Source organism: Scyliorhinus canicula, chromosome 14, assembly GCF_902713615.1.
Source record: "Scyliorhinus canicula chromosome 14, sScyCan1.1, whole genome shotgun sequence".
In the NCBI taxonomy this organism is placed as follows: Eukaryota; Metazoa; Chordata; class Chondrichthyes; order Carcharhiniformes; family Scyliorhinidae; genus Scyliorhinus; species Scyliorhinus canicula.
This window is the reverse complement of record NC_052159.1, coordinates 157,708,350-157,780,226: the sequence shown is the minus strand read 5'-3', so window position 1 is coordinate 157,780,226 and position 71,877 is coordinate 157,708,350. Positions and strand designations below refer to the sequence as shown.

General features: G+C 47.3%; 1 protein-coding gene across 2 annotated transcripts; it reads left to right on the top strand.

Moving 5' to 3' along the window:
• Window positions 1-19,886: 19,886 nt before the first annotated feature.
• Window positions 19,887-71,453, top strand: LOC119977074 (basic helix-loop-helix domain-containing protein USF3). 2 transcript variants are annotated; one of them, XM_038817646.1, is made up of 6 exons: window positions 19,887-20,454; window positions 42,308-42,383; window positions 49,423-49,451; window positions 56,569-56,651; window positions 59,875-59,971; window positions 62,566-71,453. In XM_038817646.1, the coding sequence occupies exons 2-6, from the start codon at window positions 42,337-42,339 to the stop codon at window positions 69,264-69,266; spliced, it is 6,957 nt and encodes a 2,318-aa protein (XP_038673574.1). In that variant the 5' UTR covers window positions 19,887-20,454; window positions 42,308-42,336; the 3' UTR covers window positions 69,267-71,453. The 2 variants fall into 2 exon arrangements, with proteins under 2 accessions (XP_038673574.1, XP_038673573.1); XM_038817645.1 differs by having other exon boundaries at window positions 42,305-42,383.
• The last annotated feature ends 424 nt before the right edge of the window (window positions 71,454-71,877 follow it).

Here is a 71,877-nt window from a genome sequence, read left to right as displayed (position 1 = left end):
TTGATTTTTGGCCCTTTCTGCTCGTTTAGCGGGTGATAAAGTGGAAGAGTAAGGATTCCTCCTCCGCTGTAGGATGTCCAAAGGTTACCATATAAGGAGTGTATCGAGTAAAGGGATCCCATCGGATTCAAGACACGCCTGGCACAGGAGGGGAAAATATTGCAGATAAGCCTGAGTCATCGTTGCCCACTCAGTGGTCGACTGAGAAGTTGGTCGAGTTTTAGGCTGGGACAGGTGGCCACGGACGATGTGGCGAAAGTTTCGGGCAACCCCCGGAAAGGGTGGTACAGTGGTTGGAGGCGCAGAATTCAAAAGGTGGGGGCGACGGTCTTGGATCATGATGGTCGGATCGCCTCCTTGGAGGCAAAAATGACTATTTTGGCAGAGGGGCAAGAAGTAATAACGGCCAAAATCGACGACCTGGAGAATCGCTCCAGAAGGCAAAATTTGAGGATCGGCAGACTGCCCGGAGGCATAGACGGTGCGAAGGCCACAGAGTATGTGCAAAGATGTTCGAGCTGATGGGGCGGGGGTCTTTGCATCCCCTCCCAAAGTGGACCGACCCCACCAGCCATTCTGGAAGAATCTCAAATCAAGGGGAGCCACCACGGGTGATCATAGTCTGACTCCATAGCTACTTAGACAAACAAAGATCCTGAGGTGGGCGAAGGAAACATCAGAGTGCAGATGGGAAGGCCACACCATAAGAATGTACCAAGATCTGGGAGAGGAGCAGGCAAAAAGTGGAGTGCCAAATCGGCTCTTTATAAGAACAAAGCGAAATTTGGAGTGGTGGACCCGACTCGTCTGTGGGTTATGTTTGGGGACAGAGACAATTATTTCCGACCTTTTACCCGGGGGTTGGACAGGTCAGAGCCTGCGGAGGGAAACTTGGATATGGTGCAGTTCTTGGACGGGTTGGACTTCCCGGTGGTGGAAAGGGAGATGCTGCAGAGGCTGGAGAAAATTATGAAGTGCGTTAGTCCCATGAAGTCTGGCACGGTACTGGGCCCAGGTGGATTCCAAGTGGAATTTTACAAAATGTTGCCACAACTGGGGTAGCATTTGCTGGGCATATTCAACGATTCACTATCCCAGTGGGTGCTGCCAGCCACACTGGCACAGGCCTCCACATCTCTAATCCTAAAGAAGGATAAAGATCCAGAGGAGTGTGTGTCATATTTATCCATATCTCTCTCTGTTGAATACTGGTGCAAAGTTGTTGGCAAAGGTGCTGGCAACTCACCTGGAAGGATGTCTAATCATCTGAGGATCAGACAAGGTTTACGAAGGGCTGACAATTGTCAGCAAACAAGGAGACTCCTGAATTTTGCCCTCGTCAGGTACCAAGTTGGAGGTAGTAATCTCCATGGATGTGGAGAAGGCATTTGAGTGGGTGGACTGGGAGTATCTTTTTGGGACACTGGAGAGATTTGGGTTTGGACCTAGGTTTATCTCCTGCATTAGGTGGTTTTATAGTGCCGACGGCGACCTTTTGGACCAACGCATTGAGCTCGGGGATACTTTTGGCTGTATCGGGGAACAAGGCAGGAGTGTCCACTTTCCCTGTTACTTTTTACATTGGCAATTGGGTGTGGACCTAAAGAAATTGCCGTTTTGGCTGGCCAGTTTGAGTTTTAGTTGTTTGGCAATATGCTGCATAAGCTAAATCGGGCCAGTCTGGTAGAAGGGGTGAAGGAGCATTTGAAAAGGTGGGATGTTCTCCTGTTATCATTGGCGGGAAGGGTCCAGAAGGTGAAAATGACGGTTCTTCCAAAATAATTCTTATTTGTATTTCAGAATCTTTCAATCTTTTTACAAAGTCATCTTTTGGGAAGATAAACAAACTGATTTTGAACTTTTTGTGGGTGGGCAAGACTCCTCTGGCCTGGAGAGGTTTCTGCAGAGAGATATGCAATCAGAGGGGTTGGTATTGCCTAATTTGCTGAATTACTAAAGGGCAGCGAATATTGAGAAGGTTCAGAGATGGGCCGTTGAGGAAAGGTTAGTTTGGGGGCAGATGGAGGCGGCCACTTGTACAGAGTCGTGTTTGAGAGCACTGGTGACTGCTCCTGTTCTTGCCATCCAGGTACGAGCCCTGTGGTAGGAGCTTCCTTAAGAATAAGGAACTAATTCAGGCAACGTTCTAAGCTGGGGTCAATGTCATTAAGGGCGATGATATGTGGGAACCACAGACTTATCCCAGCAGGATTGAACTTGTCGTACAGGGTCTGGGAATGGGAGGGGCTAATGATGTTTAGGGATCTATTCGTGGAGGGTAGGTTTGCGGGGCTAACCATTCACACGTTGGAGATTCTGGGAGTAATAGTAACTCGTGTCCATGTGTGGCCGTTTTAGGGGTATTGAATGAGCCACAGCTGCAGGAGGGGTCAAGGGCTGATGTGTTGGCCTTTGCCTCCCTGATTGCCCTGAGGAGGATTCTGCTGGGGAAGTGGGCACCGGAGCTGTCTAAAGCAGCTACTAGGGTGGGGGACCTATCAGAGTTTTTACACCTGGAGAAATTTAAGGGGGTTGGAGGAGGGATTCTATTCGAGATGGAGGCTGTTTAGCTCCCTTAAGAATTGGTGGTCATCAGCAAGAAGGGGAAGGATATTTGGGGGAATGGGGGGGTCTAGTTGTCAGCAAGTGGAGAAGGGGGATCTGTATAAGGGAGGGACATGGGGTGGTGGGGATTGTTTATTATATAAATTGTATAAAGTTGAACGTTTGTTGTAAAATGGAAAATAACTTAATAAAAATATTTTCAAAAAAATTTCACCCAGTGCTTCCTTTTTTTGAACTTTTCATTTGATTGTTAAAGTAGAGACCATGTTTCTGGCCCTTGTCACTCACATCCCAGATATCCTCCTTCACCCTGCGGTGCTATTAGCTCGTGGTTTCAGCAACTTGCATGCAAAGAATTAAAAAACCTAAATGAGCAAAGACGAGTCTAACTCACGGCAAATCGAGAAATGGTTGAAAGCAATGGTTGCTGCAAGGCTATTGGCCCTGACAATATTCTGGCAGTAATAAAGTCATGAGAGTCCTACAGCACAAACAACCATCTAGCTATTCTAATCCCATTTTCCAGCATTTGGCCCATAGTCTTGGTATGCCTTGAGATCGCAAACGCACATCTAAATACTTCAATGTTATGAGGGTCTCTGCCTCTAGATAGTGAATCTGAGATTTACCCTTTCAGACACTGAATCGAGAAAAACTCCCACCACCCTATGGGTATTTTTTTTTTCCAATCCCTTCTAAACCTCCTGCCCCTTGACTTAACTCTGTGCCGCCTGGTCATTGATCCCTCCACCAAGAGGAAAAGTTTCTCCCTGTCTAACCTATCTATGCCCCTCAATTTTATACATCTCCATCGTGTCCCCCCTCAGTCTCTGCTCCAAGGAAAACAATCTCAGTCTATCCAATCTCTCTTCATAACTAACACTCTCCAGCCCAGGCAACATCCTGGTAAATCTCCTCTGCACCCTCTCCAGTGCTATCACATCCCTCCTGTTATGTGGATTCCAGAATTACTCTCATTAGGGGCTGGTTTAGCACAGTGGGCTAAACAGCTGGCTTGTAATGCAGAACAATGCCAGCAGCGTGGGTTCGATTCCCGTACCGGCCTCCCCGAACAGGTGCCGGAATGTGGCAGCTAGGGGCTTTTCACAGTAACTTCATTGAAGCCTACTTGTGACAATAAGTGATTATTATTGTTACTCTAGCTGTGGCCTAACCAGCATTTCGTATAGTTCCAGCATAACCTCCCTGCTCTTAAACTCTGTGCCTCGGCTAATAAAGGCAATTATACCATCTGCCTTCTTAACCAAGGATTCCACTTGTTCTGCTACCTTAAGAGACCTGTGTACATGCACACCAAGGTCCCTCCGATCCTCGGTGCTTCCCAGGGTCCTGCTGTTTATCATGTATTCCCTTGCCTTGTTTGTCCTGTCCAACTGCATCACCTCGTACTTATCCAGATTGAATTCCATTTGCTGAAGACTTGTGATTCAGAAATTGCTGCACCCCTAGCTAAGCTGTTCCAGTACAGCTGCAACCTGATTAAATGGAAAATTTCCCAGGTATGTCCTGTACGCAAAATCAGAACCAAACCATCCAGGCCAAATACCGCCCTACCTGTTTGTTCTCAATCATCAGATGACAGGGATCATCAACAATGCTGCAAAGCGACATTTACTCAACAATAACTTGCTCACAGACGCTCAGTTTAGGTTCTGCCAGGTTCACTCGGCTCCTGACCTCATTATAGCTTTAGTCCAAACATGTACAACAGAGCTGAACTCCAGGGGGGAGAGGAGTGACTGCCCAGTCAGCATTTGACCGAGAATGGCATCAAGGAGCCCTAGCAAAACTACAGTCAATCAAGAGGCAAATCTCTCCTTTAGTTGGAGTAAAACCGAGCACAAAGAAAGATGGTTGTGGTTGTTGAAGGTCCATCATCTCAGTCCCGGGACATCACTGCAGGAGCTCTTCAGTGTAGTATCTCAGGACCAATAATCTTCACCTGCTTGACCAATGACCTTCCTTCCATCACAATTTCAGATGTTCACTGTTGGCTGCACAATGTTCAGCGCCATTTGTGACTCGTCAGACACTGAAGCAGTCAATGGCCTAATGCAACAAGACCTAGAACATAGCCAGGTTTGGGCTGACAAGTGGCAAGTAACATTCATGCCACACAAGTGCCAGGTAATTACCATTTCCAACAAGAGATGATATAATCATCTCCCTTGACATTCAATGGCATTACCATCGCTGAATCCACACTATCAACATCCTGGAGTTAACATTGAGTAGAAACTAAACTGGACTAGTTATGTAGGTACTGTGGCTACGAGGGCAGGTCAGAGGCTTGAAATCCTGCAACAAGTAACTATCATCCTGACTTCTCAAAACCTATCCACCATCTGCAAGGCACAAGTCAGGAGTGTGATGGAATACTCTCCACTGGCCTGGATGAGTGCAGCTCCAACAACATTCATGAAGGTCGACACCATCCAGGACAAAACAGCGCGCCTGAACCACCCTATTCGCAAACATTCGCTCCCTCCACCACTAACGAATAGTGGCAGCGGTGTGAATCAACTATAAAATGCACTACAGGAACTCCCAAGGCTCTTTCATCAACACTTTCCAAACCCATCACTGTTACCACCTAGATGGACAAAGATAACATATACATGGGAACACCATCACTTGGAAGATCCATCCCCCTCGTCCCAAGCTATTCTGACTTGAAAATATATCACTGTCACTGGACCCAAATCCAGGAACTCCCTGCCTAGCAGCACTGTGGATGTACCTACACGGACTGCAGCGGTTTAAGGAGACCGCTCGCTCGCATCTACCTAGCGACATTCACAACCCATGAATGAATTTTTAAAATGCCATTCGATGACCACAGCAAAATTATGGTCCAACATTTCAGTGAGTGAGTGATCAAAGTGGAAACAACTTAAAAGGGAGATGAAAGCATCAGCCAATATTGACTCAAATACAAGTTAAATTGATTTCTTTCAGAAAATAGCACAGATGGGGTTTTTCCATCCAGGTATTCCTACTATGATTATATTGTGCAAAATTACAATTGTGGAGTTCTGGAGTTTAAAAGAAATGTAAAAGTTAAATGTGAATTGCGTATTGGAATGAGCACCGGAAGCTAATCTAAGGATATGAGCAAAACATGTTTTTTTGTTAATCGGCAGTTCAATGAGTTGTATGACACACAACTGTAAACATCAAATTTTCTTAGTTTGGATATTGTGGCCTGTAAAAGATTGGGAGAAGTGGAAGAATGTACATTTTAAAAAGGCAAAACCAAATGCTCAGGTCAGGCAGTGCAGTAGAGGGAAATGGGGTCAGGTTAAAGTTCTCAGCACAGAACTTTAATCAGAACTGAACAGCATCTGTTGACGAGAACAGACATTATATTTTTTTCTCTAAATTATAAATATTGCTCGGGTGGCACGGTAGCACAGTGGTTAGCATTGTTGCTTCACAGCTCCAGTTTCCCAGGTTCGATTCCTGCTTGGGTCACTGTCTGGGCGGAGTCTGCGTGGGTTTGCTCCGGGTGCTCCGGTTTCTTCCCACAAGCCCCGAAAGACGTGCTGTTAGATAATTTGTACATTCTGAATTTTCCCTCTGTGTACCTGAACAGGTGCCGGAATGTGGCGTTAATGTAAGTCTACTTGTGACAATAAAGATTATTATTTTATTAAATCCCAGTTTGATCTTCGGACTCAACATTGACCCTGGAGATCATAACGGGCTCGTTTTTCGCCGGTTGCCTAATTGGTGGACTAATCCAAAAGTGGGTTACTAAGATCTCCTGTATCAACGAATGGATATTTGGAAATCAACAGGAACAATACGAAGAACGAAGAAAAGTACAGCACAGCAACAGGCCCTTCGGCCCTCCAAACCTTGTGCTGACCATGCTGCCCGCCTAAACTAAAATCTTCTACACTTCTGGGGTCCATATCCCTCTCTTCCCACCCTATTCATGTATTTGTCAAGACGCCTCTTAAATGTCACTATCGTCCCTGCTTCCACCACCTCCTCCGGCAGCGAGTTCCAGGCATCCACTACCCTCTGTGTAAAAAAAAAAAAAAAAAAAAAACTTGCCTTGTACATCTCTTCTAAACCTTGCCCCTCGCACCTTAAACTTTACCCCCACTGTAATTCACCCCTCTACCCTGGGAAAAAGCCTCTGACTACCCACTCTGACAATGCCCCTCATAATTTTGTAGACCTCGATCAGGTCGCCCCCAACCTCCGTCGTTCCAGTGAGAACAAACTAAGTTTATTCAACCTTTCCTCGTAGCTAATGCCCTCCATACCAGGTAACATCCTGGTAAATCTCTTCTGCACCCTCTCCAAAGTCTCCACATCCTTCTGGTAGTGTGGCGATCAGAGTTGAACAGGGATTAAACTTTATCCTTGGCAATTGAAGAAACCCCTGGCATAGAATATTTTGAAGATAAATGGATGCACATGTGCAAAGTGTTTCCATCCGGTTAGACATTCTATATTTGACTCTTTAAAAAGCAATAACTGAGCACCGTAAAATGTTCATCTTTGACAGCTTCCCATAAACCTGTGATTTACCTCCCAAGACGAGGGCAGCAGATACCTGGGAACACCAACATCTGCAAGTTCTCCTCCGAGCCACACAGCATCCTGACTTGGAAACATATGCTGTTCCTTCATTCCTTCGCCTGGTCAAAATCCTGGAACTCCCTGCAGCGGTTCAAGAAAGCAGCTCACCATCTTTTCAAGGGGCAATTAGGGATAGGCAATAAATGGTGACCTTGCCGCTGATCTCCACGCCCCATGTATGAATAAAGAGAAAAGGTTGTTAATTGAGTCAATGTGTTCTTGAGCTTGGATTATACTCGAGAAAAATGAGCAGGAATAGACCACTTGGTCCATCAAGCCTACTTCAAAATTCAATATGATCTTGGGCTTCAGCTCCACTATTCGGCCCACTCCCCATAGCCCTTGATTCTCTGAGAGACCATCCTTAAGTATATGCTCAATGATTGAGCATCCACATCCCTCTGCGTTAGGCAATTTCAACGATTCTTCATTGAAGTGAAGAAATCTCTCCTCATCTCAGTCCTAAATGATCCGTTAACCTGAGACTGAGCCCTAAATTCTATATTCCCCAGTCATGAGAAATAACCTCTCGTATCTACCCTGTCTAGCCCCTCAGAATCTTAATTCCTCTAAACTCCTTAGAATAGATTCAGTTTACTCAGCCTCTCATCCGGGGATCAATCCTGTGATCCTTTGTTTTACTGCCTCTGATGCAAATATAACCTTCAATATGGGAACCTAAATTGCACACCATATTCCAGGAATAGGCCCATCAAGGCCCAGTACAATTGTAGCAAAACCTCCTTATCCTTGTACTTCAATCTCTTTGCAATAACGGCCAACATGCAATTTGCCTTCCTAATTGCTTGCTATACCTGCATTCTTGGTAAGAGTAGACCCAATTCTCTTTGAACATCAACATTTACAAGTTTGACTCATTGAGAAAATAAACCTGCTCTTCTAGTCTCGAGAGCAAAATGAATAATCTCACACTTCCCGATATTATACCCACTCTGTCGTCTTATCTATATACCTACCGCCTCTTTATGCCCTCCTCGAAGCTTGCATTCCTCCGCATTTCGTATAATCAACAAACTTAGACACATTACTCCGTCTCTTCAAGGTCATTAATACAGATTGTAAATAGTTGAGGCCCCTGCACCAATCCTTGTGGCACTCCACTGGTTATTGAGAATCCCCCATGTACGCCTCCTCCTTGTTTCCTTTTTTGTTAGACAATCCTATGTCCATGCTAATATGTGAACCTCCCCTCCAGGAGCTCTTATTTTGTGTCTTAATCTTTTTGTGGCACCTTATCAAATGCATTTTAGAAATCCCAAGTATACTACATCTAAGGTTCCCCTTTACCCTACGAGTTAAATCCTCAAAAACAATTTGTCAGAAGTTTCCTTTTCATAAAACCATGTTGACTCATCTGGTCATACTACCATTTTCTAAATACATTGTTAAGACTTTCTTAATAAGAAATTCCAGCAATGGTGATGAACTTCAGTGTTTACCTAAGTTATCTTGAGTTAAACATCATTTGTCATAGAATACCTCCCCCCGTTTGCTAGTCTATCAAGGACTGTCCCTTTTGTTTTTTCCCATCCTCCCTTGCTTAAAACATTTTACATTTTTTACATGTCCCAGTTTTGATGAAAGGTCACTGGCCTGAAACTTTCACTGTTTCTCTCTCACAGTAGATGTTGCCGAACCACATATGATCAGTATTGTGTGCAGTTTTGGTCTCCATTGGAACCCCAATGAAGGGCCCAGGATCAGAACTATACAATTTTCTGTGACCTCCCCGGAATATGAACTTCCCCTTTAAGACAGACATGCCTGCCCCTTTAAGGGGGAAGGGTTTCCCCTTTACAAGGAGAGCCCCAGTTTCAAAGAATTTTCACAGCGTTTACAATGCAGAAGGAGGCCATTCGGCCCATCGAGTCTGCACTGGCTCTTGGAAAGAGCACCCGACCCAAGCCCACACTTCCACCCTATCCCCATAACCCAGTAACCCCACCCAACACTAAGGGCAATTTTGGACACTAAGGGAAATTTAGCATGGCCAATCCACCTAACCTGCACATCTTTGGACCGTGGGAGGAAACCCACGCACACACGGGGAGAACGTGCAGACTCCGCACAGACAGTGACCCAAGCCGGGAATCGAACCTGGGACCCTGAAGCTGTGAAGCAGCCCAGCCTAGCTGCATGTCGGGGAAGGAGACCCTGAGGAAAGTGGAGGAGTATTCTAACTGTATCGAAATAAACGTTCTGTAATTTCTACTTCCGTCGATACGTTCTGCCTACCAGTGAGTCAACAGTCCTTGCCTAAGAAAGGATATACTTGCCACAGAGGGAGTGCAGCGAAGGTTCACCAGACTGATTTCTGGGATGGCAGGGTTGTCTTGTGAGGAGAGATTGGGTCGACAGGGCTGTATTATTTTTATTTCTCAGATCCGAACAGGCGTTGTTCCTCTGACTGGGTGGGCACCCGAAGTTAGTATAGGTGTTAGTGTTAGAGATAGTTTAGTTTATGGTATTTTGTGCATGGGTAGATATTACTGTGTGTAAATAAATAGTATTGACTTTGAACTAACTAACTGGTGTATTGGTTCTTTGATCAGTATTCTGGTTTGAACCTTGTGGCGGTATCGAAAGATACCTGGCGACTCTATTAGGATTAAGGAAGGCGACCATATTGACCTCTATTTATAACCAGGTAAATATAGCAACATTTACTGGAGACATCTTGACGGGACTCGACCTAGAAGTGGCCTAGTCACTCCAAGAGAACCCAAAATTTGAATTTAAATCCAATTGGAAAAGAAAAACCACAAGCGTAAGACCAATACTGATCAAACCATCAAAATTGGTAAGTGTGTTATTTGCATGCGTACTAACAGGGATATAAGGTAAACCTGAGAGATTTTGTTGTGTAAAGCTGTCGGGAATTTTGTAGGCCGGAAATTAGCATGAGTCGTACTGGTGTTTACATCACCACTTTATCATCCCCTGTTCCCAATTCAGTAGACCCCAGAGATAGCGAGAGAAAAATGGCAATGAAGGCAATGGAATGCCTTATGAACCCCCAAGAATTCGAGGTCACAGTGTCCCGTATGGGAAGAGGAAATCAGAAAGTACCTCAAAGGGAAAGGATGGCCCCTTTGGAGCGAATTCTGCGCGCATGATGAAACGGGTCCTGTAAGTATAGGGCATACTTGGTGGGAGAACCTGACAAGAGATTCATAAGAAGAGCTTAGGGAAAGCGCACAAGCCAATGGCAATCGTGTCCTGCTTGGCACAATTGTGAGGCACAGAGGAGGTCGTTAGGACGCTGCGTAGCGAGATTAAGGAGAGAGACAGGAATAGTGAAGGAGATGTGAGCGAATATGAGAGAGAACACAGGGAACTGAGAGAGCAGTTAGTGGCGAGGGACAAAGAGATGGCTGATGACAAGCGGGCACACCAATTTTGCTCGCCCATTTGAGCAGCTTTCAGTCCCAATATGACAAAGCCTACCAAGACACACAACGCACAGTCTTGGTAAGACAGGAAACAGAAAAACAAGTTGAGCAGTTACAAAAACAGTGTAACGATTTAAAAGCAGCCCTACGAGCACTCCACACTTCCACGACGGAACAAAGGCAGAGCTTGGTAGATCACGCAAAGTGCCGGAAGCAAATTGCAATCTCTGCTTTCTGTCCAGAATGGGTTCCAGAGCACATTTGGATCCCAATTAGACCAAGAAAACGGCCCCGATTGGCAGGAGTTAAATGAAACTGCCCACAGATATGTACATGGCACATGTACACAGGACAAACCCCAGAAACTAAAAGCACCCAACCCCCGACTGCACAGGCAGAACACACCCCTATGAACCCTGTAACCACACAGCGCAGGGCCACAACTGACGGAGACCCAGATTTCCTGTACACGACCCCATTAACCGTCACTCAGTTAAGGGACGCGTGTGAGAAGATTACACCCTTCCTACCCACATCGGACCCCCACCAGTTCTTTGCAAGAGTAAAACAGCAGGCGACCATGTACGGCCTAGATGCAACAGAGCAACTGAAGCTCACAGTTTTAAGCCGTAAGTCATGGCAGCCCGTCCCGACCCACAGAATGTAGGAGGAGGCACCCTCCAAGAAATGCACACAGCGATCCTAGATGCGATCGACTATAACAAAGGAGACCCCATAGAAGGCCTAAACAAATGTAGGCAAAAGACAGAGCACGCCACAGCGTTTGCTGGACGCTTGTGGATACATTTTACTGCGGTGTTCAGAGAGTTAGCCCGCGCCCATTTGTCCCCAGATAATATGGCCAAATGGACCTGCATCCTAGTCTCTCATGCGACAGAAGCAGGACAGAGAGGTTGCGCAAATTACGACCCCTCAGACGAGACCCATAATGAGAAATGGGTACTAAAGAGACTGTCCTGCGCTTGGGAACAGTCCATGCAGGGAAAATCAGGTTACAGTAAAGCAGAGGAAGAGCAGGCAGATGCTAACATACATCCAGTTAGGACGCATCAGAACCCCACATGGGTAAACGAGGGAAGAAATAGCCCACAGCAGCCTAAATCCCAGAAATGCTACAATTGCGGACAGTTGGGACATTATGCACGAGAATGTCAAGCCCCCCGAAACAGCAACGGAATCAGCCCACCAATGCCCCCCAAACCAGCAACGACACCAACAGCCCCGACCCCCCACCCAGGCAACCTGCTCCATCTTATGTGCCCCATGGGTCATGTTACAACTGTGGGCAGCCATGACACTTCGCCTGAGATTGCAGGAGACCCCCACCACCAGCTAGACTAGCCCCCAGATATGAAAGAGAACACCACCCACAGCAGCTACAAGGTCCCAGCTGCCCCATGCAAACGATGAGCGCTTACCCGCCACTTCTCATGGCAGGGATACCTCAGCAATGCCACTTCATTTTTGTTTCCTCCTTCCTCTCTTCTTCGGTCACACTGCACTGGCTCCATATGCTAGTTACACCCCAAGCCAAATGTAATTTACCGTGTCTTTCTGATGGAACCTGCACCATGTTTGTTATGTATGTTTGTTTGTTATTGTGAATGTTAAATGTTGAAGTTTATCCATGGCCCCACGCTACCACTCTTTTAACGCCCACTGGCAGTTAAAGGAACTAGTTTGTCCGCAGATGAACCGATCGTAACTGCCCTTCTGCTTTGAAGGTCGCAGTTAGCAAATGCAACTCCCACGACGACCATAAATTCTTACCATTCTTGCCAGTCACTCGGGCAGTGGAGTAATGGCACTGGTCCCCGCCCTGCCTGAGGACCCCCTAGTCAGCTACACTCGGGTAGAGCACATATGGCTCTGGTCACCATCCTACCTGGGGATTCCACCCATTCTTACCCGCCGCGGCCCATACGCACCCCATTTTGGCACTTTTAGTTCAAAACTCTTCTGTTTGTTTATGGCGACCCTTAGGTTGCTTCCAAATGCTATTTACATCCTCGAACACTGGGATGGTAGATAGCACAGGCTGCGAGACGGCTCGCCTTATGTCAATTTTTTCTCGGATGTCTTGTCCCAAATATTTGGTTTAAAAAAAAATGAGGGAGTCACAGATGGTGACAAATTATAACGGGTAATTGGCAATCAAAGGACAGACAGACATACGGGATCTTAAACAAGATAATAACATAAATTATGCTTGTGTCCATAAAACTCTGGAACCACAGAAGCCTCAAGAAGAAGAAAGAAAGAAGAAAAGATGAAGACAACCATCATGCTCTAAAGTTGGATCTTAGCGGGATCCCTCCAGTTGCGCGCGGACGCTACCCCCCTGACCCCTACCACGGAGGCCGTGAATGTTTCCCACCCCTGCCATACACTGTACCCCGAGATAGTAACCGATACACCGACCAGGTGTGACAAGTTCATAACTTGGTATTCCCTGTCCTACGTTGTGGAATCACTACTATTAGTATTTGCGATACTCCGCAGTGTCGTTCAGACCCTAAGACTCAGGAAATGGCGGAGTAAAGCCTCCCGCACTCCGGTGTACACATTCAGATCCCCTATTTTCGGACTTCAACAAACCCCCCCAACCCCTTTAAGTGAATTAAAGTGCATCCATTTTTTGTGTGTGTTTGTTTGTTCTAATAAAAGAAATGTAAAACTCTGTGCTTGATTGCCAAGCCAGGGACACCTGTGTTGCTGCTATTGTACAGTTTAAAATGTTGTAAATTATTTTGTTTAATTGAGAATAGTTTAGTTAAGGATAGTTAGAGGTTCCAGTTTTTTTATTTTGTAATGCATGCCTGAATGTCGTAGCACCCTGTAGAATTTTTTAATTTTAGAATTTTATGTACATAAAGTAATTTAGGTAAAACTTCCAATTCATAGGACAGAGTAGCGTATGGCCTGTCCTTACCTATGGGTGCCCGACTTAGGAGGAGAATGAAGAAGATGCAGTAAATTGATCCTTCACGCTTCGCGGTGAGGATCACAAGGAGGGAGTGTAGCCATCTGGGATGGCCACTTCCAGAATACAAAATGGATGCTCGCAATGACTGTAGGGAAATATGGACAATGTTAGGGAAGCAAGCTGGCACAAAGCCTGTATGCATATTGGAGAAGGCAGCTCCCAGACGAGACAGAAACTGTAGGTCAATTAACATATTGATGGCCCATCCCCGAGAACAAAGGAATGACACTCGAGTAACCAATACTATTACAGACATCCCGGCGCCAGAAAGACAAACAAAGCAAGGCCAACGGCCACCAAAGACACGCCAAGCCATCAGGGGCACCCACCCCTTTATTGGTCAAGATCAATACGAGTGATCAAGATAGAACATAGAACAGTACAGCACAGAACAGGCCCTTCGGCCCTCAATGTTGTGCCGAGCCATGATCACCCTACTCAAACCCACGTATCCACCCTATACCCGTAACCCAACAACCCCCCCCTTAACCTTACTTTTATTAGGACACTACGGGCAATTTAGCATGGCCAATCCACCTAACCCGCACATCTTTGGACTGTGGGAGGAAACCGGAGCACCCGGAGGAAACCCACGCACACAGGGGGAGGACGTGCAGACTCCACACAGACAGTGACCCAGCCGGGAATCGAACCTGGGACCCTGGAGCTGTGAAGCATTTATGCTAACCACCATGCTACCCTGCTGCCCTTAGCAGCCCAATAGATACATCCCAATTAAGCGGGGCCAAGTTCAAGGCCCGCCCAAAACCGCTCAAAGCCTCTTCAGGTACAAGAAGAAGCCCCTGAGAGAGAATCGCTCTCTTGGACTCAGCTCTCGAAGCGGAGAGACCCGTCCACCAGCTGCACCAGAAGCAAGTGAGTCCAAGGTCAACGTTCGCTATCAGACGGACGACCTTAGCTGTTTCCTGTTACACCTTCGCACCCAACAGCCTCAGATCTGAACAATGGCCATTGTTCCTCTGAGTGGGCACCCGAAGTTAAGTATAGGCGTTCGCGTTAGAGATAGTTTAGTTTATGGTATTTTGTGCATGAGTAGATATTACTGTGTGTGTAAATAAATAGTATTGACTTTGAACTAACAAACTGGTGCATTGGTTCTTTGATCAGTATTGGGGTCTGAACCTTGTGGCGGTATCGAAAGATACCTGACGACTCTAGAGCAAACATAATTAGGATTAAGGAAGGCGACCATATTGACCGCTGTATTTATAACCAGATAAATATAGCAACAGGTGGGGTTCCCAGGTATCTGCTGCCCCTGTCCTTCTAGATGCTAATTGTCGTGGGTTTGGAAGGTGGTGTCTAAGGAACCTTGGTGAGTTACTGCAGTGTATCTTGCAGGTGGTACACACAGTTGCCACTGTTTGTTGGTGGTGGAGGGTTTGAATGTTTGTGGAAGGGGAATAAATCAAGCGGGCTGCTTTGTCCTGGATGGTATTGAGCTTATGGATGGTATTGAGTGTTGTTCGAGCTGCACTAGGGTGGCACGTTAGCCCAGTGGTTAGCACTGTTGCTCACAGCGCCAGGGACCCGAGTTCGATTCCCGGCTTGGGTTATTGTCTGCAGAGTCTGCATGTTCTTTGGTCTGCGTTGGTTTCCTCCAGGTGCTCTGGTTTCCTCCCACAAGTCGTGTAAGACGTGCTTGTTCGTTGAATTGGACATTCTGAATTCTCCCTCTGTGTACCCGAACAGATGCCGGAAAGTGGCGATGAGGGGATTTTCACAGTAACTTCATTGAAGTGTTAATGTAAGACTACTTGTGATACTAATAAAGATTAGTATTAAATGGAGAGTATTCCATTACACTCCTACTTGTTACTTGTATATGGTGGACAGGCCTTGGGGAAGTGTGACATGAGTAGATATTACTGTGTGTGTAGGATTCCTAGCCTTTGAACTGCCCTGGCAGCCACAATATATTTTTTTTGGTAGCCACAGAATTAATATGGCTATTCCAGTTCAGTTCCTTTTTTAAAAATAAAATAAAATATATTTAGAGTACCCAAATCTTTCTTTCCAATGAAAGGGCTATTAGCGTGGCCAATCCACCTACCCAGCACATCTTTTTGGGTTTGGGGGTTGTCATGATATACAGACAGGCAGCTAATGAACACACAGAACAGGACATGACCAATGAGCAGGCAGGACACTCAGGGGTGGTATCTCACTATAAAAGGCACGAAGCACTCACACTCCACCTCTTTCCACTGATGAACATCTGCAGAGTGAGTCAGGGTGTATTTACAGTATCACACCTCCAGCACGTGGCTAAGAGCTAGTCTGGTTCAGTCAGACAGAGTAACCACACTTGGGTTAGCAGAGAGTCGAACTCACAGAGAACTGTGCTAACTGTGCTACTGGTTCATTAAATCAGGTTGAACTAACTTCAAGGTCTGGAGTATCTTTTGGTTGAAGCTGCATCCAGTTGCAGCCTGTGTTATCCCAATGGTAAGAGAGGGAGGGGTGGCATTGTTAGTCAAGGACAGTATTACAGTGGTTGAGAGGACATTTGATGACGACTCGAATACTGAGGTAGTATGGGCTGAGTTAAGAAACAGGAAAGGAGAGGTCACCCTGTTAGGGGTTTTCTATAGGCCTCCGAAAAGTTCCAGAGATGTAGAGGAAAGGATTGCAAAGATGATTCTGGATAGGAGTGAAAGTAACAGGGTAGTTGTTATGGGGGACTTTAACTTTCCAAATATTGACTGGAAACACTATAGTTCGAGTACTTTAGATGGGTCCGTTTTTGTCCAATGTGTGCAGGAGGGTTTCCTGACGCAGTATGTAGATAGGCCAACGAGAGGCGAGGCCGTATTAGATTTGGCACTGGGTAATGAACCAGGACAGGTGTCAGATTTGGAGTTAGGTGAGCACTTTGGTGATAGTGACCACAATTCGATTACGTTTACTTTAGTGATGGAAATGGATAGGTATATACCGCCAGGCAAGAGTCATATCTGGGGGAAGGGCAATTATGATGCGATGAGGCAAGACTTAGGATGCATCGGCTGGAGAAGAAAACTGCAGGGGATGGGCACAATGGAAATGTGAAGCATGTTCAAGGAACAGCTACTGCGTTTCCTTGATAAGTATGTATCTGTTAGGCAGGGAGGAAGTGGTCGAGCGAGGGAACCATGGTTTACTAAAGCAGTTGAAACACTTGTCAAGAGGAAGAAGGAGGCTTATGTAAAGATGAGACGTGATGGTTCAGTTCGGGCGCTTGAGAGTTACAAGTTAGCTAGGAAGGCTCTAAAGAGAGAGCTAAGAAGAGCCAGGACAGGACATGAAAAGTCTTTGGCAGGTAGGATCAAGGATAACCCTAAAGCTTTCTATAGATATGTCAGGAATAAAAGAATGACTAGGGTAAGAGTAGGGCAAGTCAAGGACAGGAGTGGGAAGTTGTGCGTGGAGTCCGTGGAGATAGGAGAGGTGCTAAATGAGTATTTTTTGTCTGTATTCACACAAGAAAAAGACAATGTTGTCGAGGAGAATACTGAGATACAGGCTACTAGACTAGAAAGGCTTGAGGTTCATAAGGAGGAGGTGTTAGCGATTCTGGAAAGTGTGAAAATAGATGGGTCCCCTGGGCCGGATGAGATTTATCCTAGGATTCTCTGGGAAGCTAGGGAGGAGATTGCTGAGCCTTTGGCTTTGATCTTTAAGTCATCTTTGTCTACAGGAATAGTGCCAGAAGACTGGAGGTTAGCAAATATTGTCCCCTTGTTCAAGAAGGGGAGTAGAGATAACCCCGGTAACTATAGACCAGTGAGCCTTACTTCTGTTGTGGGAAAAGTCTTGGAAAGGTTTATAAGAGATAGGATGTATAATTATCTGGAAAGGAATAATTTGATTAGAGATAGTCAACATGGTTTTGTGAAGGGTAGGTTGTACCTCACAAACCTTATTGAGTTCTTCGAGAAGGTGACCAAACAGGTGGATGAGGGTAGGCAATTGCAGAAAATACAGAGGCATGGGATTCAGGGTGATTTAGCCGTTTGGATCAGAAATTGGCTAGCGGATAGAAGACAAAGAGTGGTGGTTGATGGGAAATGTTCAGACTGGTGTCCAGTTACTAGTGGTGTACCACAAGGATCTGTTTTGGGGCCGCTGCTGTTTGTCATTTTTATAAATGACCTGGAGGAGGGCGTAGAAGGATGGGTTCATAAATTTGCAGATGACACTAAAGTCGGAGTTGTGGACAGTGCAGAAAGATGTAACAAGTTACAGAGGGACATAGATAAGCTGTAGAACTGGGCTGACAGGTGGCAAATGGAGTTTAATGCAGAAAAGTGTGAGGTGATTCATTTTGGAAGGGATAACAGGAAGACAGAACTGGGCGAATGGTAAGATTCTTGGTAGTGTGGACGAGCAGAGAGATCTCGGTGTCCATGCCCATAGATCCCTGAAAGTTGCCACCCAGATTGAGAGGGTTGTTAAGAAGGCGTATGGTGTGTTAGCTTTTATTGGTGGAGGAATTGAGTTTCGGAGCCTTGAGGTCATGTTGCAGTTGTACAAAACTCTGGTGCGGCCGCATTTGGAATATTGTGTGCAGTTCTGGTCGCCGCATTATAGGAAGGATGTGGAAGCATTGGAAAGGGTACAGAGGAGATTTACAAGGATGTTGCCGTTATGGAGGGAAGATCTTACGAGGAAAGGCTGAAGGACTTGAGGCTGTTTTTGTTAGAGAGAAGGTTAAGAGGTGACTTAATTGAGGCATACAAGTTGATCAGAGGATTAGATAGGGCCTTTGAGAGCCTTTTTCCTCGGATGGTGATGTCCAGCACGAGGGGACATAGCTTTAAATTGAGGGGAGATAGTTATAGGACAGATGTCAGCGGTAGATTCTTTACTCAGAGAGTAGTAAGCCTGCCTGCAACAGTAGTGGACTCGCCAACACTAAATGCATTCAAATGGTCATTGGATAGGCATATGGACGATAAGGGAATAGTGTAGATGGGCTTTAGAGTGGTTTTACAGGTCGGCGCAACATCGAGGACCGAACGGCCTGTACTGCGCTGTAATGTTCTATGTTCTAGAGTACATAACACGACAGGGGTGAGACCCACGCAGATACGGGGAGAATGTGCAAACTCCACACGGACAGTGACCCAGAGCCGGAATTGAACCCGGGTCCTTGGCAGGTGACAGTTCAATTTCTGATCAATGATAACCCCTTGATTGTCAGGAGCTGAGTGACCCTGGTGGAACCCAAACTGAGCGTCCGTGAGCAGGTTATTGTTGAGTAAGTGCCGCTTGATAGCACTGTTGATGATTCCTTCCATCACTTTGCTGATGATGGAGAGTAGACTGATAAAGCAGTATTTGGCTGGACTGTATTTGTCCAGTTTCTTGTGCACAAGAGACACCTGAGCAATTTTCCGCATTGCCGGGTAGATGCCAGTGTTGCAGCTGTACTGGAACAGCTTGGCTAAGACTGGAGCACAAGTCTTCAGTACTGTTGCTGGAATATTGTCAGGGCCCAGAGCTTTTGCCTTCAGCTGTTTCTTGATATCAGGTGGAGTGAATCGTATTGGCTGAAGACTGACATCTGTGATTCTGAGCACCTCTGGAGGAGACGGAGATGGACCATCCACTCGGCCCTTCTGGCTGAAGTTGCTGTGAATGTCTCAGCCTTGACTTTTGCACAGATGTGCTGGGCTCCTCCATCATTGAGGATGGGGATATTTGTGGAGCCTCCTCCTCCTCCCGAGTTGTTTAATTGTTCACCACCATTCATGGCTGGATGTGGCAGGACTGCAGAGCTTAAATCTGACCCGTTCATTATGTCTTTTCGATCAAATCTCATCTCAGCCTCCTCTTCCATGAACAACTTACTATGTTTTAATTTCACGTTCAAGCATCCACAATGTTTCGCTTTAGTATTAAAGGAGTATCCCGAGCTGCGAGCGTGGGACTCGAACCCGCCATACTCTGCATATGGGGGCGGGTTGGGGGGTGGAGCCGAGCCGTCAATCACCCAGAGGGGCGGGCAATAGGGGAAAGCCCCGCCCATCACGCTGCCGTCAGGCGCCGCCGAAACCCCGCCCTTCACTCTGCCGTCAGACGCCGCCGAAACCCCGCCCCTCACGCTGCCGTCAGGTTGGCAAAAAGCCCCGCTCCTGACGTACGGCGGCACGTAAACACCGCCCCTCGCGCCGGCGTACGACGGCTCGTCAGCCCCACCTTCCCCGGTTGGTCGGGCGCCGCCGCTGGGACCGGCTGTCAATCGAGTGACGTCACAGACGGCAGGCCCCGCCCCCACCGGCACTTCCGGCTCCGAGTGGCGACACCCATTGGCCCGGCTGACGTCATGGCCGGCGCGCCGATAGGCTGATCGCCATGACAACGGTGGGCAGCAGCAGGTTAGGGTGCACTGGGAGCTGAGGTTCTGAGGGAGGGGGGGTTGGGTCAGGGGAGGGAAGGCCTGAACCCCCCCGAGGCTGAGAGACACACAGGGAGAAAGTTCCAGCAGTTTGGGAGCGAGTGCCTGAGGGGAGGGGAGCAGGGGGGTCTCATCCCCCCCAGTCTCCTCAGCCTAACCCCCAGGCCCTGAGGCCTGCAGCTGCCTTTGTGGAGGGAGGGAGTGGGCCTGCTGTTCACCCCCAGCAGATGGTTTGCTGGAGGCTGAGAGCCCAGTATCCTGGCCCAGCCACCCCCACACTCTTAAACCCCCACTTTACACCCAGCAACACCACCCCCCCCACCCACCACCCAACTTTCCCCCCAAAAGGATGTGAGTGTGGGATGGGGGGGTGTGGGCAATGTGGGCACCGACTGCCAGGACTGTGCGGGAGGCCGTAGCTGTGGATTCCTTCCTGACCGGACCCTGAGGTAAGGCTGCACCTTTGGGTGGGGGATCGGGTGGTGTTGGGTGTTTGTGCGGTTGTGGAATCTTGATGCCCTCCCTGGCACTGTCGCAGTCGCTCCTGCTTCTGGGTTACCCACCTTGGAATGCTAACCCCTGCCTGGTGTATTTCAATGGGTGACTCTGTCATCTGAGTCATAAAGGGTTTGTGGGTTCATATCCCACTCCAGAAATGAAATGAATTGAAAATCGCTTATTGTCACAAGTAGGCTTCAATAAAGTTACTGTGAAAAGCCCCTAGTCGCCAAATTCCAGCGCCTGTTTGGGCAGGCTGGTACGTGCTGCTGGCCTGCCTTAAAAGTCAGCTATTTAGCCTAGTGTGCTAAACCATCCCCTGTGAGCTCAAAATCCATAGTGACCCTGCCAGTCTTGAAGGAGTGCCGCATTGTCAGAGAAGCTGTCTTTCTGCCAACACGTCAAGTTGAGCTTTGGCTGTCCTGTTGGGTGACTAAAAGATCCTATGGCACAATTGGAAGAAAAGTAGAGGATTATAATAATTCATAATCTTAATAGTGTCACAAGTAGTCTTACATTAACACTGCAATGAAGTTACTGTGAAAAGCCCCTAGTCGCCACACTCTGGTACCTGTTCGCGTGCACAGAGGGAGAATTCAGAATGTCCAATTCACCTAACAAGCATGTCTTTCGGGACTTGTGGGAGGAAGCCGGAGCACCCGGAAGAAACCCATGCAGACACGGGGAGAGCGTGCAGACTCCACACAGGCATTGGTCCAAGCCGGCAATCAAACCCAGGTCTCTGGCGCTGTGAAGCAACAGTGCTAACCACTGTGCTACCGTGCCGAACATCATTTATTGTCATGACTATATGTTTCAACATCACTGAAACAAACATCTGGCCATTGTATTGTGGAATCTTACTTTGTGTGCAAATTGCTGCTTTTCCTAAATTGCAATAGTGAGTACACTGCAGAAGTGTACTCTACAATAAAGTGTACTTTATTGGTTGTAAAGTAATTGGGAAATCTTGAAATACTCTGTCAAGATGCAAGTTTTTCTTTTCTATCTGTTTTCTCTTTGCTGATTCTACCTGGGTTTCATCGATCCACCGTTGATTGTGTCTCCAGCTGACTGGTCCCTGCGCTCTGGAATTTCATTTCTAAACCTCAGTCTCTCTCACCCTGTAAGAAGACACTTCTTAAAACCCAACTATTTGATCAAACTTTTGGTCAACTGTCCCAATATCACCTTATGTGCTCAGTGTCAGATTTTATTATGTAATACTCCTGTGAAATGCCTTTGGACATTTTACTATGTTATAGCTGCCATTTAAATGCAAGTTCTGTTGTCTGACTGGCTATTGGACATTTCCAGAATTGTGTCGGCTTGTGGATTTCTAGTTTATTTATTACTGCTCTTGTATTATGGTTTTACGGTTTCAACACGGAGCAAAAGACACATGCTTTATCCCAGCACACACTAGCTGCATCCCTCATTGAGATGTTTGCTTTGTTACTTTCAATCTACTTGAGGTATTTAATGAGAAACTTGATAAATGTATGAGAGAACGGAAGTATGTTATGCTGATAGTGAGATGGAAAAGGGTGGGAGGGGGCTTGTGTGGAGCATAAACACGAGCCTGGACAATTTGGTGTAAATGGGCAATTCCTGTGCAGTAAAATCTACGTAAGACCAGGACAGATGTTTATTGGACCCATACCGTTAGACTGCACAGTAAGGTTTTTCTCGGGAGAGTCACAGTGCATGTCTCACTGATAGATAATGTTTTGTTACCATTCCTCATCCAGAATAATCTGTCAATACTTCACCTGTATTTTTCGTATTCTTATGTATTGATGACAGCCACAACAACTTGCTTTTATATAGAGCCTTTAATGTAGTAAAATGTCCCAAATCATTTTACAAGGGCGTTTTAAAATAAATTTTCACACAAACCACAGGAGATATTCGAATAAATGACTCAAAGCTTGGTTATAAAGGTAGGTTTTAAGAAGCATTTTGTTATGGCAAGAACCCAACTATTTTCAATTTGTAAAACTGAGGAAACGTGAGGGGCCTCACGGTAGCATGGTGGTTAGCATCAATGCTTCACAGCTCCAGGGTCCCAGGTTCGATTCCCGGCTGGGTCACTGTCTGTGTGGAGTCTGCACGTCCTCCCCGTGTGTGCGTGGGTTTCCTCCGGGTGCTCCGGTTTCCTCCCACAGTCCAAAGATGTGCAGGTTAGGTGGATTGGCCATGCTAAATTGCCCGTAGTGTAAGGTTAATGGGGGGATTGTTGGGATACGGGTTACGTGGGTTTAAGTAGGGTGATCATTGCTCGGCACAACATCGAGGGCTGAAGGGCCTGTTCTGTGCTGTACTGTTCTATGTTCTATGTTCTATGTAAATGTTCTTGCACCACAGGAGTGATAAATAACACTGACCAATAGGTATATTTTATGTTAATACAAACTTTAATTTAAACACAGAATTAACCACTTTAGCAACAAAGAAAAAGCTTTACAGATAACAGTTACAACAGTTCTTAAGTAAAACGTGAAACATAGAACATACAGTGCATAAGGAGGCCATTCGGCCCATCGAGTCTGCACCGACCCACTTAAGCCCTCACTTTCACCCTATCCCCCTAACCCAACAACCCCTCCTAACCTTTTTGGTCACTAAGGGCAATTTATCATGGCCAATCCACCTAACCTTCACGTCTTTGGACTGTGGGAGGAAACTGGAGTGCCAGGAGGAAACCCATGCACACACGGGGAGAACGTGCAGACTCTGCACAGACAGTGACCCAGCAGGGAATCAAACCTGGGACCCTGGAGCTGTGAAGCCACACTGCTAACCACTATGCTACCGTGCTGTCCTACCTTACTTCTGCCCTAACCTTAACTTACTTCCTAAACTTGACACTGTATTCCAATTAAGCAAACCGATATATATTAAATGCCACTCGTGAATAAAGTGAACACCCAGGGTTTTACTTGCTTTTCTCTGTGCAGAATCTTTGAAGAGAGAACCTTTCAGGACCAAACTGAACACCTGTTCAGATCAGAGTTCTAGGACCAGCTGACTCTTCAGCTCGACCTGGCTCCTCCCATTAACTACATTACCTGTACTAGACGCATAAGGCATTCTTTTGTCTCTTCTTGCAAGATGTCCGGTGACGTGTTTAACCGGGACCAAACACAATGTCCCTCGTAAATTATCTACACCCAAGGGTTCTTCAAACCAGGAAATATTCCCTTGACTAGCCATCTGCAAACAAGTAAATAGTTCTCAAGATCCATTAACAGAACACATCACTTGCAAATCAATAATTACCTCACTTTACTACACCTTAATCTCTGCTCTAGCACATACGGTCGGTATGTATTTTAACCCAGGTTTTAATAACATTACTGCAAGAAATATAAAATAAAATATGATAATTTCTTACATTTATCTCTAAGTAAAGGCAGAGAGGCGTAGAGTTTGAGGGTGGGAATTCCAGAGCGTGGGGGCCTGGGTAGATAAATACAGTTACATATTAAACAGACAACTGGAAAATTGACACTGTGTAACTGCCGAATTTTTCCTTCTGGATTTTCCACTATGGAATTGCCTCTAAGAACAAGAGGAGGCTATTCGGCACTCAAAGTTGTGCAGCCATTCAGTCATGACTGATCTCGATTTGAACTCCAACCACCTTAACTTCAGGACATTGAGAAAACATTCACTGAAAATCTATGTTCTCTGGAAGCTTACTTCAGGAAATAGAAATTTCAACCAAACACTGCCAAAACTGTAATCTCAGCCTTCACCTGAACTGCCTGAAAGCCAGGGAAGATCTTCATGTCTAACTCTTGTCACCAACTACTTAGCCAATGCTAAATACTCTAGAATCACTGTTGACTATACACCAAACTACTGATAGAACACCATCAGCTGACAGCTAACAAAGCTCTCCCACTGAAACAGGACCTGAAGGAAAAACCCACACACTCGTCTGAAATTCTTCACTCCCGACTGGAACACATCCCACTCCTGACAAACTGATGACAGCCTTACCTCTCGATGGCAAATCTCTGGGTTGACTGCAAAAATCACCAACCTCAGCCTGGTAACTGACCCAAGTGTTGAAGTCCCAGATTTCAATCTTCCACAGAAAATCTGGACAACTCTCAACAGCTTGAAGAATGGCCAGGGAAGGTGTGAACACTTGTTCCACATTTTAGACATTTAGACATAAAATTTACAGTGCAGAAGGAGGCCTTTTGGCCCATCGAGTCTATACCGACCCTTGGAAAGAAAACCCCACACCTCCACCCTATCCCCATACCCCAGTAACCCCACCTAACCTTTTTGGACACTAAGGGGCAATTTATCTTGGCCAGTCCACCTAACCTGCACATCTTTGGACTGTGGGAGGAAACCGGAGCACCCGGAGGAAACCCACGCAGACACGGGGAGAGAGTGCAGACTCCGCAGAGACAATGACCCAAGCCGGGAAATGAGCCTGGGACCCTGGAGCTGTGAAGTAACTGTGCTAACCACTGTGATACCGTGCTACCGTTTGAACATGAGGAACAGCTCATATTGTGACTGTGACCATTCACGTCAGGCTATCGCTCACACAATGAACCCCTGCCCTGGGAGATCCATTCCTGGTGGCATTACAACCATTCACACTGCCTTAGCTGAAGCTGTTGAATGGACTGTTAACCTCAACACCAGACATCACTCCTTCCCCAATCAGACAAGTGTAAAAGAAAATCACCCGATTTAAAATGGACCTATCCATCTTCGTTTTAAAATTTGCAATTGTGCCCCAGCCTCAGTAACTTCACCCTGCTGTAGGGATGTCAGGAGTCCTGTGGCACTGCCAGGAAATTCCTGCTGATGGAAACTATTTACCTAACTGAATCCCATAAGAATGAGGATGGAAAAATCAGAGCGCGATAGTGCTGGAAGCTCCAGAGCTACGAGTAAAAGTTAAATTAAAAACATACTTCTGTTAGGGTCGATTAACATAGGCCTTTGCTCCTCTTGCCAATCTTCTCTTGACCCTAATGTTGAAATATAGGTTACATTACAAAATAGCAGTCACTACTCTGTGTTAGGTCTCATCGCCATGTCAAGCACCCAGATCCCACCCACTGGCAAATAGGGAGCAATGTTGCGAACCCTCCACCCCACGAGTTTCCATTATGGCTCCCACAGGGACCTGCAAAAGCAACAAGGCAAGGGCTTGTTGGGTCAGTTACCAGTCTAGGTTGCTGTGACAGCCCTGAATTTCACTTCAGGGTCTTTTTCTCCCATGTTAACTTTGTACTGTATTACATTTAGTCTGTATTTTAAAAAGGGAGCTATGTGGATGGCATGGTAGCACGATGGTTAGCACTGTCACTTCACAGCTCCAGGGTCCTAGGTTCGATTCCTGCTTGGGTCACTGCACGGAGTCTGCATGTTCTCCCGTGTCTGCGTGGGTTTCCTCTGGGTGCTCCGGTTTCCTCCCACCAGTCCCAAAAGACGTGCTGTTGGATAATTTGGACATTCTGAATTCTCCCTCTGTGTACACAAACAGGCGCCGGAATATAGCGACTAGGGGCTTTTCACAGTAACTTCAGTTTTAATGTAGCCATGATGTGGAGATGCCGGCGTTGGACTGGGGTGAGCACAGTAAGAAGTCTTGCAACACCAGGTTAAAGTCCAACAGGTTTGTTTCAAACACTAGCTTTCGGAGCACTGCTCCTTCCTCGGGTGAATGAAGAGGTAGGTTCCAGAAACATATATATAGGCAAATTCAAAGATGCCAGACAATGCTTTGAATGTGAGCATTTGCAGGTAATTAAGTCTTTACAGATCCTGAGATAGAGGTGACCCCAGGTTAAAGAGGTGTGAATTGTCTCAAGCCAGGACAGTTGGTAGGATTTTGCAACTGTCCTGGCTTGAGATAATTCAATATATATATGTTTCTGGAACATACCCCTTCATTCACCTGAGGAAGGAGCAGTGCTCCGGAAACTAGTTTGAAACAAACCTGTTGGACTTTAACCTGGTGTTGTAAGACTTCTTACTGTGTTAATGTAAGCCTACTTGTGACAATAATAAAGATTATTATTATTTCCCATACTTTAGATACTGACTAACTTTTGGAATATGAGTTTTGATTGCAATAACCACATCAATTAAAAATTGTATGTTCAGGTGACCGAGTTAATAAAATTGGAGTAAACAACATTCTAAACTATGACAGTTGATTGAGCAGAAGGGAACTGTTTTCAGTGCGGGAGGCTTGGTAACCAGACCATAAAATCCACTGGGAGACGAGAATTTTTTAAACGAGCAAGATGTTATGATGTGACATGTGTTTCCCGGAAAGGTGATGGAATCAGATTCAAAAGGGGGGGATATTTGCAGGGCTTTGGGGAAAGAGCAGGACCCGGGAATAATTTGCTAGCTTTCAAAGTACACAAGCTGAATGGGCCGACAGAACTCATTCTGCACTGTAACATTAAAACAGCATTAATTCATTTGCTAACCCTGCAAATCATAGTTGGTATTACTGCTGTGTCTGTATCGGCCAGCAATGATAGAGATAGGAACCTGGGAAACTATTTACAGGATATTTTTGGGGCTCCGTAAAGCTTCAGTTAATCTGAGCTGCTCTCCCTTCACTTGCTTGCCTTTGATCACTGGCTGCCCATTGCTTTTTATAGCTCCCCGTGTCAACAATCTGACTCCAGATTCCTTGCTGACCTCTGAATGGCAATCAAAGTTTGGCATACGCCTTATATATCCAGATGCCTTTTGAAAGTTACCATTGAATCTGCTTCCACCGCGCTTTCAGACAGTGCCTTCCAGGTCGCAACAACTCACTGTATTAAACATGTCTCCTTCTCCCTCCTCTGGTTCTTTTGCTAGTTACCTTAAATTCTCTGTCACAGTGGAAATGGCTTCTTGTATTTAACCCCTAGGAATTTTGAATAGCTCCATTAAATCTTCGCTTCACTCTCTCTGCTCTCAGTTTAGGCAGGCGTAGGCCTTTTAGCCCTTTGTTCCTGATCAATCAATAGACAAGGTGATGGCCGATCTGACTGTGGCTTCAACTCCACTTTCCTGTCTCTCTCTCTCTCTCTCTCTCTCTCTTCCCCCCCCCCCCCCATCCTAAAAGAAAATCTGTAACTCCGCCTTGAATACATTCGATGATGCAGCCTCCACTGCTCTCTGGGGAAGAGAATGCCACAGACTAACCGCCCTCGAGGGAAAATCCTCATCGTCATCTTAAAAAGGAGACTTCTTATTCTTAAAATGTTCTAGTCCCTCCCACAGGGGAAATATCCTCGCAGCATCCACTGGTCCTCTCAGGATCTCATATGTTTCAACAATAATCTTCCCTGATTTCACACACAACTTAATTTTACTAATTTGTAGAATTTATAACTTTATTAAATCAACTCCTGAGGGACTTTCTGTGAGGTTATGGTCAGATAAGTGGAGGTTTTTAATACTTGTAAGCTCTTCAGGTCCTGTCTAATAGCAGGGACATTGCAGCCCGTAGAGTTTCCCAACCAGCAGGGAGTGTCACAAGCATTGTTTTTATTGTGAAGAGTATTGGCTGATACCAGTAAAGGCCTACTTGTGTTCCTTGACTTGTTGCGGGTTGGGACTGCAGACATGCACAAACTATGTTGTGCATTCCTTCACTCGGTGTATGCTGTGTGCATGCAGTTGAGAGCCATGGTTATGGTCTGGATGATACAAAGGCATGCAGAGGGACAGGTAGTATTGAGGAAGAAGGGGGGATGCAGAAGGACTTGGGCAGGCTAGGAGAGCGGGCAAAGAACTGGCAGATGGAATACAGTGTGGAAAAGTATGAGGTCATGCACTTTGGTAGGAAGAGTAGAGAAGAATTTTCTAAATGGGGAAATGCTTAGGAAATCAGAAGCACAAAGGGGATTAGGAGTTCTAGTTCAAGATTCTCTTAAGGTTATCGTGCAGGTTCAGTTGGCAGTCAGAAAGGCGAATGCAATGTTAGCATTCATGTCGGGAGGGCTAGAATACAAGAGCAGGTACGTTCTTCTGAGACTGTATACGGCTCTGGTCAGACCCCATTTGGAGTACTGTGAGCAATTTTAGGCCCCGTATATAAGGAAGGATGTGCTGGCCTTGGAAAGGGTCCAGAAGAGGTTCCCAAGAATAATCCCTGGAATGAAGAGCTTGTCATATGAGGAGCGGTTGAGGACTCATTAGAGTTTAGAAGGATATGGGGGGAATCTTATGGAAACTGAATACTGCGAGGCCTAGATAGAGTGGACTTGGAGAGGATGTCTCCATTAGCATGAAAAACTAGAACCTGAGGGCACAGCTCCAGACAGAAAGGACGATCCTTTCAAACTGAGATGAGGCGGAATTTCTTCAGCCAGACGGTGGTGAATCTGTGGAACTCTTTGCCACAGAAGGCTGTGGAGGCCAAATGACTGAGTGTCTTTAAGACAGAGATAGATAGGTTCTTGATTAATAAGGGGAACAGGGATTATGGGGAGAAGGCAGGAGAATGGGGATGAGAAACATATCAACCATGATTGAATGGTGGAGCAGACTCGATGGGCCGAATGGCCTAATTCTGCTCCTATGTCTTGTGGATCAATGACTCTGTATATAATATGTCGTCACAGCCACAAAAAGGAACGTTGTGATATCTTCTCTCTATAAACTTCATTCCCTAGCTACCGTCTCCATCCTGGCAACTGCCTGACTAATTTCAGAATCATATTTGACACCATAATGAGCTTCTAACCACATATTTGTGCCATCACTAAGACTGGTTATTTCCACTTCCATATCATTGCCCACCTCCATCTTTCCCTTAGCTCTTCTGCTGAAACCCTCTTCCATGACTATATTGCCTCTAGATTTGACTATTCCTCTGCATTCCTTTAAAAAAAATTTAGAGTACCCAATTATTTTTTTCCCCAATTAAGGGGCAATTTAGTGTGGCCAATCCACCTAACCTGAACATCTTTGGGCTATGGGGGTGAAACCCACGCTTCCTCTGCATTCCTGGCTGCCCTTTTTTGTGCTATACTCTGTAAACCTGACATCCGAAGCATCCTGACATCTACTGCCTACCTCCTTACTTGCACCCTGCTCTTGCTGACCCACCTATAACATAGAACCCCGACAGTGCAGAAGGAGGCCATTTGGCCCATCGAATCTACACCAACCCTCCGAACTAGCACCTGACCAAGGTCCACTCCCCACCCTATCCCCGTAATCCCACCTAACCTTTTGGACACTAGGGCAGACACGGGGAGAATGTGCAGACTCGGCACAGACAGTGACCCAAGCCGGGAATTGAACCCCGATCCCTGGCACTGTGAAGCAACAGTGCTAACCATTGTGCTACAGTGCCGCCCAGTCAAGCAATGCCTCACTTTTCTAATTCTGACCCTTGTTTGTAAATCCCTCCGTGTCTTTGCACCCTGTTTCTATAATCTGTTCCACAACCCTGCAAAACCCCTGCTTTCCTCTCATTCCAGCCTCTTGAGCATCCCTAAGGTTAATTGCTGTACCACTGATGACCTTGGTTCCAGTTACGTGGGTGCTACACTCTGAAATGCCCTTCTGTGAAATTCTCCAACTCTCTATCACCCTTTAAGATAATCCTTATGACTTGCCTCTCGGACAAGGCTTTTGGCCGTTTGCCCTCAGATCGCCTTGAGTGGCTCGCTGTTGTATTCTGATTCTTAAACCTCCTGTGAAGTGCCTTGGGACATGTCATTAAGTTAAAGGCACTGTATTAATACAAGTTATTATTATAATTCAATCTGGTTTATCACTTTTAATTATTCATCTTTGTTCATAACCCGAGCTCTTTCCCTGATGATGTGCACTGATACATTAGGCTGTGTGAGAAACATTATATACATGTAGGTTGTTTGAATTATCTATGCTGTAAATGGTCAAATCATTGTTACAGAAATTAGATACATTTTGGACAAGAGTAAGGATGTTAAATGATGTCTTCCTGACAGAATCAGCTAATATCTTGTCTTTTAACACATTCTTATTGCACATTTTAAACCTCAGAATATTTCATTCATCACCTTTCAAGCTTTTCTGTTAGAACTGAAGCATAATTCTGGAACAAATGGTAAGCTTTAAAAGAATCACAACTTCACTGAGCCAATTTAAAAAATAAAAGTTGTTCACTGGATTCAGTGGGATAAGCAGTGAGTGCAGCAGAGAATAGAAATTAGTTCAGAAAGATTGTTCAAAGTGTGACCCAGCCCTTAGAATGTGGACGGATGAAAGACTCAGGCTGTTCTATCTATGACAGTTGGTTCCAAATTCAAATATACAGACTTTAGAAACTTTCTAAGAATTGCTGTTGTAAATGCTGACGTTGAGGAGTTATTTCAGTTTTTTTTACCTTGGCTTCATACAGTGATGTTTTAATACTAATGCTTGGATGCTTTTGCAGTGAGGCACAGCAGATGCCGGACGAGAAAGTATATGCATTGGTCGGAAAGCACCGATCTTAGTAAGAGAATGGGAGCGTTGTTTCAGCAGCTCTACTGGTATTGTTTTTCCAAAATACCTTTGGGGAATGTGCAGCATTAGATAGACTTTTCTCTCTTCCTCATCATCTTCCAAACATTGTTTTGTGCCTTTCTCTTTTTCCAACTTATTGCAGTATCTTTTCAGAGAGTGAGTTAGTCTCCCCATCCTCAGTATACAGTCTTTAATGCAGCATTTGAAAATCACTGGGGTTGACTCTTTTGTGTGATTTCCTCTCTCCTTGCAGTGGAGCAACACTACTCTTTCAGACACATTCCCAACAGCTCAACTCAGCTTTCCTCTTGATTTGCATCTGGAAGCCAGCTCTCTTTCACACTGTAGTAGACTGTAGGTTAGTTGTGTGGCAGGGTTGTGCATGGCCAAGCAGTATATATATATTGACATGCCGTTGTTTGCAGTTTATAGAGTTGACACAGAGTTCCTGATACCTTTAATGGTGTGCATCTGCAGGAAGAGGTGTTCTTGTGAAACTGGGTTTGCTCGAGGCTGATTGTTACTTTGATTTTGACATTCCATTCGATTAACAAAGTGGCTGGAGTCATCTGGGAAGCCACGTTATTCGGCAAATAAATGCCAGATGATGACTCGGACAGCATTGCATTGGAGTATTTAAAGCAGTCCTTTAAATTGACTGGAGATTCGAGATCTGCTGCGTGCAGGGTTTGGATTGAACCTTTGGACTAGCTCCAGAAAGTGGCCCCTGTCAGTCATTCTGTGTGTCACTATATTTGTGATAGTTCTACGTTAAGAGATTTACTTGGGTAGCAGGTTGATATTTATTCAATGTAAGTAATAAAATTATTCAGTGCTGATTTTAGTGTTTTGCAGGAATTGACAATCTGCAAACATTCCTGGATAAGTTTCTCTTGCTGTCACTTTTTTTACCAGCACATATTGTTGTGCCTGATTAATACATTTTTGCACTATTGGTTTCATGTGGGTGACAAAGTACACATCTCCTCCTCTCTCACATCAATGTCTTCTCTCTCTCATCAGTGAATCACATGGTTTGAAATAGTTCTGCAAATTCAAATTTTGAAGACATGGAAGTTATTTAAAAATGCACTACTTAATGTCAGCAACTTGCACTGTTTCCACGTTCATTGTTCAATCTGGTCCACAATTATTCACAATGTCTGATTAAAATGAAAAAATTTGAGCTATCAGTTCTTTAACTGGATTATTGTGGGGGAACCTTGGATATGATTTAAACATTGGTGTTTTAATGATTGCAACATTTGTTTTCCAAAACCAGAGAGGTTAATTCTTAAGTTTTGCTTCGGTAATACTTGATAAATGCCCCTTATACTTGCTGTTTCCGTGTGTTCATGCTGTGTCTTAAAATGCAGCTGCTTGCTGTTACCCTCAGCACCTTCTGGTAACTTCTCTGAATAGCTGGAGAACTGCCCAACAAGGTGAAGTAGTCATAATCCAAATAACAACAACATCTTTTATTTCTGTAATGCCATTAATGTAACAAAATGTACCAGGGCACCTTACAGAGTGATTCACAGAAAGACTGGATCGACTGGGCTTCTCCTCACTGGAGTTTAGAAGAATGAGAGCGGATCTCATAGAAACATATAAAATCCTGATGAGGCTGGACAGGCTAGATGCGGGAAGAATGTTCCCGATGTTGGGGACGTCCAGAACTAGGGGTCACAGCCATTCAGGACTGAGATGAGGAAGAACTTCTTCTGGGGCGGCACGTTGGCACAGTGGTTAGCACTGCTGCCTCACGGCTCCAGGGACCCGGGTTTAATTCTGACCTCGGGGACTGTCTGTGTGGAGTTTGCACTTTCTCCCCGTGTCTGCGTGGGTTTCCCCTGGGTGCTCCAGTTTTCTCCCACAGTCCAAAGATGTGGGATTAAAAAGTTAGGGATTGGCCATGATAAAGTTAGAAAGTTAGGGATTGGCCATGATAAATTGCTCTTTAGTGTCCAAAAGGTTAGGTGGGGTTATGGAGATAGCGTGGAGGTGTGAGCTTAAGTAGGGCGCTCTTTCTAAGGGCCGGTGCAGACTCAATGGGCCAAATTCTATGATTCTATGATTCTCTCAGACAGTTGTGAACTTGTGGAATTCTCTACCACAGAAAGCTGTTGGGACCAGCTCATTGGATATATTCAAGAGAGAGCTGGACATGGCCCTTGCGGCTAAAACGATCAAGGGTATGGAGAGAAAGCGGGAATGGGATACTGAATTTGCATGATTAGCTATGATATTGAATGGTGGTACAGGCTCAAAGGGCCTACTCCTGCTCCTATTTTCTATGTTACAGCACAGAAGCAGGCCATTTAGCCCATCATGCCTGCCCCTGCTGTCCAAACGACTAGCATGATTTGGTGCCATTCCCCTGCCTTTTCCCATACCGCAGCACATTGTTTCTATTCAAATAATCCAACAAATTTTGGCACCTAGCCACCTAGTACCACGTGAGACAGGTGATCAAAAGCTTTGTCAAAGAGGTAGATTTTAAGGAGCATCTTAAAGGAGCAGAGAGAGGGGAAGAGGTTTAGGGAGAGAATTGCAGAGCGAAGTGTCTTAGCCAATGAAGACATGCCTTCCAGTGATGGACTAGATCATGTATGTTCGAGGGCGGAATTGGAGGAGTACAGAATTCCCGGGGGTTCGAGGACTGGATGAGGTGATAGAAATAGAAAAGGACATGGAGGATTTTGCAAACTCGGATGAGAATTCTAAAATCAAGATGTTAACTGCATAGGGAAGTAATCCAGATCAGTGAACACAGAGTGTTAGGGTGAGCGGCTATGTGCGAGTTAGAATGCGGGCTGCAGAGTTTTGGATGAGCTTGAGTTCATGGAAGGCGGGCAGTTGGAGGCTGGCGAGGGGAGAATTGAAATAGTCGCGTCTAATGGTACTAAATGCATGGGGGGTTTCAGCAGCAAATGAGCTGAGGCAGGGACTCCAATGTATTTCCACTGTGATTGGCACGGCACTAAAGCAAATCTGGGATGCAAGAATCCTTATACATGTCTGTAAAACATATACACCTGCCACATTTTCCCAGCTGGCCCCTGAGTATTCTGAAAGCACACTTTCATTGCCCCTTTGCACAACTCTCAAAATTCTTCCCAAACCCATGATTTCCTTGCCACCTATTTATGATATATCTTAATTTCTAAGTAGAGTACTTATGCTGCATCATGTACGTGTGGCGTTGTTCAGTGAATTCTGTTTTAAAACCAGACATGGAAATGGATGAAGAAAACCATCTTGTTTTGAAAGAGTTACTCCAAGCCCATTTTCTCAATAGTGGCCCAGAATTTATGAAAGTGGGTCATTTGACGCATGCGTCATTGGTTAGACTTTACCCCTCAACCTTCAGCTCAAAAACATGTTACCCTGTAGCATTCAGGGAGTGTGAGCTGCTAGTGGTGTGGCGAGGGCAGTGGACAGTCTGGGATGCCAGTGAACAACAGGACTAACAGTCTATCTCAATCAGATTTAAGGATGAAGGGGGAAAAAAACACAGGAATGAGGGGAAAAAGAAATCTCGTGAATTAGAATCAAATCAGGTGCTGAAAGAAATAAAGAAAGATTCAATTAGCTAAGACAGCAGAGGACCCAAAGGTAAAATGAGAGGAAAAACATTTTAACTGTAAAAACTCAAAGAGCAATTTACTTGCGGCATGAATGAGGCAACAACATTTTGGAACTGGAGAGTTTGATTGGCATTTGATGAACATCACTCACCATTCAAAGGGTACCAGCCCTAGCTTTCTGCAGTTTAAAGGGTATCAAGGATCGTGCCAGATAAGTTGACCTTTGGACCCTCGGAAAATCCTTCCAGAAATGAATATAAAATGTGAACCCCAAGCCAGGCAAAGATGTCAGAATTACAGCTGAGGGTGTAGCTGCTTTATGGAATTAAAATGCCCAGTGTTGTGGCAGAAGACCAAGATCGCTCAGACATTGGTGCCAAAAGACCTTGATGCCAAAACAGCCAGTTTCCAGTTCGCAAATGTTACAACTTTTAACTTGAAACTAGCTGCTCTCTTCATTCTTTTTGCCAGGGGACACATTTCCGCTTGATGTTTGCCATGCATGTTTGCTTTGTGTGGGCGTATCTTAAACTCACGCACATCTTCTTTGCAACATGGCCTGCATCACTTGTTTGATCCCATGTGTCGATTCACAAGGTGAGTAAAACGTGCATTTGTGAGGTGAAAAATTGAGGCCAGCTCCTAATTCAATTATAATCTGTCTGAACAGAAAACGGGATCAATTTATGCACTGAGTATGGGCCTAATCTGCCCCGGTCTGACTTAGATGCTCAAATCTACAGTAATTAATGTGCAAATGCAGCAATTCCTTGACGTTCATGAGGACAAGCTGCTGTTTTCACAAGGTCAATGGCAGAGGGGACGAAACTGGCGATTCACAGCTGGGGATTGTTCATAGCCGCGTTCTTAAAAAAAATATTTTTAATTCTCCTTTTTCACATTTTCTTCAAATTTTACACCCGCCAACAATCAACGGTAACAAATACAATGTCAATCCCCTTATCGGCAACAACAATCCCATCCTCCCACCAACCCCCAAACGACTGCCCACATATCAACACAAACATCAAATAAAAAAGGAATCGGGAATCACCCGTCGTCACCATCAGCATACACAGTCTCCTTCCAACCCCCCCCTTAATATTCAATGTCATCCAATTCTTGAAAGTACATAATGACTAACGCCCATGAATTGTAGAACACCTCCATCCTTCCCCTCAGTTCAAACTTCACCTTCTCAAGAGTTAAGAATTCCAGCAGGTCCCCCTGCCATGCAAGAGTGAGGAGGTTGACCTCTACCCCAACAGGATCCACCTTCAGGTGATCAACGAGGCGAAGGCTACAACATCTGCCTCCACACCCGCTTCCAACCCCGGCTGACCCGACACCCTGAATATGACCTCCAGAGGGCCCGGGTCAAGTCTCACATGCACCACCTTAGAGATTACCCTAAAAACCTCCTTCCAGTAAAGCCGCATTTAAAAAAAAAAGTATTTTTTTTAAAGATCTTCCATTTACAATTAAGTTCATAACAAAGCCAACATCACAAACAGCAGATATAACTCAGAACTGCGGAACAAAAGCACAACCAACCGTATGCACCTCACCCACAAAAGAAGGGAAAAACAAAACCCCAAACTCCCCCCCCCCCCCCCCCCCTCCTTTTAGCAACTGACGGTGACTAATTCCTTAAAGTGGGCAATGAATGGCTGTCATCTCCGGTAGAACCCCTCAACTAAGCCCCTGATGGTGTACTTGACTTTCTCCAGGTAAAACAATTCCATTAGGTCACCCAACCATACCGAGGCTCTGGACGGAGTAGGAGACCTCCATCCCAGCAGAAATGCCGACATGTCCATCACCTCTCTACTCGGGTTCTGACCTACAGAGACCCTTGCAGAAAGCCTCAAAAGCAGCATTGACTTCATCCAGAAACCAAGCTACCTCCCAAATCCTTAACCTGAATAATCTCCCGGGAAGCTGCCTCCGGGAAGTATTACTCCTTCCTCACCCAAGGGAGATGAGGCATACTCACCAGAAAAAAGTTGATCCAGGAATAAACCTTGTGGACTGGAGAGGAGAACGTGAATCCCTTATTTCCAAACCAGCGACTTAGGCCGAGAACAATCGAACCTCGGAGCAAGTACGAGGTTTAAATCGCCTCAAAAGTTAGTTGGTGTGTATCCAAATCTGGAATTGAAGCCAACAGCTTCCTAATGAATGCAGCATTGCCCCAATTTGGGGAATATACTGACTGATGCCACCTATGTGCCTGTCAAGGATCCAGTAACCATCACATAGCTGCCATGCGGGTCTGCCATGATCTTGAAGACCCCCTTTGTTAATCAAAATTGCTGTCTCCCGGGCCCTGCCACGGAAGCCCGCATGAAACACCAAGTTCACCCCACTCCTTCCGCAGTCTAGTCTGATCCCTCACCCACAGATGCGTCTCCTGCAAAAGCACCGCGTCAGCCCTCAGATTCTTTAGGTGAGCAAATACTCTCTACCTTTTTACTGGGCCACCCAACGTCCTTGCATTCCAGGTGACCAACCGATCTTGCCGCCCAATATTATCGCTAAATGTGGATGCTCCATTGTTGGTAAAGATCCTGGCCTCACAAATCGAGGACTGTGTGCCGGGGTGATAGGGGAAGATGAGACGGGGTTTGTAAAGGGAGGTAACTGTCAACGAATGTTAGGAGATTACTAAATGTGATAATGATGCTCCTGGAGGGACAGGACATGGAGGTGGCTGTGGCACTGGACGCAGCGAAGGCTTTTGATTGGTGGAGTGTAAATACTTGTGGAAAGTGTTCGAATGGTTTGAGTTTGGGCAGGGGTTTGTGGACTGGGTTCAATTGTTGTACAGGCTGCAGGTAGTGAGCGTGTGGACGAACCGGGTGAGCTCGGGTTACTTCGGTGCATACCATGGGACAAAGCAGGGGTGCCACTCTCCCCATTGCTTTCTGCCTTGGCAATAGAGCCAATGGCAATGGCGCTTAGAGCGTCGAGTAACTGGAGAGGGTTTGTTTGGGGGGGCGTTGAGCACAGGGGCTGGCTGTATGTGAACGGCCTGCAACTTTATATTTCGGACCCACTGGGAGGTATCGGGGAATTCTGAGTATTCTGGAAGAGTTTGGCCAGTTTTCCAGACATAAACTGAACATGGGAAAGAGTGAGGTGTCCCTGATCGAGGCCAGGGGGCAGGAGAGGTGGTTGGGAGAGCTGCCATTCAATGTGATCTTCAGATATTTGGGCATCCAGGTAGGGCGGGGATGGGAGCAGCTGCATAAGTTGAATTTGGCATGGTTGGTGGAAAAAATAGAGCATACATGGCAGTAGGAGGCCATTCGACCCATCGAGTCTGCACCAACTTAAGCCCTCACGTCCCCATTATCCCCATAACCCAATAACCCCTCCTAACCTTTTTTGGTCACTAAGGGCAATTTATCACGGCCAATCCACCTAACCTGCACGTCTTTGGACTGTGGGAGGAAACCGGAGCATCCGGAGGAAACCCACGCACACAAGGGGAGAACGTGCAGACTTCGCACGGACAGTGACCCAGCAGGGAATCGAACCTGGGACCCTGGCGCTGTGAAGCCACAGTGCTATCCATTTGTGCTACCGTGCTGAGGGGGGATTTTAAGAGGTGGGATGTGTTGCCGCTATCGCTAATGGGGCGGGTGCAGTTAGTGAAATTGACGGTGCTGTCGAGGCTCCTATCTGTCTTTTAGAACCTCCCGACCTTCGCCCCAAAATCATTCTTTAAGAAAGTCAATGTTTTGATCTCGGAGTTTGTGTGGGCTAGAAAAATGGGTGCTTTTGGAAACATAATGGTTTATTACTGGACAGCAAACATCGCTATGGTGAGGGGAGTGGTCGGCGTGGGGGCAGATGGAGGCGGTTTCTTGCAGGGTATGCATTTCGGGGCATTGTTGAAGGCGCCTCTGCTGTTTTTGCCGGCCAAGCATTCCACGAGTCCTGTGGTGGAGCGACCCTGTGGATGTGGGGACAGTGGAGGCAGCACCTGAGGGTGGAAGGTGTCTCGGCCTAGGCACTGATTTGCAACAATCACTGATTTGCTCCGGGGGGGGGTTGGACACAAGTTTTCAGGTGTGGCGACAGGCAGGGATCGAGCAGTTTGGGGGCCTGTTTGTGGGGTGCGGGGGGGCAGCTTTGCAAGTTTAAAGGACGTGGAGGAGGAATATGAGCTGCCCAGTGGGAATGGGTTTAGATACTTCCAGGTTTGAGACTTTGAGAGGAAGCAGGTGCCGTCCTTTCCCGGTTTGTCGCCCTTGGAATTACAGGAATAAAGTGCAATCGAGGGAGGGAGTGGGTGAGGGTAAGGTATCCGAGATCTATGAGGAGCTAATGGACTGGGAGGGAGCCCCAATAGGGGAGGTTAAAAGGAAATGGGAGGAGGAACTGGGGGGTGAGGGAGAATGGAAGCTGGGATGTGGGAGGATGTCCGGAGGAGGGTGAATGCTTCCTCATCATGTGCGAGGCTCAGTTTTATCATGTTTAAGGTAGTTCATAGGGCGCACATGACGGTGGCTAGGATGAGCAGGTTCTTTGAGGGGGTAGAGGACAGGTGGGGGCGGTGCACTGGGGGGACCTGCGAGCAATGTTTACATGTTGTGGGTATGTCCGAAACTGATGGCGTTCTTACAGGGGTTCGTGGACATAATGTGAAGGTGGCCCCAGAAGTGACGATATTCGGAGTGTTGGAAGACCCGGGAGCCCAGGGGGGCGAGAGAGGCCGACATTCTGGCCTTTGCCTCCCTGGTAGCCCGGAAAAGGATTTTGCTGGAATGGAGGGACCCGGAGCCACTGAAACCGGGGTTGTGGCTGAGCGGCCTGGTTGAGTTCCTGAGGTTGGAGAAAATCAAGTTCTTCTTAAGAGGGTCAGATGATTGGTTTGCCCGGAGGTGGAAGCCGTTTATCGACTTCTTCCAAGAGAATTGAGGCATCAGCAGAGGGAGGCGGGGGGAGATAAAGGGGCGTTGGTACCTTTTGCAAGATGGCCACCGATGAAAATTGTCATTCTCTGCTCCGGGAACCCGGCCTCGTGGTAAGTATTGGCGCCTCTCTTACCGTTTTCTGTTGCTTTGTTTGTGTTTTCCTCGCAGTATTGTTCGAATTTGTCCAGGACTGCCTGGAAGTCACTCCTGTTTTTCCCTTTGGAGAACTTGAATGTTTTAAAGATTTCTTCTGCTCTGGCACCAGCGATGGTGAGCAGAAGCTCTGTCTTTTCAGCATCAGCCATGTCTTATAGATCGGCTGCTACCAGGAAGATCTCAAACCTTTGCCTGAATGCACGGCAGTTTTCGTGGAGATTGCCGTGGCACCTGAGCCGCTGTGGAACCGGAATTTTGATCATCTTGCCTCGGTGTTGTTGCTGGTTGTCACTGTTTGCTGAGTTGTAACTATATGGATTGAAACAGTCACTCAACTGGTACCATGTCTTGTTATGCTCTTGGCGTAGCATAAGCTGCTTCCTTGATGTTCACTCTGACAAAGGAAGGTTCAGACGTGGAGATAATTTCAACACGTTTATTGAACTATTTACAATTCCCCTATTCTGATTCGCCTCTACTGTTAATCCTTCTATAGCTACTCAGACTGATGAACCAGTCTGCTACAATCCACGTGGTGGGTGTGATGTTGAATCAACCCTGTGTCTGTACTCACTGAGTGTCTCCACTGGAAAGAGGAAGATCATGTGTGCTGTAACCTTTATATATGGGTTGGTGTAATGCCCCCCTGTGGTAGTGTCACCGCTGTGTGTATCGTCAATGCCCATTGGCCGTGTCCTATCTTACTGACCTATTGGTTGAGTGTGTGTGTGTCATGTCTCTGGTGCTCCCTCTAGTGTCTAGCTAGTCTACGTGTACTTACATTAATCCCTTGTGTATCTACAGTGATGCATATCACCACAGGGAGGAGGGGAATGGCAGGGGCGTTGGTTAGCTAGTTATTTATTATTATGTTCCTGTTTGTTCTTGCTCTTGTGTTTGTTTGTATTTGCTGTTTATACAAATGCCTTAATAAAAATATTTATAACAAAACTTGATCCAAGTCCATGATCTTTAACAAAGGCATTAGCCTCTTCCGAAGTATTGGAATAATAGTTATAATATCTAAACTTAATAGCCAAGTTCCGCACACATGAGTACGGCCTCAACCGGGACCTGGGATTCATGTCCCATTACATTCATCCCCCACCATGGGCTTGCCAAATCCTACCAACTGTCCTGGCTTGAGATAATTCACACCTCTTTAACCTGGGGTTACCCCTATCTCTGGATCTGTAAAGATTCAATTACCTGTAAATGCTCGCATTCTAAGCATTGTCTGGCATCTTTGAGTTTGTCTATATGTTTCTGGAACATACTTCTTCATTCACCTGAGGAAGGAGCAGTGCTCCGAAAGCTGGTGTTTGAAACAAACCTGTTGGACTTTAACCTGGTGTTGTCAGACTTCTTACTGTGCTCATCCCAGTTCAACGCCGGCATCTCCACATCAGGAATAATAGTTGTTTGACTTATAGATAACCCACAGCCTCGCAGGATACACCACTCCAAACCACATTCCGTTCGTGCACAATGCAGCCTTAGACTTATTGAAGGCTGCCTGCCTCCTTGAAAGCTCCGTTCCGACATCTTGATAAACTCTAAAGAGGCTCCCTTCCCACCTGGAATTATCGTGCTCCTTGGATAACTTCAGGACTTGCTCCTTCTACTGGAAGCCAAGAAATCTTGCAATGACCGGCCGTGGTGCAGTCACCCGAGGCTCCTGCCTGAGTGTTTGATGGGTCCTGCCCATCTCTGGATGGGTCGCAGTTCCACCCGGCCCGTCATCTTCCTGAACATCTGCGAGAAATACGTAGTAGGATTTGGGCCCGCCACATCCTCCGGCAACGGGCGGTCATTGTAAGATTGTCTCCTCGACCAATTCTCAAGGTCTTCCACCTTCGCCCTCACACTCTTTATTTTTCCCTGCCACCAACAGGATCTCGGCCTCCAGCGAGGCAATTTGGTCGACTTTCAAAGCGTCTCAGACATCACTCTTCATTGCCTCTCGAAATACTTATCAAACTCAGTTGCCAGTATTCCAATTAACATGTCTGCCGTCATCGGAGCAGCTGAGGTCGCTGCCGCCATCTCTATTGAGGAGACACGCAAAGCCCCTCAGCCCGTCTGCAGGCTTCTTACCTCCAGCCTTTTTAGACAGTTTTCAGCAATAGGCTCCTTATTCCTTCAGATGGGAAGAGTTTATCCACCAAAAATCCCCAGGAACCGGGCAAAAAAAGGCCAACAAACGAGTGGCCTGGTGAGAACTACCTAGTACACGACCTCTCCCTACATACCACCACTGGAGGTTCCTCAGCCACAATTGCTGGAGGGTTTACACATGAATAAACTCACTGTAATTTTGCCGGCAATTTCTGGCCCACAGTGTTTGGCCTGCACGCTTTTGGGTCACACTTGGTTTGAGTTGGGGGGGACAATGTCTGCTTGTCTGGGGGCAATTTCACTTCAGCCTAACAGCATCCAGTGCCTCACTCAAATGAAGGGTTTCCATTTGAGGGTTTTAATGGTGAATGTTTGCAGGCTATTTCACCACAGGGAATATTGCTGACAGGTCTGAACATATCCTAACCCAGCCTTGCATTCTTTCCAATGGGCTGACCTTGATAGATTTGATATTGCTCTGCCATTCATTTATTTTGTTTGTCTATTTATTCCAGTAGAAGGCAGTGGAGGAAAGTCTACAGTCAGAATGCCAGAAATGACAGAAAATCAGACACCCTTGTGTCGAACTCACAGGCAAGTATGGAGCAATTTTCTGAAAAGAGATTTGTGATTGACTTTTTTCCGGGTACAAAGGTTGCATTTACATTCACCAAGAATTCAGAACTAACAGAACTGCTCTTTGTGTCCTGAACCCAGTATGCACTGGGCAGGCCCGCTAATGGGTCTCTCCAGGGCCACTGTTAATTATCCATCATCCTCTGCCAAAATGACCATGCCCCCCCCCCCCCCCCCCCCCAAAGGTCTCTCCTCTTTCATTATTTCAACTACTTAATAGTACACTCACTTCTAACCTACATCAATCTGTTCTTAAACTGTTCTAATTTGTTTTTCGAATATATGTTGCTATTGCATGCAACTGCATACTTGTCTGTCCAGAATCTGATTGTCTGAACCATGTAAACATGTTGCACTCTGAGTACGTGTTAATGGTATTGGTGTGTGGATATAAATGGAGGTGATGGGCAGCATGTTGGCACAGTGGTTAGCACTCCTGCCTCACGGCGCCAGTGTCCCAGGTTCAATCCCGGATCTGGGTCACTGTCTGTGTGGTGTTTGCGTGGGTTTCGCCCCCACAACCCAAAGATGTGCAGGGTAGGTGGATTGGCCACGCTAAACTGCCCCTTAATTGGAAAATTAAAAAAATAAATAAATGTAGGTGATATTCCTCGTGTATTAAGTTCTAGAAGTGATGTAGAGAGAGGTAAGAAGCTGTTTCGGTATTGTGATTCCCCAGTTATGGTTGTGCAGGGACCTGAATCGAACCTTCAGTCCCATCTTGTAATAATCTGATCATACTGATCATCGCAATCCTCTTGGAATAGCTGATTTTTCATGTGAAGCAGGAACAAACTGACGTCTTGAAAGCAGCCATGTGTGGTACCCCAGTGAACATGTATTTAAAATTCAGTCAAGCTCAGCACAAACCATTGTAAAACACTAGAAATATATTGAAAATGTATTGATTTAGTCCAGTGACTTGTTTGGAGTTAATAAAATTGCTTTCTTTTTAATAATGCATTTTGTGGATACGGCAAAGCTGGATTGTTACTTGGTGAAGGTGGCAACGGGCTGATTCCTTGAATCACTGTGAAACCAAGTGGTGATTGATTATCATACAGAGAATTCCAGAATATTGTGGCAGTAACAGTGAAGAAGCAGCCTGTCAGGATGGAGTGCGACTTGGAGGGGAATGTTAAGGAGTGGCCATTCCCTCTGGTGCTGCTCTTGCTCTTTTTGGTAGAAAGCCCAGGGAAGGGAAATGCCAACACAGTAAACCTGTATGGCAAAATATTGCAGCAAAAGTTACACACAAAGGTTATATGTATCAGGAATGATTGAACAGGCTGAATATCTTCTCTAAAAAGAGAAGGATAATGGGTGACCTGATGGAACAAAGAGCAACACAGGAACAGGGTATTTGGCCCTCCAAGCCTGCACCGATCATGATGCCTGTTTAAACTAAAACCTTCTGCAATTCCGTCCGAATCCCTCTTCCCATCCTATTCATTTATTTGTCAAGATGCCTCTTAAATGCCGCTATCATCTGGTTCCACCACCGCCCCGGCAGTGGATTCCATCCTCTGTGTAAAAACATGTGCACATCTCTTCTAAACTTTTCCTCGTAACTTGAACCTATGTTCCCTAGTGATTGACTTTTCCACTTTGGGGGAAAAGGTGTCTGACTATCCGCTTTGTCCCTGCCCCTCATAATTTTGTAAACCTCTATCAGGTCGCCCCCAACCTGCTTCGATCTAGTGAAATCAATCTGAGTTTGTCCAACCTCTCCTCATAGCTAATGCCCTCCATACCTGCCAACATCCTGGTAAACCTCTTCTGCACCCTCTCAAAGTCTCCACACCCTTCTGGTAGTGTGGCGACCAGAATTGTACACAATTTTCCAAATGTGGCCTAACTAAGGTACTGTACAGCTGCAGTTTGACTTGCCAGTTTTTATACTCAGTGCCTGGCCAATGAAGGCCAGCATGTCGTATGCCTTCTTGACCACCCTATCCACATGTGTTGCCACTTTCAGTGATCTCTGGACCTGTATGCCCAGATCTCTCTGCCTGTCAATACTCCTAAGGGTTCTGCCATTTACTGTATAATTCCCACCTGTATCAGACCTTCCAAAATGCATTACCTCACATTTGTACTGATTAAACCCCACCTGCCATTTCTCTGCCCAAGTCTCCAGCCAATCTATATCCTGCTGTATCCTCTGACAGTCCTCATCACTATCCGCAACTCCACCAATATTTGTATCGTCCGCAAACTTGCTAATCAGACCAGCTATGTTTTTCTCCAAATCATTTATATATACTACAAACAGCAAAGGTCCCAGCACTGATCCCTGCGTAACACCGCTCGTCACAGCTATTCATTCAGAGGTCTTTGAAATTATGGAAGTGTTTGATAGGGTGCTCTTGAGCAAATGTTTTCAATTGCTGAATGAAAAACTCTGGGCCATCAATATAAGATATTTAGAATTAAATCCAATAGGGTATTCAGAAGAAGCTTCCTTACCCAGAGAATGGTGGGAATGTGGAACTCGCTCCGTGTGGAGTGGTTGAGGTGAATAATATCGGTATGTTTAAGGAGAGGCTGGATAAACACATGAGAGAGAAAGGAATAGAAGGGTATGCTGATGGGCTAGATGAAGTAGGTTGGGAGGAGGCTTATGTGGAGCACAAACACCCATTTAAGACTATTGGGCTCCCAGCTGGTACTTGGCGGGGGGTTTTGGGTCGCGGGGCTGGTGGGGGGGGGGATGTTGAAGGGGAGGGGGGATGCTGCTTTGCTGGCAGAGGAGGTATCAATTTTGGGGTACCAATTGAGGGTCGGGGGCAGCAGCTCCCTGTGGGGGCGCTCGAGGAAGTGAAGGGCGCGGGCTCGAGGTTGGCCAAGAACGGGCGGTGGCTCGTTGGCAGAGTGTGGGGGGGGGGGGGGGGGGGGGGGGGGGGATTAGACCCCGTCCAGGCTGATCATGTGGAATGTGAGGGGTTTGATTGGGCCGGTCAAAAGAGCGCGCGTGTTCGCGCATCTAAAGGGGTAAAGGCAGACGTAGCAATGCTTCAGGAGACACATTTAAAGCTCGCAGATCACACAAGATTGAGAAAGGGATGGGTAGGCCAGGTGTTCCATTCAGGGCTGGATTTGAACACCAGGGAGGTAGCAATTCTGATCCGTAAGGGTGTGGCATTCGAGGCTGGGAGAATTGTGGCAGATAAGGGGGGCAGGTATATAATGGCGAGTGGAAAGTGGGAGGGGGTGGTGTTTGTGAACGTCTATGTTCCGAATTGGGATGATGTGGAATTTATGAGACGCATGCTAGGCAAAATCCTGGACTTAGTGTCACACAACCTGATCATGGGGGGAGACTTTAACATAGTCATCGACCCCGAGCTGGACCGGTTGAAGTCCAGGACAGGGAAGCGACCAGCAGTGGCGAAGGAACTGAAGGGTTTTATGGAGCAGATGGGGGGAGGGGGATGCCTGGAGGTTTGTGCGGCCAAGAGCGAAGGAGTTCTCTTTTTTCTCCCACGTTCATAAGGTTTATTCCCGCACAGACTTCTTTGTCTTGAGCAGGGCGTTAATCCCAAAGGTGGCGGGAACAGAATACTCAGCAATCACAGACTCGGAGCATGCCCCGCACTGGGTGGACCTGCGGCTTAGTGAGGAGAGAGGGCAGTGCCCACTCTGGAGACTGGATGTGGAGCTGCTGGCGGACGAAGAGGTTTGCGGGCGGATTAGCAGGAACATCCAGGATTACCTGGAAACAAACGATACGGGTGAGGTAGCAGTGGCAACGGTCTGGGAGGCTCTGAAGGCAGTTGTCAGAGGGGAACTCATCTCAATTCGATCCCATAGGGAAAAGGGAGAAAGAGCGGAGAGGGAGAGACTGGTGGAGGAGATACTCCGAGTGGACAGGAGATACGTGGAGGCCCCCGAGGTGGGGCTACTGAGGGAGCGGCGGAGTCTGCAGGCGGAGTTTGAACTGCTGACCATAGGGAAAGTGGTAGCACAGAGGAGGAAGGCAAGGGTGGCAGTCTGTGAGTATGGGGAGAAAGCCAGTAGAATGCTGGCACACCAACTGCGAAAGAGGGAGGCGGCCAGGGAAATCGGGGGAGTAAAGAATAAGGAGAGTAACACGGTCTTGGATCCAGGAGGGGTGAACGGAGTCTTTAAGGAATTCTATAGTAAACTATACGAGTCGGAGCCCCCGATGGGAGTGGAAGGAATGAGGCAATTTTTGGACCAGTTGAGGTTTCCAAAGGTGGATGAGGACCTGGTTGGAGGGCCTGGGGGCCCCGATTGAATTAGAGGAGATTGTCAAGGGTATAGAGGGCATGCAATCGGGTAAAGCCCTGGGGCCGGATGGTTACCAGGTAGAATTCTATAAGAAATTTTCAGAAATATTGAGCCCACTCCTGATGAGGACCTACAATGAGGCCAGAGAGAACGGAACCCTCCCCCCAACAATGTCACAGGCTTTCATCTCACTCATTCTTAAACGAGGGAAGGACCCGGCACATCGCGGGTCATACAGGCCGATTTCGCTTTTAAACGTGGATGCCAAATTGCTAGCTAAGGTTCTGGCCACAAGAATTGAAGATTGCGTCCCAGGGGTGATAGAGGAAGACCAGACTGGGTTTATTAAAGGCAGACAACTCAATACCAATGTGCGGAGACTTTCGAATATTATTATGATGCCCTCAGAGGGAGGGGAGGCGGAGGTGGTAACAGCGATGGGCGCAGAGAAAGCCTTTGACTGGGTGGAGTGGGAGTACCTCTGGGAAACGCTGGGGTGGTTTGGGTTTGGTGAGGGCTTTATTGGCTGGGTGAAATTGCTGTACCAGGCGTCTGTAGCAAGTGTATGTACAAACCGGCTGAGGTCGGGGTACTTCGAGCTTCACCGGGGAACGAGGCAGGGGTGTCCCCTCTCCCCGTTACTATTTGCCCTAGCTATAGAACCACTAGCTATGGCACTGAGAGCCTCGAGGAACTGGCAGGAACTGGTTCGGGGGGGGGGGGGGTGGAACATCGGGTCTCGATATACGCAGACTATTTGCTCCTGTACATTTCGGACCCTGTGGGGTGGATGGGGGAGATTCTGCGGATCCTGAGGGATTTTGGTAGTTTTTCAGGGTACAAACTGAACATGGGAAAGAGCGTGTTGCTTGTGATCCAGGCCAAGGGGCAGGGGGAGAGACTGAAAGAGCTGCTGCTCAGGATGGTAGAGAAAAGTTTTCGTTACCTGGATATGCAGGTGGCCAGGAAATGGGATGCCCTGCACAGGCTCAACCTGACCTGGTTGGTGGAGCAAATGGAAGGGGACTTTAAAAGGTGGGACATGCTCCTGCTGTCATTGGCAGGGAGGGTGCAGACCGTGAAAATGACTGTCCTCCCCAGATTTTTGTCTTTCAGTGCCTCCCCATCTTCATCCCTAAGGCCTTTTTTAAGCGGGTGAGAAGGATCATTGCAGGCTTTGTGTGGGTGAATAAGACCCCACGAATAAGGAGATCGCTGTTGGAGAGCAGTCGAGGGGGGGTTGGCGCTGCCGAACTTTCGCAACTACTACTGGACAGCCAATATAGCTATGATTAGGAAGTGGGAAATTTGGGGGGTGGGGAGTGGGGGGGGGGGGGGGGGGGGGGCGGCGGCGGCGGCGGCGGCGGCGTGAGAGCAGCTGGAGGCGGCGTCATGTAAAGGTACTAGTCTGGGAGCTTTGCCGTTCTCGCCGACCCATTACTCCACAAGTCCGGTGGTGGTGGCGTCACTGCGGATCTGGGGACAGTAGAGGAGGTACAAGAAGGTGGAAGGAGCGTCGGTCTGGACCCCGATATGCAACAATCACAGGTTTGTCCCGGGCAGGATGGATTGTGGGTTCCAGAGCTTGCAGAGGGCAGGCATCAGAAGGATGGGAGATCTGTTCATAGACAGAAGCTTTCCCAGTTTGAAGGCGCGAGAGGGCAAATTTAATCTGCTGCCAGGAAACGCCTTTAAATATCTGCAAGTATGAGCCTTCCTGAAAAAACAGACAGTGGCCTTTCTGACGCTGCCGCCACTGAGGATATAGGACAGGGTGGTCTCCGGCACCTGGGTGGGGGAGGGGAGGGTGTCGGATATCTACCAGGAACTACAGGAGGCGGAGGAAATCCCGGTGGAGGAGATCAAGGGAAAGTGGGAGGAGGAGCTAGGTGAGGAGTTGGAAGCGGGTCTGTGGGCAGAGGTCCTGGGCAGGGTTAATTCCTCCTCATCATGTGCCAGGCTCAGTCTAATTCAAGGTGGTCCACCGGGCACACATGACGGCAACGAGAATTAGCAAGTTTTTGGGGGTAGAAGATAATTGTATGAGGTGCAAGGGCAGCCCTGCAAACCATGTCCACATGTTTTGGGCATGCCCGGAGCTTAGAGTGTTCTGGCAAGGGTTCGCGAGGGCACTGTCCAAGGTGCTTATCACACGGGTGGTGCCAAGTCCAGAGATAGCGATCTTTGGAGTGTCAGAAGACCCAGGAGTTCAGGGGGCGAAAGAGGCCGACGTCTTGGCCTTTGCCTCCCTAGTAGCCCTGAGACAGATTTTATTAATGTGGAGGGACTCGAAGCCCCTGAGTGTAGAGACTTGGGTTACCGACATGGCTGGGTTTCTCAGCCTCGAGAAAATAAAGTTCGCCTTAAGAGGGTCTACGCTAGGGTTCTCTCAGAGTTGGCAGCCGTTCGTCGACTTTCTCGGGGAAAATTAAAATGTCAGCAGCAGCAGCAATCCGGCGGGGGGGGGGGGAGTGCTTAATTGGGATGATGTGGGAAGACTGGGTTGCGTGGGGTAATGCCTATTTAATTGTTATTGTATATTCTCTTTTTGCACTATGGTAATGTTCACTTTAGTTTGTTTTGTTATTATGGTTACTCCTGTTTTATTATGAAAAATTCTGCAAAACCTTAATAAAAACACTTTAAAAAAAAAAATAAGACTATTGGGCTGAACGGCCTCTTTCTGTGCTGTAAATTCTTTGTAATTGTGTGTGACGTGTAGTGTCTTATTTCTTTTGTTTAGGAAGAAAAACCGGGAAACTCACAACGCTGGTAAGTGTTTGCAATTGTTAATGGTTGCACAATGCAATCCTTCAGAATCCTAGTTTTGCTTTGAAGCCATGAGATGGGTGTGTGAAAAAACACGTCGCTCACAATATTCTGACAACAGCCAATATAATGAATGTTCACTGCTGGTCTGCTCCTCTTGTTTTGCGTATGATAAATGCATTTCTAGCTTCTATGCTGCACTTCAACCCTGGACCCTCCAATCTCATTAGTGTTAATAGTGCTGAGTACCATTCTTCCTATCCAGCTTTTATGGGTCCACAAATAAGAAAGAGTGAGACAGGTAAAGTATCAGGCTGGGCCAGTTCCAAGTAATCAGCAACCAATACAGAAGACCCCTTTATTGGGAATGAACAAAGGAATTGCTGAGAGAAGAGAAGAAAGCCAAAAAGGATCTGGGCTACTGCTTGATTCACTTTGTCATCACCAAAGTGGTTTTGGAAAGCATTCACCTCAGAATCTGCATTACCCCACAGTCGGTCCATAACTAATACATAGTCAAAGCAAAGTTGAAAGGTTTGTTTTAAAAGGAGTGTTGAAGCTGTTATGGACCAGCACAGGGCAGGATGTGGCTTTGCACGTACAGCTCTCCACGTTGTGAGTTACTAAAGTAGAGTTGTTGGAGAAGCTAAGTTAGTAAACTCGCAGTAAAGAAATGGAAACTCGGGAGGACCTGCATCGGCCACTCTCGTACATCTTACATGCTTTCCATTCAGGGGACGGGGAGATGGAAAGCAAGGCATAACTCCAGACAGAAGCAGCAATCAAAGCCATTGAATCATTGTGATGGCAGCAATTTCTTTTACCTTTGGTGAATTCTAGAGATGTGCACTGCTATCCTCTAGTCTTCATTTGGCCCATATCAGTTTGAGGTCGGCTTTCCTAAGCATTAAATCAGCCTGTTGAAATAGAATAATTGTGTGTTTGCTGCCAAATAGAAAATGGAAGCATGTAATATATCTTAAAGTGCTTCTTTATATTTAAACTGTTGTTTAATGACGTTTAATGTGTGCGATATGAAATTGGGATAGCGTTATTCCAATTTGTCCTCAAATAATGAAAACAAGGACAGGATGTTGCTGATAGGATCTTGGGTTAGGTTTCAGGTGACCAAAGAAAAATCAGGTGACTGATTCTGGTGTCCAAAAAATCTCTTCTGTACCTTGTCTGCTCCCCCCGGCATTCGGCAACCATGTTTTAATTTGCACAGGCAGCTACAAAGATTAGCAGAAAATGCAGGAAACACTCAGCAGTTCTGGCAGCCCCTGTGGCAAGAGAAACATAGTTTTTTATTTATTTTAAAAATAAATTCAGAGTACCCAATTATTTTTTTTTCCAATTAAGGGGCAATTTAGTGTGGCCAATCCACCTAACCCTGCACATCTTTGGGTTGTGGGGGTGAAACCCACGCAGACACTGGGAGAATGTGCAAACTCCACACGGACAGTGATCAGTGATCCAGAGCCAGGATTCGAACCCAGGTCCTCAGCGCCGTAGTCCCAGTGATAACCACTGCGCCACGTGCCGCCCGAGAGAAACAGAGTTAACGTTCCAAGTCTGTCAGGCATTTCTTCAGAGCATGGAGAACAGTCATAAGAATATGAGTGCAAATGCAAGCATGAGAAATTGAATTCAGTTTAAAAAGATGTAGAAATAAAAACCTGGTATCAGTAAATGTTACCATCAGATTGTTGTAAACAAACGGACCCAGTCTGGGCCTAGTATGTGACTCCATTCCCACATCGTCATGATTGGTTGAACCATGGTTGTAGGAAGGGTCAGAAATGCTGACCTTGCCAGTGATACCTGTGTCCAGAGATTGAATTCAGAAAACATTTTTAACAACAGTCGAGAGAGAGTTATATTGTGACAGGGAGCAAAAATATAACCAGGAAAAATACTCAATCACCTAAAAATGTCAAGCCAGGATGGGGACTTGCGATCTTCGGGGTTGGGGTGGAACCGGGGGTACAGGAGGCGAGGGAGGCTGGAATATTAGCCTTTGCGTCCTTGGTGGCTCGGAGGAGGATCCTGATTCAGTGGAGGGACGAAAGGCCTCCGAGTGTTAACACCTGGTTAAACGACATGGCAAACTTTATCCAATTGGAAAGGATCAAATTCGCCCTGAGAGGGTCGGTGCAGGGGTTTTCCAGGCGATGGCAACCCTTCCTAGACCTCTTGGATCAGAGATAGAAACTGAGGCCATGACAGCAGCAACCCGGGAGGGGAGGGGAGGGCGGGAGGGGGGGAGGGGGGGGGGGGGGGAGGGGGGAAAACGACGAAGGAAGTACGGTAGCGGCGGTGGCACGGGCAAGGCCTGCCCGAGGACGCTGCTAGAAATGATAAGTTGGTCTGACTGTCGGTTCGCCGGCGGGGGGGGAGGGGGGGGGATGCGCGGGTAGGGGGGGGGGGGGGGGATTCTTTTTCTCTTTCTTGTTAAGTAGGGGGGTTTGACTTTGTGTTGTTATAATTTAAATGTAAATGTAGGGGGGGTTAAAATGTTTGTATTTTGAAAAATTCAATAAAAATTATTTAAAAATCACCTAAAAATGTCTGGGTATTTTGCATAGTACTTCCAAATAAATCAATTTGTTTGTTTTTAAATTTTGTTTCTATCTTGTCGAGGCCTTTCGCCTTGAGTCTGTAATCTCCTCCAACCCTGTGATGCCACTCCACCGCATCCATTTTGAATTCTCCAGACCCTGACCTCCTGTGCATTCATCCAATTTAGCAATAGTTCTTGTGCAGCCAAGTGAAGAGCAGAATTCCTGCACTTCCTACAAGCCGGGTATCTCGGCATCGACTCCAGTAGAGCACCTCCCTGCTTGTGACAGTGTGAGTTGCAGGGGAAGTCGGCCGTTCAGCGACAGTTTTCTGCAGTGGACACATGCTAACTAGGATTTGCATCGAGATCTCCAGACACATTTCACTTTAAACCCTTACCACCGACAGTGATTTCTGTGGTGTGGCAAAGTTAATAGCAAGCACCGGGTTTGATTTTGGAAACCCAGCCATCAGCGACTGACAGTTGCTTATGTGTAGCACTTGGAACTTGCTCAAAAGTGGACTAATCCCCATCCTTTGAAACGGGTGAATCTTTCTCCTTCCTACAGAAGGGAATTTCCCCATCCCCCATTGCCCAAATATGTGATAATGCCTCATCTTTAGAGGTGGTAAGTAGAGGTACCTCCGTACTCACTGCTGGTTTGTTCTTTTGAGTTGCTGCCTGGTGGCCATGCTCCCTGGTGGCGATGCCCCCTGGTGGCCATGCTCCCTGGTGGCGATGCTCCCTGGTGGCCATGCTCCCTGGTGGCCATGCTCCCTGGTGGCCATGCTCCCTGGTGGCCATGCTCCCTGGTGGCCATGCTCCCTGGTGGCCATGCTCCCTGGTGGCCATGCTCCCTGGTGGCCATGCTCCCTGGTGGCCATGCTCCCTGGTGGCCATGCTCCCTGGTGGCCATGCTCCCCGGTGGCCATGCTCCCTGGTGGCCATGCTCCCCGGTGGCCATGCTCCCCGGTGGCCATGCTCCCCGGTGGCCATGCTCCCCGGTGGCCATGCTCCCCTGGTGGCCATGCTCCCTGGTGGCCATGCTCCCTGTTGGCGATGCTGCAGGGTCCCTGGTGGCGATGCTGCAGGGTCCCTGGTGGCGATGCTGCAGGGTCCTTGGTGGCGATGCTCCCTGGTGGCAATGCTGCAGGCTCCCTGGTGGCGATGCTCCCTGGTGGCAATGCTGCAGGGTCCCTGGTGGCGATGCTGCTGGGTCCCTGGTGGCGATGCTGCAGGGTCCCTGGTGGCGATGCTGCAGGGTCCTTGGTGGCGATGCTCCCTGGTGGCAATGCTGCAGGCTCCCTGGTGGCGATGCTCCCTGGTGGCAATGCTGCAGGGTCCCTGGTGGCGATGCTGCTGGGTCCCTGGTGGCAATGCTGCAGGGTCCCTGGTGGCGATGCTGCTGGGTCCCTGGTGGCAATGCTGCAGGGTCCCTGGTGGCGATGCTGCAGGGTCCCTGGTGGCGATGCTGCTGGGTCCCTGGTGGTGATGCTCCCTGGTGGCGATGCTGCAGGCTCCCTGGTGGTGATGCTCCCTGGTGGCGATGCTGCAGGCTCCCTGGTGGCGATGCTCCCTGGTGGCGATGCTGCAGGGTCCCTGGTGGTGATGCTCCCTGGTGGCGATGCTGCAGGCTCCCTGGTGGCGATGCTCCCTGGTGGCGATGCTCCCTGGTGGCGATGCTCCCTGGTGGCGATGCTCCCCAGTGGTGATGCTGCAGGGTCCCTGGTGGCGATGCTCCCTGGTGGCCATGCTCCCTGGTGGCGATGCTCCCTGGTGGCGATGCTCCCTGGTGGCGATGCTCCCTGGTGGCCATGCTCCCTGGTGGCCATGCTCCCTGGTGGCGATGCTCCCTGGTGGCGATGCTCCCTGGTGGCGATGCTCCCCAGTGGCGATGCTGCAGGGTCCCTGGTGGCGATGCTCCCTGGTGGCGATGCTCCCCAGTGGCGATGCTGCAGGGTCCCTGGTGGCGATGCTCCCTGGTGGCGATGCTCCCTGGTGGCGATGCTCCCTGGTGGCGATGCTCCCCAGTGGCGATGCTGCAGGGTCCCTGGTGGCGATGCTCCCTGGTGGCGATGCTGCAGGGTCCCTGGTGGCGATGCTGCAGGCTCCTTGGATGAGCATCTCTGAAGTATTAAGCAAGTCTGAACTTCAGCATCAAGTACACATTTGCTTGACGGAGTTAATGAGATTTCATTGAATCGTAAGAGCTCAGAAGGATCGATTTGACTTATTGTGCCTGTTTTCGCTCACTGCACAAGCTGTCCAATTAATCTCACTCCCCTGCTCTTTCCCTTTTTATTGGGGAGCAGTTTAGTTTTGCTTAAGATAATTACACAATATTAAATTTCTTCCGACATGAGAAAAAAGAATTGTTACGGTGTGGAAGGAGGCCATTTGGCCCATCGTGACTGCACCAGCTCTCCAAATGAGCATCATAACTTAGTGGCATTCCCCTATCTTTTTCCCGAACCCCTCCATATTGTTTCTGTTAAAACAGCCCTCTTGAATGCCTCGATTGAACCTGCCTCCGCCACTCCTCCTGGCCGTGCATTTCTGACTTGACAGCTGTGTGGATTGTTTTTCTCAAGTCACATTTCCTTCTTTTGCAAATCACTTTAAAGCTGTGCCCTTTCGTCCTTGATCCTTTTACGAGTGGGCACAGTTTCTCCCGATCTACTCTGTCCAGCCCCCTGATAATTTTCATAATGTCAAATCTCCTCTTGGCCTCCTACTCTCCACGGGGAATAGTCCCAACCTCTCCAACCTTTCCCTATCACTGACATTTCTCATCCCTGGAACCATCCTTGTAAATCTCTCCTGAACTCTCTCCAATGCGTTCACATCCTTCCTCTCTGGCGCCCAGAACTGTACACAGTACTCCAGCTGTACTCTACAGATGTAATAGTATTGTTGTAAACAACTGAGAAAGTGCCCTGTGTGAGTACTGAGAGAAAAGCAAGTCTGCAACAACTACACCATAATAGCAAGTTAATATTCACTCTTCAGCGTCCCTCCAGACTCTGAGGTGAAATGGTTGGTTTAGAGTACAATGTGTCATTTTGAAGATTTTGTGTAAAACAGTCCTGTGCACAGGAACTGCTGGGCACTGAAAGACCAATGTCTGTCCTGTTTATCTTCAACCACCTGATAGTCACACGATACCGCAGTAACAGAGTTTTTGGTTAATTGCAGCAATTGATCTTTACAATTAGTCTAAAATGGACACAGGGTGGATTTTTGTTGTTGGTATTCCTGGTACAAGGGTTTTACTTGCTGGACATTGCACAGACCAGCAAAGAAACACTGCCATTTGGCAGTGCATTCCAATCCTTCTCACCAACGTTCTCACACTTTTCCCTCGGGACGCAAGAGAAGATGCTCGGAGTGTTTCTTGTAGAGAGCAGACAGAAGGGGTTAATGCAGCTGAACTAGGAGAGGGTTGTATTGTCCTGTTGTAATAACGGGGTCCACGGCATTGGACATACCCATTGTATTGTCCCATCTATAGCAATCAACAAATAAATTGTATCATTACAGAAATTGTCAATTCCACTCTATTTTACTGTTACAACATTTTCCAATTCCACTATGTTACAATTACAGCAGGTGCCAATGCACTGTTTTTCTCTTCAAACAATGGCCATATCTATTGTATTGTTTCACTAATGGTCAAATTTAATGTCTTATACTGTTACAGTAATTACCGCGCATAGTACAGTAATGGGCACATTAGGGTTTTTCTCACTTATCAGTTGATATGATCACTTAATGACATTTTAAAAATAAATGATGCAGAAATATGTGCTTACTCCTCTTTAAAAGGTAGAGCAGGAGTTTGGGTGTTCACAGTGACTACCCCGATTACAACATGACCTTCCCCTGCAATTCTAATGTGGGAAGAGAGGCTGAACACTGTTGGGCTGGAATAATGAAGCTCGTACCTAAAAGAGGCTGGCATCCAACTAGGAAACCTGGTTAGCTGCCATTCTGTAAGCACTGCTGGGTCCAGTCTGAATTTGAAGCTTTTTAAAAAAAAAAAAATTTAGAGTACCCAATTAATTTTTTCCAATTAAGGGGCAATTAAGCGTGTTCAATCCACCTATCTTGCACATCTTTGGGTTGTGGGGGCGAAACCCACGCAGACACAGGGAGAATGTGCAAACTCCACACGGACAGTGACCCAGAGCCGGGATCGAACCTGGACCTCAGCGCCGCGAGACTGCAGTGCGAACCCACTGAGCCACCGTGCTGCCCGCTGAATTTGAAACTTGATCACTGGGTTTATATTGCTGGGTATTTGACTGAATAATTAGTACGGTGGGGGTTAGGTTATTACCTGTTTAACAAGAACGTATCTGTATTCAAATATCTAGTTAATGTGTTGTATAAATGGGTTTCATTGGTCTGTGACGCGGAATAATATTAACAACGCTACGTTCACAGCTGTCAGATGTCCAAAGGCACGTGAAGAGATCTTGAGGGAAAGGGAGGAAAAACAGAGTAATGGCAAAAACCTAACTTGACTTAAAAAAATACCAACTTTGTTGTTTCTAGTGGAAAGACATCGAAAGAAGAAGATTAATTCTGGAATAAATAAAATTGGAGAACTTATTCCATGCTCTCCCGCCTTGAAACAGGTAAAACAATTTCCAATTTTGTGTTTGAAAATCATCAATACGGGTGAAACAGATAAGAACATGGATTTACTGAGACACAAACAAAAGCCTTAGTTGCATTAAATATTGATAAACCTGCACCGTGTCTTACATTTTTTATCTCTGTGGGGTAATTTTTATTGTTTTATTTTCCAGATTTCCATTGTGATTAATTCCCAGTCAAGTCTATAAAAATACATTAATCGTTGAATTTGGGGTGTGGAGCAACTAAATGGGCTCCCTGACCTGCCATGATTATGAAAATAACATTCAGGGGATCTGGGTGTTACTGGTTAGGCCAGCATTTGTTACCTATCCCTAAATTGCCCTTGAACAGCTGCAGTCCCTGTGTTGTAGGTACACCCACAGTGCCCTGTGCCTTAGTTGTCTAAAAATTTATGTTTTCAGGGCCAGAACTAAAGAGTATTTAGTTTACAAATTGTGCAGCTTGAAAATCTAGCTGATTAAGGTGGACTGCGGAATGCCAAGGAATGATGGCTCCCACCGATAAACTGCATTTCAAAGAAAGGAGCTCTTTATTGAAGAGGGGGAATATTAATGGTTTTCTTTGTTATAGGATGCGGTTCATTACCACATTAGTAACATTTGGCGAAGGTTTGTGTGGGTCCCTGTGTGTGTGTCTCTGGGTCCCTGTGTGTGTGTCTCTGGGTCCCTGTGTGTGTCTCTAGGTCCCTGTGTGTGTGTGTCTGGGTCCCTGTGTGTGTGTGTCTGGGTCCCTGTGTGTGTGTGTCTGGGTCCCTGTGTGTGTGTGTCTGGGTCCCTGTGTGTGTGTGCCTGAGTCCCTGTGTGTGTGTCTCTGGGCCCCTGTGTGTGTGTCTCTGGGCCCCTGTGTGTGTGTCTCTGGGCCCCTGTGTGTGTGTCTCTGGGTCCCTGTGTGTGTGTCTCTGGGTCCCTGTGTGTGTCTCTCTGGGTCCCTGTGTGTGTCTCTCTGGGTCCCTGTGTGTGTGTCTCTGGGTCCCTGTGTGTGTGTCTCTGGGTCCCTGTGTGTGTGTCTCTGGGCCCCTGTGTGTGTGTCTCTGGGCCCCTGTGTGTGTGTCTCTGGGTCCCTGTGTGTGTGTCTCTGGGTCCCTGTGTGTGTGTCTCTGGGTCCCTGTGTGTGTGTCTCTGGGTCCCTGTGTGTGTGTCTCTGGGTCCCTGTGTGTGTGTCTCTGGGACCCTGTGTGTGTCTCTCTGGGTCCCTATGTGTGTCTCTGGGTCTGTCTCTCCCCCTCTCCCCCTCTGCCCCTCTGCTCCGCTGCCTCTCTGCCCCTCTGCCCCTCTGTCTCTCTGCCCCTCTGCCCCTCTGTCTCTCTGCCCCTCTGTCTCTCTGCCCCTCTGTCTCTCTGCCCCTCTGTCTCTCTGCCCCTCTGTCTCTCTGCCCCTCTGTCTCTCTGCCCCTCTGTCTCTCTGCCCCTCTGTCTCTCTGCCCCTCTGTCTCTCTGCCCCTCTGTCTCTCTGCCCCTCTGTCTCTCTGCCCCTCTGTCTCTCTGCCCCTCTGTCTCTCTGCCCCTCTGTCTCTCTGCCCCTCTGTCTCTCTGCCCCTCTGTCTCTCTGCCCCTCTGTCTCTCTGCCCCTCTGTCTCTCTGCCCCTCTGTCTCTCTGCCCCTCTGCCCCTCTGTCTCTCTGCCCCTCTGTCTCTCTGCCCCTCTGTCTCTCTGCCCCTCTGTCTCTCTGCCCCTCTGTCTCTCTGCCCCTCTGTCTCTCTGCCCCTCTGTCTCTCTGCCCCTCTGTCTCTCTGCCCCTCTGTCTCTCTGCCCCTCTGTCTCTCTGCCCCTCTGTCTCTCTGCCCCTCTGTCTCTCTGCCCCTCTGTCTCTCTGCCCCTCTGTCTCTCTGCCCCTCTGTCTCTCTGCCCCTCTGTCTCTCTGCCCCTCTGTCTCTCTGCCCCTCTGTCTCTCTGCCCCTCTGTCTCTCTGCCCCTCTGTCTCTCTGCCCCTCTGTCTCTCTGCCCCTCTGCCCTCTGTCTCTCTGCCCCTCTGTCTCTCTGCCCCTCTGTCTCTCTGCCCCTCTGTCTCTCTGCCCCCTCTGTCTCTCTGCCCCCCTGTCTCTCTGCCCCCCTGTCTCTCTGCCCCTCTGTCTCTCTGCCCCTCTGTCTCTCTGCCCCTCTGTCTCTCTGCCCCTCTGTCTCTCTGCCCCTCTGTCTCTCTGCCCCTCTGTCTCTCTGCCCCTCTGTCTCTCTGCCCCTCTGTCTCTCTGCCCCTCTGTCTCTCTGCCCCTCTGTCTCTCTGCCCCTCTGTCTCTCTGCCCCTCTGTCTCTCTGCCCCTCTGTCTCTCTGCCCCTCTGTCTCTCTGCCCCTCTGTCTCTCTGCCCCTCTGTCTCTCTGCCCCTCTGTCTCTCTGCCCCTCTGTCTCTCTGCCCCTCTGTCTCTCTGCCCCTCTGTCTCTCTGCCCCTCTGTCTCTCTGCCCCTCTGTCTCTCTGCCCCTCTGTCTCTCTGCCCCTCTGTCTCTCTGCCCCTCTGTCTCTCTGTCTCTCTGCCCCTCTGCCCCTCTGCCCCTCTGCCTCTCTGCCCCTCTGCCCCTCTGCCCCTCTGCCCCTCTGCCCCTCTGCCTCTCTGCCCCTCTGTCTCTCTGCCCCTCTGTCTCTCTGCCTCCCTGTCTCTCTGTCTCTCTGCCCCTCTGTCTCTCTGCCCCTCTGTCTCTCTGCCCCTCTGCGTCTCCCTGCCCCTCTGCGTCTCCCTGCCCCTCTGCGTCTCCCTGCCCCTCTGCGTCTCCCTGCCCCTCTGCGTCTCCCTGCCCCTCTGCGTCTCCCTGCCCCTCTGCGTCTCTCTCTGTCCCTGCCCCTCTGCGTCTCTCTCTGTCCCTGCCCCTCTGCGTCTCTCTCTGTCCCTGCCCCTCTGCGTCTCTCTCTGTCCCTGCCCCTCTGTGTCTCCCTGTCCCTGCCCCTCTGTCTCTGTGCAGTGTGTGGAGTCTGACCAAGACTCCTAAACTGAAGGATAACACCATTGCCTTGTCTTCCAGCTATCTAGCGATAAAAGCCAACATTCCAATTGCTTTATGATTTGAACTGTAACCCAGTTTGAGATGATTGGTGTACTTTGACTCCAAAATCTGTTTGCCCCACGAGAGTTCTTCGCTTCTCGCCATTTAATCGCACAAACATAACATCACCTTTCTTTTAGCTTTCGCCGGTAGCCCAGTTTCCCCACTGCTTTTCAAAATGCTCATGGACTGGCTGATGTCAACCTACTGTTTCTGTTTTCTTGCAGAGTAAAAACATGATACTAGATCAAGCCTCTAAGTACATCTCAGAACTGAAGCGGCAGAACGATGAAATCCTATTGAATGGGGGAGCCAAAGAGCAAGGTAGGTTTATGATGAGGCAATCATCGGGTAATCACTTCTATTTCTTTGGATAAGAGATGTTAACTTATCCCCAATATAAGTTAAACTTTAAGTTAACTTCAACAAGTTGTTTCCTTCCCCTTCCCACAAAACCACCAATCTATTCTATTAATTTTTTCCTGCTTTAAATGCAAAAGAATGGTGAACGTTTAAACAGAATATCGGTATCGTTAAGTACGTAGGTACAAAACTGAACCTGCGCCTGGTTCCTGTGCTTCACTCGTATCAGAAGAGCCCCACAGTCCCTTGTGCCCAGAACAAGGACTAAGAGTGAACACAGCCAACAGCGATAACGCCTGAAATAGACTGCCGGGGTGGACCGGACCCGCTGGTGGCGATAGTTGGGGTTTCAGAGAAGCCGGAGCTCATGGAGGAGAGGAAGGCCAATGTCTTGGTCTTCGCCTCTCTGATTGCACGGCGACGAATTGTGCTGGAGGGGCGATCGGCATCCCCACCGGGGGTAGCAGCATGGTTGGGTGACCTAGAATAGAACAGTACAGCACAGAACAGGCCCTTCGGCCCTCGATGTTGTGCCGAGCAATGATCACCCTACTCAAACCCACGTATCCACCCTATACCCGTAACCCAACAACCCCTCCCCTTAACCTTACTTTTTAGGACACTAAGGGCAATTTATCACGGCCAATCCACCTAACCTGCACATTTTTGGACTGTGGGAGGAAACCGGAGCACCCGGAGGAAACCCACGCACACATGGGGAGGACGTGCAGACTCCGCACAGACAGTGACCCAAACCGGGAATCGAACCTGGGACCCTGGAGCTGTGAAGCATTTATGCTAACCACCATGCTACCGTGCTGACCTGTATGACCTCCTGTGATTAGAGAAGATAAAGTATGAGTTAAGGGACTCAGCAGGAGAGTTTGGGAAAGGTGTGGGAAGTCTGTGACCGTGATTGAGGGGCTGTTTGTCACAGGGGAGAGGAGGTGAAATAGGGAACAAATCTGTACAGACTGTATAGTTGATTGTTGGGAAGTATGTTTCCTGGATGTTTATTCACTGTAACCTGGTTTGATACCTGTTTGTAATAAAATACATTAAAAATCAATAAATAAATAGACTGCCGCTCACAAGAAAAACTGCACTGTAAATTCAATGATACTCACCAACACATTCACCCATCATCCTTATGCTCGCTAACCTATGCTGGCTTCCAGTTAAGCAGCATCTTGATTTAAAAATTCTCATCCTTTTTTTCCAGATCCTACCGTGGCCTAGCCTGTCTTTTCTCTGCAATCTCCCCCAGCCTCACTACCCTCTTGATATCTCCGCACTCAGGACTCAAGTCCCCCCACCCCCTATTTTGCTGCACCAAAGGGAGCTGTGGCTTCAGCTGCCAATGCCCTGAGCTCTGGAATTCCATTCCTAAACTCCTCTGCCTCTCTTTCCTCGAGTCAGAAACTTCCCAAAACATATCCCATTGGCCAAACTTTAGGCCATCTGCCCTAATATCACCATATGTGGCTTAGTGTCAAATTTAGCTTTATAATTCTTCCCTTATAATTAAATATGCTAAATAAACACACATTATTCCATGGTGCCACTGGTGTGAATATAGACTATATACTTCAGAAGCTGTCTTTACTGATTAGCGAAGAGGCGGAGCAGTGGTGAAGAGTGTGTTCCCTCTGTGGGTGTTTAAATCTCCAGGAATGTTGGAAGAGGAGGAAGGTTTGTGTGCCTGGCTTTTTATTCTGCTGGATTTTCAACTCATTAAGTTGAAAAGCAGTGACCTTTATTTTGTTTAACTATGTGATTTAAAATACACAATTAACATCTGCTTCTTTAAACCAATGAAAGCTACAAGAATGCCACTGTGTTCATAAAATCATAGAATTTACAGTGCAGAGGAGGCCATTCTGCCCATCGTCTGAAAGAGCACCCTACCCAAGCCCACACCTCCACCCTATCCCCGAAACCCAGTAACCCCACCCAACTCCCTGTGCACTAAGGACAGTAAGATCAATTTATCACGGCCAGTCCACCTAACCTGCACATCTTTGGACTGTGGGAGGAAACCGGAGCACCCGGAGTAAACCCACACAGACACGGGGAGAACGTGCAGATTCCGCACACACCGTGACCCAGAGCCGGGATTGAACCTGGGACCTCGGTGCCGTGAGGCAGCAGAGCTAACCACTGCGCCACCATGCTGCCTTTATCTTTCCTGTTAAGGTGGTAAAGAATAAAGGCATCATTAGGAACAAAGGGAAATCTTTGCAGCGATAGGAATAATGCTATTTTTGCAGTGTTGGATGTACAAACCACCCATGATATATTGAGAATGTTGGGAAGGTTAGCTCCTAACACCTTTTTGCGAAAATGTCCATTATCGTTGCTTTTGTCACAGTCCAAATGCTTGGATTATGCCACATCCCTCGTTTTAAGTTACAGGAATAGCAAAGTGGGTAAGCACCGACCTTGCAAGAATGCCGGGCAGTTTGGAAGAAAGCTGTTTCTTATTTTAAATAACCAAGCTGATATAGATTTGAGTTCTGATTTACTTCTGATTAAATTTGTATTCTGTTCTGCAGGTGAAGAGATTGTAAGACTACGAAAGCAGTTGAATGAGCTACAGAAAGAAAATGACCGTTTTGCTGAGTTACTGAAAGCCAATGACATCTGCTTGCATGATGACCCTACAATTCACTGGAAGAGGAAACTCAAGGGCACAAAAGTTACAATGGTGGTTTCTTCCAACCAAATGCAAGATGATATTCTGGTCTACACAAATGGGAACCAATTGAATGGGAATTGCCAACAACCTGCAGGACACAGTTCACCAGAACAGGCTCTGAATACTCTGAGCAGTGACACACCAGAAACATGTTTTGATTTAATGGTGCCTGTGGCAATGTCTGATATTTCCCAGTTAGCAAATGGGGCTCAACTTCAGACACCGATCTCACAGCAGGAAGATCCCGAATGTCTTCCGACAACCAGCCCTTCGCTGAAAGGTGTTCAGTGTCCCACCATCACTAGCAGCAGCACTGTACACAGTGTGTTGAATGTTTCAACGAAGAGCTCTGGACAAGTGGTTCTTCAGTGTCCCCTCAGCAGTTGTGCATCAGCTTCTTTAGCTTGTCCCACAAGCACCTCTGCACAAATTGTACTGGAACGTTCCATGGGCAAGTTAGCTCAGTGCGTATTGGAAACTGCCAGTGAACGTCCTACACAGAGTGTTCTTGACATTACTACGAGTACTTGCTTTGCTTTGCCTTTGCGCTCACAACAGTTTGGCACACCGTGTACAGGTATGGAGAGCCCCAGTGGGATGACACCACAGTCAGTTTTGGGGTTGTCATCTGTAATTGGCCAGAGCCCCGAGTTGAGATCAACAAGCTTTTCAAATACTGAATGCTCACAAAACATGTTGGTGTCCAATGATTGTCAAAATGTTCCTGTGTCGATTGGTGGTCTTTTTATTACAACAGCATCTTTCAAACTCGGGGCAATGTCTAATGGAGATGTGATGTCGTCTTGTCCAATAGCAAACTCGTGGGCAGTCTGTCCAGCTTCTACGTACACTGGCACTTCAGACTCGAACAGTGTCAGCACCTTTTCACGCATGAGCTCCGCAGGTAATACACAGACAACATGGACTACATTACAGCTCGCGGGCAACACTGTGCACCCTGTCAGTCAGGGGGGCTCTAATATCATGCCAGTGCCACTAAATGGAAATCTGGGCGCCAGAAATACTTTCTCGATTTCTGAAAGTGGCCAGCCATTTAATAATGTAACTGTAGTTCCCTCAGCTTCCACAGCATTTCAAGGTGTTTCCTTCTGTTCCGCTTACAGGCAACTCAAGCAACAGGTGGCAGTTACAGTGCAGGCCCCCTTACAGCCTCTACCTTTGCAGCCGGTTCTAGCCCAGCCCCAAATTCCATCCCAGCCAGCAGCCAAGGTGGTTTCTTTGCTTCCTCCTTTGCAAGTGATTCAGATGGCCCGCTCTGCAGGATCATCTGTCTCTTCCACTCCCAACAATCAGAATCTCATCATCCTCCAGCCAGCTAATCCCACCTCTCCCGCAGTAGTGAGAGGTGCCCTCACCAGCCAGGGACCAGGGCAGCAAATTGTCATCATACAAGCAGCCAGTCAGAATGCAGTGTCAGTAGTCCCAGCTCAAACTAGCAATAGGTTACCGGCCCTTGACTCCAATCAACTGGTGTGCAGCAGCAGTAACACACAGAGCACGTCCAGTGTGCAGACAGTAGGAGGTAAGCACCTTGTTCACATATTACCACGGCCAATTTCGTCATCCCCCTGCACAAGCTCCCAATCCTTCACTGGCACGGGATCAGGTCAGCAGCAGCAGACCATCTCTGTCAATGGCCAGTTGTTTGCTCTGCAGCCAGTAAAGCAGTCGGGGGCTTCCAGCCAGAACACCATGCAGATCATTCAGCCAACAACCAGTGCTGATCCAAACACCAATGTGGCCCTTAATACTTTTGGTGCGTTGACAAACCTCAGCCAAAATATCTCACAGATGGCAGGACAGGGAGGTTTACAGCTGACCAGTAGCCATGCAGCTAATCCTTCAGCTCCCACCAATGGCCAGAACATTGGTGCCAGCACCTCGTCATCTGAAGCCACAGTGACCAGCACAAGCACAGATACTTCAACGGCATCAACGTGGCACACAAGCAGTTCGTGCCCCCTCAAATCCCCCCTTGGTCCATCCTCTAGCTGTAAAACTAAGAAGATGCAGAAGAAATCCCTCTCTGCAAAGCAAGGAGCCACGAGGAAGGCCACGTGCACCGGGAACAAAACAAAGGTGGATGCCAATTGTGTTGAACATACCAAATCTAACAAAGATAATCCATTGCAGTCGTTAACCAGTGGTGATCAGGTTTTATCATCGCAGGGGTTGACCATATCGCAGCAGTCATCACTGCCTCAGACACCAACATTAGTGGCAGCCACAGTGACCACTTCTGTCACTTCACAGGAGGGAGTAGCCAGGCAGCAATCAGCACCCAGACTGTCTCAGCATGTGTTACCATCATGTTCAACAGAGCCAGCAGTGGCGGAATCAGTCTCTCGAGAGCAGACCGACATATTAGCAGTGATTTCCGCCACCTCGGCTTTAGTCGCATCATTGCCACCCTCATCATCTCGGGGTGATTTGATGAAGAATGTTTTGAGTGTACCTTCTCCCCCATGTGTAATCACAGAAGTATCAACATCAGTTACTCCAGCGTCACCGTACTGTTCAAATGCAGCTCTTCAGGGTTCAGGAGCATTTTCAATCGACAAGGACAGTGACTTAGTTGAGTTGCAAACTGCGGTAGCAAATGTTTGCAACACCCCTGGGATAAGCAGCGTTTCTGCACAGTTGGAATCTCTCACAGTCGCTCAGCACCAAGGCAATGCAGGCAACAAAGAAAGGACCCAAGACTGGTACAAAGGGCAATTAGAAATGGACAAGTTTGCAGCAACTAAAGAAATCCGCACTCAAGATGGCAGTAGCATGATGCAGGTAGTCCCACACGGCGACAGAGGATCATCAAACGAGAAGGGTTCTTTGCTGTCATTTGTGAAGGTCTCTTGTGCCGATAACGAGTTGTGTGTCGACAGTTCTAGAGAGACTTCGACTGGCATGTTGTTTTATGAAAAGGGTGAACCTCAGAAAGACATTTTGTTGGTGAGCACAGAGGCCGAAGGTGGCGTGCAGCAGCAGCTGTGCAACCCAGATCAAGAGAGCATGGGAGGCCCCTTGATTGTTCATCGCCAGACGGAGTCACCCATGTCCTCCAGCTCCGGGAGCAGCCGTGGCTTTTCTGTTGCCTCCATGCTGCCGGACTCCACCCGAGATGATGCTTCTTGCATCAGTACAATGACCAGCACGTTTAATAACTACAGTTTATCCGAGCAGAACGACATTGTGGCCCTTGCTGCTAGAGCTATCTTTGAACATGGAAGTCCAGGGAAAAGTTTGGCCTCAGATGTTACTGTCTGTGATGTTCGGTCGAAAGCTCAGAAAATTCCTTTTGCAGCTAAAGAATATCCAAGCCAACCATCGGTCAAAGCCCTTGGTGTTAAAGAGCAAAGTCCAAATTTGACAGAGGCTCGGGCAGCTGAGGATCAAACACAACAAACTTTACTAATGGATACAAGCTCAAGAGGAACGTCTGTAAATAAGACTTCAACTTCTGTTGTAAAAGAAATACCAAATATGCCACTGATTTGCCCATCTTCTGTCTCCGCTACCCTGAGTGTAATTAACCATGCATGCCACAGCGAAGCTATTCAAATGCAGGCCTGTTCCCAGGGTCAGACCCAACTTGGAGAGCAGCTTCCAGTTTGTGCTACAGCTGATCTATCCAGTGCACCTTCTACATACACAGAACAATCTTCCCAAGCCACCCTGTTGACAGAATTTTCTCACGAGCAGCTAGATACGAGGAAAGGGAACTCACAGACTTCCCTCGTTTTGGAGCCGCTTTTGAAGCAAAGCAGCGAGAGCCGAAAAGATGCAACAAAGCGGACTGGGCCAGACGACCAATTAATCTCAACAGCAAAGCGGCAAAAGCAGTGCCAGAATGCAGCAGTGAGACTCGGAGGGAAGTCCACTGTAAGTCCAGTGCCCGAGTGTGGCCAAACATTTATCGGACAGTTGCCAACAAATTCTTCGAGTTTATTAGTCTCGGGTAGCAACCCAGTACACACAGATAGCCTCAGCACCTTATTCCCACCAACTAACTTCCTGATTTCCAATTCTGCTGAGACTCTAAGGCCATCTGAAGCTCATTGTAACGCCCAGCCACAAATCCAGGAGAGGGAAGGGCAGCAAGGCAGCCAGCAACTGCAGCAGCATTTGATGTCTCAACAGACCGTCTCTTCACAAGCAGGGCTTAATGTCCACCACGGCCACATGTATTACAAACACCATCAGGGGCAGATACGTGAAAGGCATTTATATCACCTTCAGCATCACCTTCCGCACAATGAGAGTTCAGTCCATCCACAGGCTCACAGTGTCCAGCAGCCCCGTGCTGTACAGCAAGAAATCCAAATGCAGAAGAAGCGAGGGCTCATGCGAGGGAGTCAAACTCCCCAGATGTCACTCCAGCAAAAGCAGCAACCAAGTGGAAATGGTCAAGGACGACAAAAAGGGAACCACCAGCACCACCATCACCAGCACCACCATCATCAGCAACAACTTCAGCAGCAAATGCCACATTCACAATTTGGAAATTCACAGCAAGATAAAAGGTGCGACAATTCTGTGATCAACAGAAATCACCACAGCAGCCATACGCAGAGTCTCCACAGCCAGGATCTCCTCCACCAGCACCAACAGGATAATGCTAGAAGTGGGCAGCAAGGGGCTGGCGGCCCTCCAGAACAGTCTGGGCAGTCTCGCATCCAGAGGTTGATGACCTCAAGGTCATTGGATCAGCAAATGGCTTCTAAGTCCAATTCCGGGTCCCGGCCTTCAGAGATACCATTTACCTCCCACAGGCAGGAGAGGAACAGAATTTCCACTTACTCAGCAGAGGCTTTAATCCGAAAAGCACCTTCTAATGTAGAATCCAGAATGGGGATGACTATGCAGAGCACCAGAAATAATCTGGAGCAGACTGAAATGCGAACCTATCTTGATTTATCAATGAACAAAAACCTGCCTGTGCATAGTTTGCAGGCTAAGTTGTCACTAGATCATTGCATAAATTCTGATGTTCAAGGTCTTCCTGACTGCCCCCCTTTTAAAGTGAGTGTAACAACTCAGGGAGTTGGCACTTTTGAGGTTCAGTCATCGAGAGGCAACGAGATGGTCAACAGTATGCCAACGCACAGAGGAATGCAGTCACATGGCTTCAGGCTGGGTCAGGGCCCAGGGGCTGAGAGGCAGGCTCGGCTGCCTTATTTGCCGATGCAAGGGAGTGGAGTTCCTTTAAGAGAGAATGAAGGTTCTTGCCATCAGAGCTTTATGAAAAGCCTACTGGCTCCTCCACTCAGTGAGCAGATAGGTGCAAACCAAAGGTCAGTGCCAGAACATCCAAGGAACACACAGTGTGTACCACCAGCAAGCATCGAATACAGTTGCCCGTCAGTTAGAGAGGGTGTTCACATTAGAAGGGATGGAGAGGTGCAAAATCGTGAAAGTTGTGACATGTCTTTAGGTGCACTCGGTTCCAGAAACAACTCTTTGGGCATCTACACAAATCCTCCCTCCATAGCAGACAGCCAGGGCCGAAATACCAGTCCAAATGTGTCTGCACAAAAGAACTCCCTCAGAATGAATGAAGGTCAAGGAAATAAGTGCCACCCAAGCTCACAGGCTTCTCCCAATGTGCACGGAGCGGTTAGGCCGGTGATGCCTCACACTGCTGTTTCCCACAGCGGGAATGAGCAGGGACACACAATTCAGCAGCCCAGTTCCTCGGGCATTAACCAGCGAGGGCGGCATCCAGTCCAAGAGGGATCAGCTTCAAAGATGCGGCAGACTGATCGGTCTCGCTCCGGGAACCACAGAAATGGAAATGTTTTTGAGCATGGCCTACAGTTACCCCTGGCATCCAGTAGTAGTATGATCCTTGGCCGTCAGCAGCCAGTCAGTGCTCGGGCAGGAAGCATTGTGCGGTTCATGACTGAGGGGCAACAATTACCAAACGATAATTTAACCCCCGATCACTCGCTGTCTCAGAACTTTGGGTTTCCTTTCATTCCGGAAAGTGGGATGAACCCTCCGATTAATGCTAATCCATCATTCATCCCGCCGGTAACCCAGCCGGGTGCAAACCGTACCCCAGCTCTCATACCAGTGGAACCACAGAATCCCCTGTCCTCGTTTTACCCTCCGTACTCTCCAGCTCATCCCAACCTTTCCAATGACCTCTCCATCCCCTACTTTTCCAATCCGATCTTCAGCAGCCCAAGCACAGAGAAGGCCAATGCCGGGGGACTCAACAACCCATTTGGGTCCATTTTGTCCCCACCTCGGCCAGTTGGCTTCCCGCAGCCAAATTTCCCCCTTCTCCCTGACATGCCAGCCAGACCCATGGCCAACACTTCCAGCATCACCCCGCACCTCTCCAACTTTAACCTAACCACCCTCTTCCCTGAAATCGCTGCTGCTCCCCTCGCCACAGAGAGCACCGCCATGCCCATGTCACCTTTGTTGCCTTTAACCAACCCGGCTCTTTCCGACGTCTCCAAGCAGCACTCAAACCGGTCTGCCCACAATATAAGCCACATACTGGGTCATGATGGCAGCTCCGCCGTGTAGGATTCAACACTGCTTGACCTTTATTTCTGTGAGACTGCTCTGGGTGCACGTGTTATAGTGAAACGGTCAGGGTGAACGTATGGATCTGTTTCCCACGTGGCTATAAATCAACACTACCCCTCCCACCCACCCTCACAACCACCTTCAGCTTTCTACTTTACTTTGACATATATAAGATGCTTTCTGTTTGGTACCATTTGCGGAAACATCTCTGGGGTTGTTGAGGTGAGTGAATTGGACAGGAGGAAGAAAGATGCTCGTGCGCATACAGCTGGTACCTCATGTACACCTGCCATCGATGATGCAAAAACTATTCACACGTGCCACACAAGATGCTGTCCGCAAGGATACAATTTTCCAAAGCTGCAGGCAGAATAGAGTGTCTTGTATATAGTGTATTAGTATATAGGTTTGCAATATATTCACGGTCCAAGGCATTCATAGGACTGACTAAGCATTAAAATGTAAATAGTGGGAAAATAATTATCACACCATCACTGCAGCAAGTATTTGTTGGGTCTGATTTTAACCATTGTTTTGAGCACAAAGTACTATTAGAATTATTTTTGTGACTCGCAGCTTGGCTTGTTGCATTGCCTGTGTAACAGAGCAAAGTGTAAGAGGACAAATTGGTGTTAACATAAGCTTTCTGGCCTTTTCTTTTATGATCCAAATGTAAGTCCTGTCATAAATCTTTTTGAAGTACAATCACTTACTTGATAGGGTGAATCTCTTAATGAATTATGCCCATTGCATCAGATTTCCTTAAGTTTCCTTAATTAAACAATCAATTGTCCTCTCACGCAATCACCCGCATTCTTTCTACAAGTACAGCTGCCATTAACTCAACTTGAGGTGAAGGTTAGACAAGAGGGGAGGCATTTAAATTTATTTTGCGAATGAGGTGCTGAATAATTTGTGTTGTATAAAATATTTAAAATAAAACTTTAGTTAATTTCCATATAAATGTATTTCAATTTGAGTTATTGCATGTGCTGAAGGTGCTTTGAATAACTTCTGTGTTTTAATGGGAAGTCGCTCTTGCAACTCCTTCACAGGAACCTGTCTGAAATTTGTTTTGAGGGATTAAAGTTAGAAACAATGACCTTTGCAGCCACATCCAACCGTAAACTTCAGTTCATCGCAGGGTCAGTTACTATCTGTGTGACTACTGCCACTTTGCAGGTTAATCTAAATGGACTGTTCCACAGTCTGTATGCTGCATTACCAGCAGGGGGCAGGGTTACTTGTCTATTCATATTCTTCAACTTTCTGGTACCTTGCATACCTCAGACTTTGAAGCTTTAATCAGAGGACTGGATCCTGGAATAAGTTAACATTTTTTCCTATCGCTCCAGCTCTTGGCTGGAATCCCCCAATGGAGTGATGATCGCCATCCTTTTCCTTGACTATAATGGTTCCAAGTGGAATATGTTTGGCATATTCTCAGCCCTGTTTATAGTGCATGCATCAGTCTGTAATGTGGGTCATGATTAACAGTTCCACTTGATTCGTCCAAAAAGGTAACTGGCACCGGCAGGGTAAAAACATTAGACTTGCTTTAAAGTCTGGGTTTGGGATGAAACCCGGTTCAAGAGCTGTGACTCGTCTTGGGAGTGCTTGCTGTGTTTTGTTTAAAAGAAAGAAAAGGTTTTGTTCATGATTATATGCAAATGAAAATACAGCTGAAAGTAACATGTGACAAGTACAATATTTCCAGAGCGTGGACTTGGGCTAATTCTGCAACGATTGAAGAACATTCAAGCAAGCGACTATTAAATTTAATGCACAGTCTTGTTCCCCACCAGTGTGAGAAACCTTTTCACTTTCCATGAAGAAATCTTAGTTATCAAATCAGATCTATCTTTTGCAGAGAACACTCTCAAACCGGCAAAACTCTGTTTTAGACACCTGTTACACAGGCAAGCTCTGGTGTTTGACCTTGTGCTTTAGTCCAGCCAACAATTTGTTTGTATCACAACACAAGCAATTTTATGGGGTAAACGCAGTGTGAGCAAGCACACAGGCAATAATTTAGTTCCTGTGCTTTGCTGAGAGACTTGGAGCTGTTGTTATAAGTTTAAAAAAACAACTTAGAATTGCACCTACCTCCATTTATTGGGCTATTGTAATATAATGTCTTGTACAGTATGCAGGATTTTTCTAAAATAAAACACATTTTGTTCACATTGCATGTATTATTTGGGAAAGAAAGCTTCGCTAGGTTCTAATAGAACCTCTCTGTTGTAAATTGAAATCAGTAACTGCACTACATTGCAATACATGTTACACCTGTAGGGGTTGGTGTTAGCTGACATCATGTAATACAAGCAGAAAGTGCTGAACAAATCCAGCAGATCTGGCAGCACCTGTGGAGAGAGAAACACAAGACTTTTGGGGAGGTGGTGGCATAGTGGTATTGTCACTGGACTAATAATCCAGCGACTCAGGTCACCGATATCTGTTGAGAGGCTGTAGATTTAGGACTGCAATGAGGAGGAACTGCTGCTCTCGCAGAGGGTGGTGAATTTGTGGAACCCGCTGCCCCATAGTGCAGTGGAATCTGAGTCATCAAATGGCTTCGAGAAGGAGACAGATATATTTCTGATTT

Coding starts and splice junctions, on each gene's coding strand:
- LOC119977074 (XM_038817646.1), top strand. CDS start 42,337: ATGCCAGAAATGACAGAAAATCAGACACCCTTGTGTCGAACTCACAG. Junction 42,384..49,422: donor CCCTTGTGTCGAACTCACAG/GCAAGTATGGAG, acceptor TCTTTTGTTTAG/GAAGAAAAACCGGGAAACTC. Junction 59,972..62,565: donor TGGGGGAGCCAAAGAGCAAG/GTAGGTTTATGA, acceptor TCTGTTCTGCAG/GTGAAGAGATTGTAAGACTA.